Source organism: Saccoglossus kowalevskii, chromosome 3 (assembly GCF_978046115.1).
Source record: "Saccoglossus kowalevskii chromosome 3, keSacKowa6.1, whole genome shotgun sequence".
In the NCBI taxonomy this organism is placed as follows: domain Eukaryota; kingdom Metazoa; phylum Hemichordata; class Enteropneusta; family Harrimaniidae; genus Saccoglossus; species Saccoglossus kowalevskii.
In genome coordinates, this window is record NC_140643.1 from 14,104,376 (window position 1) to 14,176,464 (window position 72,089).

At 35.4% G+C, this 72,089-nt stretch overlaps 4 protein-coding genes and 1 long non-coding RNA gene across 5 annotated transcripts in view; 2 read left to right on the forward strand and 3 right to left on the reverse strand.

Moving 5' to 3' along the window:
• Nucleotides 1-14,683: 14,683 nt before the first annotated feature.
• Nucleotides 14,684-16,511, forward strand: LOC102808660 (BMP-binding endothelial regulator protein-like). The gene is made up of 4 exons (XM_085497566.1): nt 14,684-15,324; nt 15,444-15,676; nt 15,968-16,242; nt 16,334-16,511. Exons 1-4 carry the CDS (start codon nt 14,889-14,891, stop codon nt 16,338-16,340), a joined length of 951 nt encoding a protein of 316 aa, XP_085353692.1. The 5' UTR covers nt 14,684-14,888; the 3' UTR covers nt 16,341-16,511.
• A 2,640-nt stretch (nt 16,512-19,151) lies between these two features.
• LOC144343134 (uncharacterized) lies at nt 19,152-43,152 on the reverse strand. The gene is made up of 48 exons (XM_085497306.1): nt 42,839-43,152; nt 42,476-42,607; nt 42,092-42,240; nt 41,774-41,930; nt 41,525-41,612; nt 41,144-41,194; nt 38,269-38,327; nt 38,041-38,181; nt 37,650-37,742; nt 37,457-37,555; nt 37,264-37,329; nt 36,759-37,073; nt 36,539-36,664; nt 35,585-35,733; nt 34,787-34,943; nt 34,578-34,665; nt 33,918-33,968; nt 33,481-33,539; nt 33,244-33,384; nt 33,044-33,136; nt 32,762-32,860; nt 32,561-32,635; nt 31,869-32,126; nt 31,647-31,769; nt 30,871-31,019; nt 30,614-30,770; nt 30,267-30,354; nt 28,830-28,880; nt 28,617-28,675; nt 28,388-28,528; nt 27,967-28,059; nt 27,774-27,872; nt 27,579-27,644; nt 26,672-27,343; nt 26,454-26,573; nt 25,929-26,077; nt 25,367-25,523; nt 24,694-24,781; nt 24,532-24,582; nt 24,356-24,414; nt 23,580-23,723; nt 23,345-23,437; nt 22,744-22,842; nt 22,087-22,203; nt 21,762-21,902; nt 21,009-21,179; nt 20,585-20,736; nt 19,152-19,851 (listed from the first exon to the last, which is right to left on the reverse strand). The coding sequence occupies exons 1-48, from the start codon at nt 43,085-43,087 to the stop codon at nt 19,797-19,799; spliced, it is 6,189 nt and encodes a 2,062-aa protein (XP_085353432.1). The 5' UTR covers nt 43,088-43,152; the 3' UTR covers nt 19,152-19,796.
• A 1,945-nt stretch (nt 43,153-45,097) lies between these two features.
• Nucleotides 45,098-46,500, reverse strand: LOC144343148 (uncharacterized). Its single transcript, XR_013418893.1, has 2 exons — nt 46,358-46,500; nt 45,098-45,181 (listed from the first exon to the last, which is right to left on the reverse strand). It is a non-coding gene; the product is annotated as an uncharacterized LOC144343148 (long non-coding RNA).
• Nucleotides 46,501-54,481: 7,981 nt separating this feature from the next.
• LOC100370741 (nicotinamide phosphoribosyltransferase-like) lies at nt 54,482-64,243 on the forward strand. The gene is made up of 9 exons (XM_002741557.3): nt 54,482-54,648; nt 57,186-57,419; nt 58,213-58,341; nt 59,240-59,398; nt 59,711-59,841; nt 60,404-60,632; nt 61,403-61,663; nt 63,397-63,519; nt 63,941-64,243. Exons 1-9 carry the CDS (start codon nt 54,592-54,594, stop codon nt 64,052-64,054), a joined length of 1,437 nt encoding a protein of 478 aa, XP_002741603.1. The 5' UTR covers nt 54,482-54,591; the 3' UTR covers nt 64,055-64,243.
• A 7,810-nt stretch (nt 64,244-72,053) lies between these two features.
• The window catches only part of LOC100370586 (proteasome subunit alpha type-5-like), an 11,501-nt gene continuing 11,465 nt past the window's right edge, over nt 72,054-72,089 (reverse strand). Inside the window, exon 10 of the mRNA XM_002741556.4 lies at nt 72,054-72,089. This exon is cut by the window's right edge and continues 367 nt beyond it. The gene's annotated coding sequence lies outside the window, so the exon portion shown is untranslated.

Below are 72,089 nucleotides of genomic sequence, written 5' to 3' on the forward strand. Positions count from 1 at the left end.
GCGTAAGTTGTAATGTAATACAACGATCCAGCCATCTCATCACATTTATTATCGCCATCCTCAGCTTGTTTGATAGGTGCTTTACTAAGTATCTATGATGTTTCAAAAAATTAATTAAAGTGATTGACATGCTTGAAATTGGTAACATTCAAGCACAAATAAGCATAAGAATATGTTAACGGATTTTAAAATTTAATATTAGCTCTGTAAATGTACATTCACACATGCTTCCAAAAACCGTGTCGTAAATGTGGTGTTGGTTTATTAATGTTCATTATTATAATACTGTGTATTGCAACGGCGCGTAAATCATAAAATATTCGAATGTTTGCCCAGATTTGTAAATATCATAAATAACAAACCCGTTATTATTCACGTTCACAGATCCAGGACACTTTTATCTGCAAATTAATCGCATGCCATATGCTAGATAGCGTCGTCAACTGACTCCCTAACCACACGAACGATTTCTAGCTTCTAAATTGTAAGCAAACCGTTGCACAAATTCCCGACATTTCGTGGTGCATTGTTTTTGAAATAAATGACTCACTGCATTGCCAATTATTACGTGCTAACAGTATCAGAAACACTTTACAAATCTTCCAGTTACTATCCACTGCAATTCGGTAAATGTACCTCGATCGGAATACCAGTATTTCCGTCAACTTCGTCCTGTTCCATCTCATGTTGCTGCTCCATAGAGCAAACGTGGCATAATGAGGTAATTACCTCGTTATCAGCCGACTCGTAGACAGTACAGCATTTGCTGCACTGCTTCTGTAAAAAGACAATTACATTAAAACTTTAAAACATCATGCAAGCAGCGCACTCTAGAATTCCGTATTAAAATATATATTTGGAGACGTTGTATGTGATCGGTCACGACTATGACTATCTTCGCATAACTATATCTTACAGAGTGGAAAATTGTAGGGTGTTTTGAACGTCACAACATACCCATCCATAAGAAGTACAAGCGCATTGACCTTCCGAAGTCCCAAGGTCTTCTCGGCATGAATTACACTGCACCACGAAAGACTTCTTCTTGTATTTGTATATAACGTCTCGGATTGCCTAGCGAAAGAACCCAGTTCATTGGTATATATTGTACAGCTCTACAGTTTACAGCATTTAAAAAACGACAAACACTACGTAAATCTGTGCACACTTCACGTGAAAGGTTAGACACTCTAGTAGAAGCAGGTTTATTCTTAGCTGCATTTTAATTTTAAGATGGTGCTGATGGTTCTTCTATCAATTTAGTGTGTTTCTGTAATTTTGAATATAGTTCTACTAACTGTCGTTAATTTCATTTTGTCTCCTAAACGATTTTAAAAATCTTTAAAAGCATTTACTCAATTCCTTTTGTAATTCACAAACTCTAACATATAATGTACTTTAAATTGAAAGTCAAGCATGCCATGCACAAATTTAACCTGTATTGAAATGAGTGTTTTATGGCAGTGATTACATGGTTATCATAAACGCTGTTACTGTAATTTATCCTTTTTAATGAGTTTTCGCAATGCCCTCGTGCAATATACTCGGCCCTAACTCAAACTATGGGTTTATATCTATAAATCAACATTTCTGGCGGTGGTTGTAATACATAATGCTAATATATCATACTGACTTACCGCTTGCCATTGATTTCTCTCATCCTCTGACCTCGCTTCGAGTGAGATTACATTTTGCGTCGTTGCGACTTCGAACACATTTTCTGAAAGCGATGTTACCTACACAGAATAATACCACATTTATAAAATTCTATGTACGTGTTGATTAACAACTTACACCAATAAATGCCATTTGAGTTTACGTTGAGTGATTTGTATATCTTGTTTAATACTATTGCCTTTGTGTTATCGAACAGTAAAGATCATAATATTCATACAACAAAATTGTTTAATCAATCATGTTTTTAATGCTCGATTTAGTAGACATTTAACAACAGTTTCTATATAACTATATAAATGATATAGTACATTTCAATGGGGTGCTAAGTACACATAAAATATCATATTCCTATTATCTGCCTGTATGATTGAAACCCGCATTTTGTTGATGAATCGTAACCAGCTGATGTCCACGATATGGTCGCAGCAACGCCAAGAAGTGTGCATATCAAAAACGTCTACTCGGACTTAGAAACACACCCAGGCACTCGGGCGAGTAATACCACGTACAATGTGTTATATTGAATGTTAATGTGGAAACACAGGTTTTAATTATCAACATGATTACCTGTAATATGTTCTTGATATTGAATCTGCCAATAGCTTTATACCGCATTGACCTCATCTTGCGAATCTTACAAGTTAGCAGCATATCATTAAACTGTCAATTAGTTGAGACAAAGTAATATATTTATATAACAGTGACATGCATGTTAAGGCATTATCTCACACATTTCCTAGAAAACATTTTCAAGCTTTTTTGTAGTGAAAGATTTAGTAAAAAAAGGAAGGTCAATCATACTAAAAGAAGCTAGTTTCCCACGATATTTTCCAGTATTGACATACTATTTTGATATATTGTTGATCAATATTAATTATAGTTGTTACAAAATAAAGTTAGTACATCCAGCTTATCATGTAGCACAGCAAATACGTGTTTTGTAAGTGTATTTTGTGGGAAATTTATGCACTACATACATCCGAGATTTATAATACCTGTTAACAACATTGTTGAGTTTGGGAAAATGCGTTCCCGTGAGAAAAACAAAAATATATTTAATCGTTTGGAAGACTGTATCTATAATCTGGTTTGATATCGTGTGTGTTAATAATATTGTAAACATATTTTTATTTATTTTTTTATAATATATCAATTTCACATATGATGCCCCAACGTAAATGTACTTTATGCCTATTTGCTTATCTATCCAAAATAAATTCTTGTACATACTCACTCATATACATGAACATTAATTGATTCACAGATTCGGTTCGATTGTTCAAATCATACATTATGTACATTGACTATATAGACATTGGCCGTACCACGGTGGTGAGCGCAAACACACTATATTTACTAGAATTCAAAAGTCAAATTACCATGGCTCGTTTACTCTCATTGCATCTTTAGGCAGCGGTGGAGAATAGCTGCATAACTTATGTAGAAATAAAACTGAACTGTGAGATTCACGTGAAACAAAAAGTCAATGGTCAAATACCGCTTAATGGTAAACGACTGCATTGTACATGATTTGACATAGCAATTGCATCATCCTTTTCTTCAGATTCGTCAGAGAGAGTTTTTCCATATTCTGGAAATAGAATTTATAACAATATAGTATTGGTATTAATATTCTTTTATATAAATTGATGTGCAACTACTCAATGCATGTAACGTATTTATGTTTACATTCACCAACCTTTTAACAATAATTCATAACGACAGGTTCCAACATATGGTGTGATAGTTTCAATTTGTCACACTCTGGATCTCTCTACATCAAGGACATTTAAGTTAATAATATGATAAATAAATAAATATTTTGTTAGTAAATAAACACAAACAAATAAGTAAATAAATAAATTAATACGTGCCGTTCCGTAAGCATTGTCGTTCAAATAAAAAATACTGTATTGTGTTATACAGTAGCTCGTCATTCAGAAAATAGGGATTCACTGAAATATATTTTTTTTATTGGCGGGCGACTGCAAAACAATCTTGACATTATGAACGTCTTCTATACACATTTACGTCATAGTAGCGCTAATGGGCAAGGAGTATTTTTTACAAAAGCCTTCATATTGTATTCGGCTGCTGTAACATTTGAGGAAGGGTGAATAATGTGAAACAAAGTCATCATATACTGAAACAAAGTCTCATACTATGCGATTGTGTTAAACAATTGTGTTAAATAAATCCGTCAAAGTGGACCTCAGAAACGTATTGATGTTGCTGTTTGAAACAAGAATACCCTTCCCTTAGATCCAGACATAAGAAGATGCTTATATTTATATATGGTGTTATGGCTTGTATGAAATGTCAGCTATAAAAAGACTAAAAAACGAAAATAAAATAAATATATCAACGATATAGTTAACATAGATAAATATACATACATATATTTAAACAAGTTGTACCTCAATACTATTCAAATAAATAAATAAATAAATTTCACAGACATGCTGTGATCAATCACATTCAAATTTAATACAAATACCATAAGCACATTGATTTGATTAAACTTGGCTAACTGGCATCCATTTTGATTATAAAATGTGGTAAATTCTGAGACTTAATCATGTTCAGAACTATCTCTTGGCGATGAACAGGACTATGTATCAGGGTAATACATATACAGGTGATTGTTTTTGAGATTTAAACAAAAACAGCCAGCTAGTGGCTATTTTGTTTTTATTCATGTCTATACTAATTCTTCACTAGATTATCGCATGATTCAATTTGAACACAAATACTATACACGTAGATGAATCTGTAGGTTGATCAAATGTGTTGAATTGATGGCTATTCTTTTATCTAAAATCTTTCTTGGCCCGTTTCTTTGAAATTAAAGTTGATTTCATTCAAACTTTTTATCAGGATCATGCATACTCAGGTACATATGCATGTCATATTTATCAAGCCCTTTCTACCATCTCTAGTAACATCAACACTTCTCTGTGTGATTTTGTACAAAGTCAGTATACAAATGAATTCGTTTCACACTCAGCAACGACTCATTATGTCATAATATAGCCACTATATTAACTAAACTTACAGCTTCGTGACGTGGCAGCATACAAACTGTAAGTTGCACTGGGTGTTAGCTCAATTGCATTATGTTTTCTTCCCGGTACAGTCTTGTTTACAATTATTAGCGAGTATATAAAGATATATATGTTGGTTGTTGATGAAGCTTTGGTTTTTGATGAAGCTTTATGCAAAGATGCTCTGGACTAAGCGCAGACTTGATTAGGTTATGGTTGAAATCCAAGCATATTATTTATCTATTTGGATTACAATTCACCAATTCCACTGATATCTAAAGAATGATGACGCTTGGTACATAAATGATCAGGGACAATGGGTGGATAGATTAGTTTTGGGTATTAATATTACGTGATTTACATATTGATTAGTAATTTTCAGTTTTTCCACTGATATCTTGAGTACTAATAATAATTTCAATGAAACCTTGTACATAGATGGTTTGTAACATTGTACAAACTTTATTCATTTTACATCCTGTTTACAGTTTTCCGTTTTTCTATCAATTTCTCAAGTACTTATCTTAATTTCAATGAATCTTAGTACATGAATACGCTAGGACAATGGAACAATCTAATTAGTTATGGATGTATATACATCTATAGTAACTACCACATTTGCATAATAAATTGCTTGTCAGCTTTCCACCAGTTTAAGAATCAACCATCACATTACAATGGAACATGGCACATATGTGCCCTGGAATAATGCACAAACCTAATTAGTCCTGGGTTGAAATCTATGCATGATAATTTTCTATCTATATCGTATTGCATTTCAATAAGGCTTAGTATTTTCAAATGTAATCATCTAGTTGTGTTATCCAAGGCCATATAGTTCTTGTTAGAGCTAGGGAATGTGACATTTATATATTGATTGCTGCATATTTTACATCTTAAAACACCAACTGTCAAAGGAGCACCAGTTACTTCCTGTCCCATCACATCAAATGCGGTGAGCAATGAAAACCAAGCATTCTGGCAGTTGTTTGCACTGCGCGATGCGACTGCGTTGATTATGCTAATGGGAATTATATTATTGAAAGTATTCGGCTACGGTGACTATTTTATTAATATTATTGGTTTAATATATATACTAATAAATAACTCTCTGGTTGCATCCCTTCCATCAGCTCGGATATGATACAAGACCGTTCCCTGTCCGCTCAACTCTATGTTCTGTGTATTGAACATTTTCTTGATAAAATAAAAGTCACTTGGCTGGCTACTTCTAACAGTAATAGTTAAAACACTAAACTTATTACATATGCAGATGATATAGAACTTAGAATCGTGTTGCCTGTGGGTCGCTCAGAGGCGTGCTACTCGTTTTTTTTTATTCTTGTAACAAAAATGTTTACGCTAAATACAGGACCAAGCTGAACAGCTGAAGGTAAATTTTAGTAGTGGCCCCGCTTTTCGCGAGGCAAGTCGTATAAAGGACACACGTTATTTGTTAGTAAGGTTATATCTTCGTATTCGTTATACCGTTTAATCAGTCTTTCCCCGCCTATTGACACTTAATTACATTCAGTCTTTATTGTGAACGTCTAAGGGCATGGGCGACATTGGATCTCCATTCGGAAATGATATGTCAACATGTTGTTCATCTATTCAGCACAATTAAAGCAATGCGCATTAAATACGTTCAAATATGTTTATATTTAGTCTACATTTGCTTCAATTTCACCTATTATTGCTTCACCCAAGTAGGTAAACTCAAACACTCATATAAGTTACTGTCAACCACTATTGATATTTTGTCCTTTCATAGACCTACATTTTATTCTGATCTTTTGAAGTCTTGGAATTCTTTGGATAAACGCCATAAGGTTAACACCGATGCTTCCGGCATTCCTTCACAATCTATTTGTAATAATAATGGTTTTACATCTAGTTAGAAATGAACCGTCACCAAAGTAGGTGATTTGATCTACACGCCAGAAAAACAGTAATAATCTTCCAATGTCTATCAGAGATTTATTTCATTTCAACTAATTCGGTTTTGGAGCCAACATTTCTCATATTCTAAGAAAAAAATATTCGATATATTCTATTCATGACATAAATATGTAATAAATAAAAAAAATGATTATTTAATGTTTTCTGAAAATCTGTCAGTTTGTTATTGATTTGAATGCAAGAAAGCAGGGAGTCCCAATGTCTTGTTGATTAAGAAAGGTTGTGCTTGTTCAGTCTAGGAGTATATAATTTGAGGTAGTTGTATGTCGTGTTAGGCAGTTGCAGGGTAAGGGATCAAAACGGAAAACAAAGAGGTGTGGAATATGACATTTATATGCGTAGATAACAGTTTTTGCAAAAGGGATGTTTTGAGAAGACGTATTTAAGTATTTTCCCTAAATTAATACTAAAATGACGGTATTGGGTAAAAGGGGAGTTGTCCGACAATATCAGGATGACTCAGCGAACAACATGCTAAATGTTAAAAATTGACACAGATTTGATAGACAATAATTTTTGTTCAACGTTGACACTTGTCAGAATTACCACCAATATCCAATTGATCCAGCAAGTCAGCATGAACCGAACGTGGCTGCCTGGAGAATTATTAGTTTGAAAGTGGACTCTAAGTGGCACACTGGTATGAAAGTTGATAGGTATACATGGTACTTTCAAGTTTTACAATTCAAAACATGAACAAAATGTCAAACGTACACTGTATATGACAGTGACACCATACGTACATGCCAGATATTTGACTGGTGGATTGAAATTGAAACATGTCTGACAAAAAAAACAAAAAAACATTCATAACCAAAAAAAATAATAATCGACTTACAGTACAATACTGTCAAGTATTTGCACATACTATATTAATCGTACATAAGTTACATCACAGTCCATATGTATAATAATGCATCACTACAAAATGCGCTGACTTCCGGTTGTGCATGCGCAGAACGTTTTCCATCTCTTTGGTTCGTGTATGGGAAGCTGTGCGCGAAGTTGGGTCCCCTTTCCAATCAGTGAGATTTGCATTAACTTTCTTGCCATCGATGCTGCCTTTAGCTTGAGTGATAGGGATCTACAGGAATCTCCCTTAAAATAAAGAATTCAGTACCGCTCCGAGAACAAATATTTTGCGATGTTGGTTTTATAACGTCACTATTCAGCACGTACCAGCACGCAAAAAATAGTCAAGAGTGCTATAGAAATGGCTCCCGCAAAAGGGTAAGAAGAATGACTCTGCGATTGGACGTTAACCAGCTTTGATGCGAGCACCTTTGTGAGTTTATTTTATGAAGTATTTTACCAGTGAAACGTGACTGTCCGAATTTAGTGTTTTAATTTTCGGGTAGCCAACACTTATGTTGAACCTGTGACACCATACAAAAATTTTGAGAAAATTACTTATTTTTTATATAGCCATATTTGTTATATATTATTTTGTATTGCTTAGAGCGTATCAGGATAATTATTGATTCGTTTCTGTTTTTTAGTAATTTAGTGGTATAGTATAGTGTAGTATAGTAAGTTGTTTAAGCCACAATAGCCCAAATTATAACCGGCATCATACAAAAATTAGGGAAAATGTTATTGAAACCTAAAAAAAACAATATCACATGATGCTAGTTCTGCCAATCATACTCATAAGATTATTGTAATCTTCGACACAATCCTGCAATTGTGCTCAAAAAATGGGCTTATATTACTGGACACCCGCTCACCGGTATTGTTTTGGTGTAGTCTGATTATTATCAGGTTGGTGCACAGACAAGCTGTACCACATAACGACTGTTAGGCATGGAAAAATGAGTCTCATGACATAATATCAGAATGATGGTGATTTTTTCCGGCACATAACAACATTGAATAAGAAATTTGACTTTCTATACTAATCAGCATGATGGCACGCCTTTTCAGACAAGTCTTACAATATATTTCATTGCTCAAGAAACAAAAATTGATGGTTTCCCACTTGACAACAGAAAAAAAAATTAAATTTCCCTTCTGGTACGTTATTTTTATTCTAATTATACACCATATAAGTAGCGGCCGGCGGCACGGGGGCGGGGGCAGAGGGGCGGTCGCTCCCTAGAAAAAATGTTTAGGGCGTCGCCCCTCAAAAAAACCTGGAACCATTTGTGTCAAAATGCCGGAAATAGCGTTTCAGAGGGTATAGATTTCAAATATTTTAAGGAGAAGCATGCCCAGAATCCCCATAGTAAGGTCGCGCCTTTGGCGCGAGGGTTGGAGAGCAGATATCGCCTACCCATGCACAATTTCGTGCCGCCGCCTCTGCATATAAATGTCAGTATCTTTTCATAGCTAAATTAGCCATGTTTGCTTGTCATTGACTCCCAATAATGTTGTAGCAAGACATGAATAATGAAGGGAATTATTCAAAATTTCAACAAAATTAATCAATCACTGACAATGGCAGGTATGATAATACTTCAGTTATGATATTACTAGCTGTTAAATAATAACCAGACAAACCAAGACGCCATCATAAATGATGAAACGAGTAGATAGGTGTAGGACTATTGTTTTTTGTCTTTAATGTAATTGCTACAGCTGGTACAGTACACAAGGAAACTCATTTACAGCATTTAACAAAGCAAGACTAACACTGTGCTAAAATACTAAAACCTAAACATTGTAAGTAGATAATTATTAGTTTCAGCAAACCTGGAAATCTTCATTTCTCTCAGATTATTCTTTTCATGATGTGTGACACTGTTTTACATCGCTTTACCCAGAATACATTGCGTTTCTGTCCACTGATTCAGCTATTCGTATGCTAATTTCTGCTTTCCTAGGGCACTTGAATCAGCGATGTATAGTTGTTTTACGCCTGACCGCTATTGCTGTTTTCTTTTTTGCGAGCTATAAACTACGTCGAAATTATGAAATGTATTTGTTTTCTGTTCAATATTCGGATAGTCAGAGCCGTCAAATGTACGGCAGTCCTGTGATTATTTTCATCATGAAAAAACACGGGTTAGAAAACTGGTACAGTACCTGATAATATACAATACAGCTTTATGGTTATTTGGCTAAGTAAATACGTAGGTGTATTTTCATTTTTCTGTAACGTTTGAATTTGGCAATTTCTTGTATGTCCGTAGCACAAATACAATGAAAAAAAACAAAACAACAGCTTGTAGCAATAAGGTAGTGCTGTTTTCTATGGGTCATTTGCAACTTGCTTTTGCTCTCAACTGTGTTTTACCTGTAGCCGCTGCTCTGTCTGCAATATCCTGATGTACCTCTGATTTAATTTTCACTATTTGTATAGTGAACTGCTTTGTGCAAGCTTCACAGTAACACATTTCATTATATGTGTCCGAATACCAAGAAAACATTACCGTCTACAGAAATCTTGTTTTTCATTGTCAATATTATCTTGTTCAAAGTTTATTAGGAATCCTGTCAGCTAAATGCTGTTTTACAAGGAGCCATTTAAAATATTACATTAAAATACAATACAGAAAAAAAGCTATAAAAATATATACAAATATACAAGCTACAATTACATTAGAATATTTTTAAAATTTACCAGTATTTTGTAAAATATACTGAGAACATGACTTCTTAAAACCAGCAAACGTATCGTGATTAGACATTTGCTGGGGGAGAGAGTTCCATTCTCTGAAGTAGTGAGAGAGGACTTGTGGCCAGATGGGACCCTAAAGTCACTTGAAACACTTGAAACTGTGTCATATGAGTGCACTTCTCTAAGATATTTAAATTTTGAAATAAGATACCCAGGTGCCAAATTATGGGACACTCTCCACATTAAAACCATCTTATTAAAATGGATTCGCTGTTTAACACTCATCCATCGTAACATGTCCTCAATATGGGTCCGAGGACCAGCCTTCAAAATAATTCGCATTGCGCGATTTTGTAGTCTCTGTAATCTGGAGATGTTCTTACCAGAAGATATTGACCACACGGTTGAACAGTAATCCATATATGGTAAAATTAGAGTATAAAAAAGTGATTTACATGTTTGGAAAGGGGTGAATGGAGAGCAGCGTTTTAAAATGCCCAGACCTCTATTTATATTTTTATTTATACTGTTAAAGTGTTCATCAAAGTTGAGGTGGGTATCTATAGAAACACCAAGATAGTTTAAAGCCCTAACTTGTTCTAAATTAGATTGATCTAACTTTACATTAAGGGTAGTTATTGGTAAATGACGTACTTTCTGGTGAATACATATCAGTATAGAATTAGTTTTGCCAACATGAAGGCTGAGCTTGTTGGCACATAGCCATGTATGTACATTTTTTAAATCTTCATTTAGAGCACTTGTGACCTTAACGTTATCTTTGTCCTTGAAATAAAAAGCTGTATCATCAGCATACATATTAACATCAAAATGTGAAATATTACTACTGTATTGTAAAACAATGTTGTATCTCTCTGTCAATTCACTCAAGACTTCCATTGCTCCTTTGAAGTGTTTTCTGTGAATTCTTGTGTGCAATTCGACAATGTTTTTCTGTATCAAATAAATTAAAATTAGAATTTTAACTAGTAATAAAAAGGTGTTATCATACCAATTAATATTATGGTGGGTGATTTAAAAAAAGAAATTAACCAAATACGGCACGAGACAACCCAGATGCTTGAAACTTATAAAGGGGTAACAAATTAAGACATTCCGCTGTGACTGCAAGGACGGTTTTTACAGGGGAACATATGTTGTGGTAATTTTCAAAACAAAACATAGCAAACAAGCTTGAACAGGAGAAAAAGTGAAAAAGTTCTCAGTGGTAGAGAGTCTCAACCGTGTTTTCAGAGATGTGTATGCATTTAAAGTCTCAAAATGACAAATCACAAATTGTGACTACAGTAGAATAACAATTGGTGGTGTAGTCATGGACATCACTTAAACAGGGGTGGGGTATCAAATGCTCCATACAACAAATACTGGTTGCGTGGGTAGCATAAAATATATCCGATGATAAGGTCATACAGGCTCATGAAATTTATGAAATACCCTAAAAAAGGGGGCTCACACTACACAGACTATAAATGTTGTTTGCATGCCCCATCTAGAAGTTATGGTAATTCTACTTCCCAAGACAAGACCACCTGGGAATCAGGTACAAGTTGTTATGCTCTAGTAATCTTTTCAGCCAGACAAACACTCAATCTTGCAACAGCCTTAGAACATTGCTTAATATGACAGGAGATTTGATATGATTGTGAGATACAGGATGCCTTTATTTTAGACTCGCGATTCATAGCTCGTGGTTAACCGCGTTGTTTGAAATCAGTCAATAGTCCACTATGGCATGACGATGTTGATATCCTATTTAAGTTATAGTCCTGCACATAGGATTGTTAGAGAAAGTGACATTCAATTGGGTGAAAAGGTCCTACAACAGGAATCACAAACCAAACTATCAACAAATGTTTGTGTATTTGGTTATGATGGAAAACCTGTCTAAAATGGCGATGAATCATGAATTTCATGTGTCTCAAAACTTTTTTTTCGAAAGACCTGACCATGAGCTACATGTCTTAATAATTCGACTATTTTATGTTTCTACCTTTTTGTTTGTTTGTCAGGCATTTGCTTTACTTTCCTACTTCAAACTACAACATTAATTATATGAACTAAATTTCCAATGTTAGAAATCATTTTGAACCGTCTATTGTTTTAAATTATAATAACATCTCAAATGTTGCAATCAAGTTCATCGTGTTTGGTTGAAGTAACAATTTTGAAACTTTGAAAATTTTTAATTTTACTAACTTTACAAATTGTCTGGACGCAGACAGTATTCCACGATTTACAGACCTGTAATAGTTGAGAAATATTTGCCAGTCCATCATCGACTAGAATTGGAATATGTTTTCAGACGTTATTTACTTTCTAAATTCCCACAAAGCCCACTTCTCAATATTGTCTATTTTTTTCAACATCACCTGTACCTATGTGAACACTGTCTTCATGCACACGTTATGTTATCAACACCTCTACCAAAATGAGGAACTGCGCAAACATGTTGAGTCCCTTCTTTGGATACTCATGTCTCATTTACACCATCATTGGGTGGTTTGTGTCACAGTCCCTCTATCTAGAAACGCTTCGCAGGCTGGTTGCGGGTAAATAAACCGTTCACACCTTGGACACTTAGCCACGAAGCTGAGCGTATATTAACTTAAGCACTGCAATCACAAACTGCAAATAGAAAAGAACATATAATCGTGATTTGTCAAAATATGAATATCCGAAAAAAAAATTAACCTCATCACCAAAAGGTAAATGTACATATATATTCACATTGAAAAAAATATTATGGTTGAGCGTAGTTTTCTTACTATAAAATGGGCCAACCCTCTGACAACGCGTCGAGTATGTTTGTGATCAAAAACTAAATGGCGCCCGTAAATAAATTCTCATCGGGGCAAAAAAAGGTCTGCCTACTCAATTTCTGGCAGTGCTAAAGAACTGATACTGCAGGATGTTATTATTAGAGACATGATGTCACCAGCATTGTAAACTACTTACCAAATATATGCATGGAAACAAAAGTAATGACACGAAAATTCGAATGGCAATGAATCGGCGAGAGGCCATCTTTATTTTGAACGGAAAAAGTGATGCAAAAATATGATACGTATACTGTATATAATATAATAAAACAAGCACAATAGACCAATCTACCAACTACAACTAGGTTTAAGCTATCCAATAAAAACTTTGATCTTTCTAAAACACATGATGACTAGAAGGGCTCAACCGGTAAAGATTGTTAGAAGTGTTCCAAGTTGCGACCCCTGACATAGTACCTCAAATTTAAGTGCGATATTCACGAATAATAATGTCAATATACCACTATAGAAAAACTTGCCGGCTAAAGAATTGTGTTGAGCTTCTAAATCTATATAAATTATCAATATATATATGTTTTTCTATTGTAAAAACTAGAATATAAAGGGAACAATGAAACGATCGTTTTAATGGAATGTTCTGCTATCAAGAGACTATGCTTCGCGGAAAGTCATACCCAGCGCAGTCCAAGCACAGCGGGTGATTCACACCTTAGGCAATAGCCGTTCCCAGACTGGGGATAGAGTGTTTTGTGTTAATACAGTAGCAGAGATCAAAGCTCTCAAATTTACAATAGGGATATATTGACATCATTATAAATATAAGGTTTTAAAAAACATTTAAAAATATTTTGCCATCTAGACACTGGTTGCAGTAGGGTTCGACACATTTGATAAGATCATACTATTACAGTGGGAATCTGTGAATTCCCGAAAGGTGATGCTAAGGTGTAATAATACAGGCACATGCGAACTACTCACAACATGCCCCTCGCTACTGTATGAAGAAGTGCTCCGGAGATAGCAGGTATCTCGTTGTTCAATCTTTTGTTCCAAACATTCGGACGAGAAATGTTCCCTGATCACAACACATGGTAATATGGCTTAACTCATGGGGCCTCATATGTTTTCATTGTAGTGGCATTATCCTGTTTTCAAACTATATTTTTCAGCATGGTGACATGAATTATATTATTTTATGTGTTGATATGTTAAACTGAGTATATTGTGTCATCTAAGCGTTAGGCCGTCGCTGATTGGCCGATGTGCTGGAATGCCAATTTTTAGCTTCAAATACCCCGGCTTAGTGTTCTATGTTCTTCGCGTAATTAGGTGTTCGTATGCAAGGGATTTTTCCACACAAAAACGACGAATTCGGCCGAATTTTGTTATCGGTTGGCTTAATATAACCCCAACGGACCGTATTTTTGTGAAAGATTGGTATTTTTGTCCTGATTTGTAGGAATCTGAAAAACGCGTTTCACAACTTGTCTCTTATTTAGTTTTATGCGTCATTCAAGATGGCGGCCCCCATATAGTAAATATCGCATTTATTTTATTATATCAGATGTGCGCCAGCTGACTGTGAAGTGTTTATATATACTTTAACGAATATTTTGTTTTTCAATAGTACCTGACCTTGTAGCATTTTGGCCGTTGAATGACATACATCTTCTTCAGGACAAGTCTGGTAACGGGAATGATGCAATCGACCTTTGGGGCAATGTAACGTTGACATACAAAACTTTCCTAAGTTGCAACGTTTATGAATTCCGCGGTAATCCCAGCTCGTATCTTATTTTTCCAAACAATAATGGTGATTTCGACACTGCAAGGTCAACCACTATCATGGCATGGGTTTGTCCATATGGTAATCCAGGTCCTATTTTCTACTTCGATTCGTCATTGCAGGATGAGGGTGTTCAAATATCGCAAGTGATGGATAATAATGCAGCTGGGTTGTCTGCAAGCGTGAAATTTACCAAACACGATGGAACTCCAGTGACACCATTAAAACAGGAAATACCAGCGTTGAATACATGGTATCACCTGGCTGTTGTCTACGACTATGAGAATGACAAGGGGCACTTGTATATCAATGGGAATTTGGAATCGGCACCCTTTGAAGGAGAAATAGCAACTCAATATGATGCACAAGCCGGCGCTGCACTTCTTCCTCAAGAATGGTTTAATGGTTCCATAACTTGTATACAAATTTACAATGGAACATTGAATGAAGCTGAAGTTAAGGCAGCCATGTATCCCAATGAATGCAAGTGTACTGGTAAGAGGCAGTATAAATTATGTAACACTCTTTGATAATATGTTGATATTAATCATTTAATGTAACAAAAGTTTTGAAAATAAGTTCTGATCTATCTTTTCCATATTCATTCACTGAAGGCCCGAAACATGATCCTCACATTACCACTTTAGACGGACGTGCTTACAGTTTTCAAGGCATGTGTTGGTATACACTTGTAAAAGACTGCTCCAGCAACAACCCTCAGTTTGAAATTACCGCTGATTTAGCACCAGGAAACGATATCGGTGATCAAATTAGAACCAGAGCTGTTGCCATCAATGTTACAGTTGGAGATGAAAGCGTTGTCGTTGATCAGGATAATGTTGCGAGTGTAAGTACATTTTTTGTAAATTGACAACTAATCGTATAACATCTGTACTAATAAATTGTACATGAAAACAAAGACAAATGTGACAGCATGAAAGACAAGATTCGAACAAGACCAATGGCCTCACAACGGCAGGTAGACATGATAACTACTGGGCCACAACACTGCACCATAAAACGTAGTTCAATAATATATAGTGAACCCTATAGCGACTAGGTTGTAATGCACAAGTAGAATTTTAAAATATTACTTCAGGTATTAATCATACACTAACGTGATTAACTTTTCATGTAGGTGCGTGAAGACAGTCTCAACAATATAAGCATAGTACAGGAAGGCGACATGGCATTATTGACTTTCAAGCTGAAGGATACAACATTCAAGATATTCTGGATTGGGAGGAAACACGTTTTCAATATCGAATTTACTGGTGATTATTATCGCGGGGAAATGTGTGGACTGCTTGGTAATGCTGACGGTAATGCCAAAAATGACTTCCTGAGACCCGATGGTGTTATTGTAAAAGATGCTATTGAGTTTGGAGAAAGCTGGAAAGTTCCTGGCAAACAGTAAGTATTAATCGCAAAAGTGTTTATTATAAGAATATTATAATGAGCTATCGGACGAGTGATGCATTAAAATGTGTTTTCTGTTTTGCAGATGTTAATGTACAAAGCCCTGACGGTGACAGACTGTAACTGGTGGTACTATATGAATATTATAAACCAAGCTTACTGTCATCGAAACGCATATTAAGTTAAAGTCGTGGGTTTGGTTGTTGGGTGTATACTAAGAATTGTATTCTCATTCTTGGTTCATTAAAGGGTTTTTAAAGGGTCGAATGGTGTGCGTGTTTTACTGATGTGCCACTTGTGAAGTGAAAGTTTCACATTGCCCAAAAATATATAGTTCGTACAATGTTGTTTAAGCCACGCAACGACAATTCAGCTAATCTAATTTCACAACTACATATTCTTGATATATTTGAACCTCATAAACTCTTCGTCGCTACAGTCATTCATAATCTTACTTATTAAGATTCACCCCATTCATTTTGATTACTTTCGGCCACTTGAACATCACCACGACACTAGATAAGAACGCGAGGAACATTTCTATCTTGACAGAGCTAACACAACATCGGGACAGTTTGCCCCCTCTATATACAATCAATACGAAATGAAAATAATTGAAGTTATTTAGCCATTATTTATAAAACATTTCAATTTCAATTAATAAATAAATAGGTAAAATGCCTGGTGCCTAGAATGAGCTAAATCATATAATAGATCAAATGGAGTCGAGTTTCACTTGAACAATTACTGCTACCGATTTTGTCAAACAAACGGTGGATAAATTTGCGAATAGCGCTGCATTTCGATAAACAGCGAAGCTTGAAACAGAATTACAAGAGAGTTGTCAATACATAATCAAATCAGCGACAGACTCGCATACAAACGAATGCAAGATGAAAACAATGAATTTCCAGTTGAAAAACTATCATTGTAAATAAAACCGATTTCGTTTGTACTCAACATAGCTATAACAGTATATATTTTGGCCTGCCTGTGAACCACAAACAAAATCGGTAAAAACAAATAGTGACAGAAAAATCAGTGGGGATACTTAAAAATAAAATCAACATGGCGGCTGGTCATTTCAAATCAAAGAAAGCTTAGAAAGAACTCCCGTGTACTGAGAGTATTAGAGATACTTGTAGATAATTCAAAATTTAAGATTTGCTTTTCGAACCAAAAGCTTGGCAACTAATTTTGTCTGTTATTTGAGATGCATAACATGAACAAATGTGGTTCACATTATCAAAATTTATAATACATACAGAAAATACATTTGATTTTTCATCCATGGTTTCAGTCTAATTTATTCCAGAGCACCTCTGTGATGAATTCAATTTAAATCTGATTTTTTAGATATCAGAAATGGGCTAATAATAGATGTGCAATGTGCATGTTTATCAACATGAAATGAAGGACCCAAATTGTTCTCAGTCTAGCCAATTTATAGGCATAAATGGTCCAGATTCGGGGAGACCACCTGGGTTTCCACATGAGCCAATCAGAATGTGGTCATGCTAGCAGTTGTCGCACGTAGGCAAGTCAGTAGATCGCAAACATCTTTTATTATGTAAATCACAAGCACACCTGGTAGATTAAAATTGTCCTTCCAGAGTGGTAAACAAGTATGACCTGTCAATCACCTTTATGACAGTTATCACACGGCAATGCACATCGTTTCTTCCTATGATTCCATGCACACTTCTATTTGCAGGGTTTGAGGTAATATGACAAAAACATCGAATAAAGGATGCCGACAGTCAAACATATCGAAGGATATTTTACTGAAAATAATATTAGATGAATGAGTATCAGAACCTATATTCGTTTGTCTGTATCTTTTATTATTAGCAAAATATTTATCCAACATAATTAAATTCAAATTTGACATATCTCTGCTACATTTCATTGGATGCTTGATTATATTTTGTATGTGTCTATATGACGGGTTATAGTGACAGCGCCCATCTAAGTATGGTGTTAGAATGACTTTGTTCATTAATACATCTGCATGTCTCAGGGTAGTCAGCATGGAGGTTTGATGTGTAATAGTCAAATTAATTTCGTGTGTGTGAGAAGGTCAATTCTGCTGTTAAATTTACTTAATTAAAATTATCCTAAAACCTGAGTGAAATTGATTATGGATGTTATGATATTCCAGTAGCAGGAGAAATTGTGTTTGCAGGGACATTTAATGAGTCTCAGAAGTCGTATCCGAAAGTTGTGGTTGTGTGGATTGGCGGGTAGACATTTCAGTCTGGTGTTGCCGTTGTGTTGAATGAAGCTATTTCCAGTATAACGACTCGTTGAGATTTCAACTAAACCTAATATTATTCTGTGTAGAAAAATCCGACCACCCGAATCACGTTGGTTTTAGACTGTCACACATATCCACCAAACCTTTATTTGGATGACATTCAGCATCAAGTAGGAAGTAGAAAATATTGTCTGGGACATTTATTATTGTGCGTGTCATATAAACGAGTACAAAATGGATAGTTATGGTCATCGATGGTAATTAGTGCACGTTGCGATCAGTGTAAAACTCGTACTTCCGATTTACATTCCGATTGGATTGTGGGATAATGAATGTTTATCAACACAAATGACGTACATACGCAGCGCGATGACCAGTGCCTTTTAATATTACGGTATTGTAGATTTATTGCAATATTGCATTCGTTGTGTATCATTTAAGGACACAAGTTTACAATAGTCCTAGTAGTTTCTAGTAAAACCATTGTATACTGTCACATTCGGATACTTCCTTGTTGCCGTAAGAATAGATAAGAATTCTTTCCAGTTATAGCAACCTTAGAGTATTTTGCTTTTGTTTTACCTTATCTGTATTCAACAGCTGTGCGCTGATCTCTGATTGCTGAAACATTTATCATTACTAAAGTACCTGGTAAATACTTATTTATTATTTACTTTCTTTGATACATGATTTACATTTATATGAGTTCATTTCTAAGAATTATCAATAGAAATGGTATACATGATCTCTATTTCTCTAACAAAATATGTTGTGGATTTCTGCATTTGCTTGATCTCTAATCAATGAGGAAATAAAGAGACATGCATTTATGTCAATGAATATAATGATAATCCGCGCGATGTATCTTAGATAGCGTTGTTATATTACGTGACAGTTCAGAATCGTCTATATCTTATTTTTACATCAAAGAGATTACCGTGTTTGCATGTTTCTGTGCTTCCCGGGCAGAGGTATGTACATTCAAATTCACTATTTTCAGTTGAGACGCAACGCGTGAATTAGAATTAAACTATAAAAATAATATGCTACGATTCGGGGAATGATTTGTCGTTTCAAATTAAGAATGCCTTGGAAGTGTCAAAACGAGTCAGATTTGATGCTTTCGTAACTGTAGAAACTCATTTGTTTACTATTTTACGTCATACAACAATACACGTGTATACTACGGTATCGAAATAATGCTCACTATAAATACGTATACATGTATAGTGTTTAGTAGTATAAAGCATATGCTAGACAATAAATGTATTTGAAAAATCGATACGGTATTCTAGTCTGTACCATCTTCTTTCCAACTCGTGAACTTCGATATTTTTTCAAACCACCTACAAATGAAAAATGCGAGTTATTTCAGTAACTGAATCATTATTGTACGGAATATAAAATTACATAAATACCGCAAAGTACGCACATCTGTCTACGAGTGCGCGTATTCTATAGATGGGCACTTTTCAGTGTCCTCATAATAATTCTGTCATCGTACATCTCCCCAATCTAACTATTTGGGGTATGAATAATGATGAAATCTATTTAAACGTTATTGCCACGAATTTTGATTTCAAACATGTCCGCCATCTTGAAATCGTTCCATACTACAATAATCGGTGGGTTACCGATACCCCGTACAACACCATACAATTACTACGCGCTGTTGGACATGGAAATACAGATTTACATGTACATTAGTACTATTATACTTTACGGATAGGTCAGAACGGGTCAGTTGTAGTCATTGTATCATCTTCAGTTTCCACGTGTAATCATGTCGCGACATTGCACAGGGTACAATACATACGATTGTCTTATGTTTTTATATTTTAAAGACGGCGGATATTTTTTCGTGAACGAAGCTCATAGCAAGAAAGTTAAACCGTGTTTTTCCATATTGCTCAGTTACATACACCAAACGGTTGGATCGAAGAAAATGAAAAACAATAATAATTGGAAATGATGCGTACATTGTTCTGTAATTCATGTTTCTGGATACATAATAGGGTTTTCTAATTAATTTCATATGGTCATTACCGATATTACTTTAATAATCGACATGAAACTCACTCTGATTTAATATTTTCGTCTTGGGCAGAAAAATAATATTGGATATTCTCATACATCATCTGAAAACACGTTGACTTGTCACCCCAGTCACTTTCCGATGTTTCCGTCAGTGTCGCTTCACATAGTGGAATAGTCTGAATGGGACCACCTTCCTAGAAATAAGAATAAAGAAATCACGTATTTGTTAGAACCCATGCACAAAGTGACTGAATACATGTTACATAGGTCAAACGTGTGCAGTTTAAGAACAGTATTTACAATTAGTGTTGGCGACTGTGTACACTGTGCGAAGAGTGTGTTTCATATATAAATCGAAGCATGTCAACTTTATAATATTACCAACTTGAATGCCAGGGTTTTTCCCGCCAACATTTACACACAAAACACCCCTCGAACGCAATACCAAATTATTCAATATAATTACCTCGGGCGAGTTGTACATATACAAGCTGCGGTCGCTTAACACAAACCATTTCTCTGACCAGTCACCAAATGTACCTTCTGCATCAGTTGTAATGTAATACAACGATCCAGCCATCTCATCACGTTTATTATCGCCATCTTCATCTTGTTTGACAGGTGCTTTACTGAGTATCTATTAAAGTTTCAAAAGGTAAATTAAAGGCGAGGGTGATTGACATGCTTGAGATTGGTAACATTTAAGCACAAATCAGCATAAGAATATGTTGACGGATTTTAAAATTTAATTCTAGCTCTGTAAATGTACATTCACACATGCTTCCAAACACCGTGTCGCAAATGTTGTGTTGGTTTATTAATGTTATTTATCATGTATTGTATCACTGTGTATTGCAACGGCACGTAAACCAACAATATTCGAATGTTTGTCCAGATTTGTAAATATCATTAATAACAAACCCGTTATGATTTGTGTTTACGTTCACAAATCCAGAACACTTTCATCTGCAAATTAATCGCATGGCATTTGCTGAGGAGCGTCGTCAACTCTTGACTCACTAACCACACGGACGATTTCTAACTTCTAAGCAAACCGCTGCACAAATTCCCGACATTTCGTGGTGCATTGTTTTTGAAATAAAGAATTATGATCTGCCAACTATTACGTGTAAACAGGGATCGGACACATTTTACAAATCTTCCAGTTACTATCTACTGACTACCTTCAAAACCAAACCCTGCAATTCGACAAATGTACCTTGATCGGAGTACCAGTATTTCCGTCAACTTCGTCCTGTTCCATCTCATGTTGCTGCTCCATAGAACAAACGTGGCATAATGGGGTAATTACCTCGTTATCAGCCGACTCGTAGAAAGTACAGCATTTGCTGCACTGCTTCTGTAAAAGGTCAATGACATTAAAACTTTAAAACATCATGCAAGCAGCGCACTCTACAATTCCGTATTAAAATATATATTTGGAGACGTTGTATGTGATCGGTCACGACTATGATGCTCTATCTTCGCATAACTATATCTTACAGTGTGTAAAATAGTAGGATGTTTTGAACATCACAACATACCCATCCACAAGAAGTACAAGCGCATAGACCTTCCGAAGTCCCAAGGTCTTCTCGGCATGAATTACACTGCACCACGAAAGACTCTTTCTTGTATTTGTATATAACGTCTTGAATTGCCTAGCGATAGAACACAGTTCATTGGTATATATTGTACAGCTCTACAGTTTACAGCATTTAAAAAACGACAAACACTACGTAATTCTGTGCACACTTCACGTAAAAGTTTAGACACTCTAGTGGAAGCAGGTTTATTCTTAATTTTAAGACGGTTCTGATTTCTTCTATCAATTTTAGTGTGTTTCTGTAATTTTGAATATAGTTCTACTAACTGTCATTAATTTCATTTTGTCTCCCAGTCGATTTTAAAAATCTTTAAAAGCATTTACTCAATTCCTTTTGTAATTCACAAACTATAATATTTAATGTACTTTAAATTGAAAGTCAAGCGTACCATGCACAAATGTAACCTGTAATGAAATGGCAGTGATTACATGGTTATCATAAACGCTGTTACTGTAATTTATTCTTTTTACTGAGTTTTCGGAATGTCCTCGTGCAATGTACTAGGCACTAACTCAAACTATGGGTTTATATCTGTAAATCGACATTTCTCGCGGTGGTTGTAATACATAGTGCTAATATATTATACTGACTTACCGCTTGCCATTGATTTCTCTCATCCTCCGACCTCGCTTCGAGTGAAAGTACATTTTGCGTAGTTGCGACTTCGAACACATTCTCTGAAAGCGATGTTACCTGCACAGGATAAGGCCACATTTATACATGTACGTGTTGATTAACAACTTCCACCAATAAATGCTATTGGAGTTTACGTTTAGTGATTGTTTATCTTGTTTTAATACTATTGCCTTTGTGTTATCGAACAGTAAAGATCATTATATTCATACAACAAAATTGTTTAATCAATCATGTTTTTAATGCTCGATTTTGTATACATTCATCAACAGTTTCTATGTAACTATATAAATCATATAGTACATTTCAATGGGGTGCTAATTACACATAACATATCATATTCCTATTATCTGCCTCAATGATTGAAACCCGCATTGTCTTGCTGAATCGTAACCAGCTGATGCCCATCGTATGGTCGCAGTAACGCCAAGAAGTGTGTATATCAAAAAAGTCTACTCGGACTTAGAAACACACCCAGGCACTCGGGCGAGTAATACCACGTGCAATGTTTTATATTGAATGTAAATGTGGAAACGCAGGTTTTAATTATCAACATGATTACCTGTAATATGTTCTTGATATTGAATCTGCCAATAGCTTTATACCGCATTGACCTCATCTTCCGAATCTTACAAGTTAGCAGCATATCATTAAACTGTTAATTAGTTGAGACAAAGTAATATATTTATATAACAGTGACATGCATGTTAAGGCATTATCTCACACAGGGTTACTCTTGAACGCCTTACAAAGAAACGACAATATATCGTTGATATTATTAAAAAATATGTAACTACCAGAAAAACATGGCCTTGAATCTTAGTGCGATCTGTTCCATGTATTGTCAGTTTACCATCTTTACGTAGTTCTCTGTTGTATCCTTTCAAGTCATCAATTCCGGTAATGGTTGATTCCAGCTCTGCTATTTTAATGGACATTTCCTAGAAAACAATTTCAAGTTTTTGTGTAGTGAAACATTTAGTAACAATAGAAAGGTCAATCATACCAAAATAAGCTAGTTTCCCGCGATATTTGCCAATATTGACATATTATTTTATATAGTGTTGATCAATATTAATTATAGTTGTTACAAAAAAGGTTAGTACATCCAGCTCTTCATGTAGCACAGCAAACATGTGTTTTGTAAGTGTATTATGTGGGAAAGTTATGCTCTGCATACATCCTAGATTTATAATACTTGTTAACAATATTGTTGATTTGGGGAAAATGCGTTCTCCATGAGAAAAAACGCAAGATAATAATCTGGTTTAGTATCGTGTTTGTTGTACGTCTGTTCTTATCAATATTGTAAACACAATTTTATTTATTTTTTTATAATTTATCAATTTCACATATGATGCTCCAACGTAAATGCACTTTATGCCCATTTGCCTATCTATCCAAAATAAATTCTTGCAAATACTTACTCATATACATGAACATTAATTGATTCACAGATTTGATTCGATTGTTCAAATCATGCATTATGTACATCGACTATATAAACTTTGCCCGTACCACGGTGATGAGCGCAAACACACTATATTTACTAGAATTCAAAAATCAAACATACCATGGCTCGTTTACTCTCATTGCACCTTTGGGCAGCGGTGGAGAATAGCTGCATAGCTTCTGTAGATATAAAATATTTGAACTGTGAGATCCACGTGAAACAAAGAATGATCAATGGTCAAATACCGCTTAATATTATTAAACGACTGCAATGTACGTCTAAATGATTTGACATACCAATTGCATCATCCTTTTCTTCAGAATCGTCTGAGAGAGTTTTTGCGTATTCTGCAAAATAAGATTTATAATAATATGTTATTGGTATTATTGGTATTGGTGTGCAATTACTCAGTGCATGTAATATATTTTCAATTCATCAATATATTTACATTCACCAACCTTTTAACAATAGTTCGTAACGACATATTCTTTGTACAGGCTCCAACATGTGGTGAGATAGTTTCAATTTGTCACACGCTGGATCTCTCTACATCAGGGACATTTAAGTTAATAATATCATAAATAAATAATTTGTTAGTAAATAAACACACAGACAAATAAATTAATTATTTTATACGTGCCGTGTCGTAAACATTGTCGTTCAAATAAAAAAAAATACTGTATTGTGTTGTGTTGTGCAGTAGTTCGTCATTTAGAAAATACTGATTCACTGAAATATATTATTTTTTATTGGCGACTGCAAAACAATTTTGACATTGTGAATGTCGCTATCTATACACATTTGTATTCGGCTGATGTAACATTTGAAGAAGAGAGAATAATTTGAAGTAAAGTCATATTTACTGAAATAAAGTTTCATGCTATTCGATTGCGTTAGTCTTTTTACCCAATTAAAAAATAAATTCGTCAAAGTGGACCTCAGATACGTCTTGATGTTGCTGTTTGAAACAAAAATGCCCTTCCCTTATATCCAGACATAAGTAGATGTTTATATTTATGGCTTTTATGATATTTCAGCTATAAAAAGACTAAAAAACGAAAATAAAATAAATATATCAACGATATAGTTAACATAGATAAATATAAATACATATATTTAAACAAGTTGTACCTCAATACTATTCACAAATCTAGCAAATGACGGTACTTTATTCATCCAGATGTTCAGTAGTTTGACAGCGTGGTCAGCATTTTTAACGTATTCCGAATACATCTTGAAATACGGGCAGTATTCTTTTATCAGATCAGCTATTCTTGGGTTGTTAGTCCTTTGTGGTGCGTTGTTATGGTGAATATATAATGTCATATACAAAGAATATAAGAATATTAATTTGTTATAACTCAACAATATATACGTTTATGTAATGGTGTTATTACATTTAACCATAAGTTAGTTATATCTGCCAGAAATAACTGTTTGAATGTTAAGGCATGTCGTTTTCTGTAAAACAGTTGGTTTGATAGTTTGGACGAAAGAAGACAGTGTCTTTTTAAAATAACTTTTAGCTTCCGTGCAGTAAAACAGTAAAAGTGTTTTTCTATGGTCACATATCCATGCTCTTGGCTATATTGAACAGGCTTTGTTTCAAATTCACCCGACACAATTTTATGAATTTAAATGAGTATGCAAATTCTAAAAATGTGCATCAAAATGCAGTGGAGGGTATACGAACCATTCATTTATTCGTGCGTCTAATGCCGGTTCAAAAACTTCACTGTGGAACTGGTAGATTGGTTTTATATTTGGGAACATATCATTGATCAAATGGGAAGGAAACCACTTTTTTTCCGAGTTTCTCTTCTCAATGGTAGTACGAAATATCTGAGTATTAACAAAGAGATCCATATTTAGTCAAGTCAACCACCTTGTACGGTGTATTTCAAATGCATATCATTACTTATTATTTCTTTATATTAAAACAGTGACGTGCATCCCATGTTTGCAATATGTCCCTCGAGGGATGAAATTGACACCCATATGGTATAATCAGTGTTTACAAGACTTTCTCTGATTGGTCCACTAATATGGTTATTTGAGATATCACGTAAAAAACAATTAAAATATTTTAAAAAGCTCCACAAAAACAATCAACATATTGCTTATGACAATTTCAAAATTATTTCGATTATAATGCATATTACAGTTTCGAAACAAATCAGGAATTAAATGTGTAATTGCATTATGTGTTTTTAATTACCTTGTCAATGAGAAACAGTCGGTTTACATATTTCTTCTCTGTAACCAAAATTTCATTTGCAACTATACAAGCTTTATCTCCAGTCATGTACATAGTCAGCTCTTCAGGTGTAAATGGTAACTATAAAAAATTGTATGTGATCATTTTTCATATAAAATTCTAAGATCATCAAATATAGATTTTGTTAATTATAAATGATTATTATAAAATAATCCTACCAATATTGGTTTCGTTCCAATCATTGGTAAACACCCCACTCCCTTGCCTTCAATTCTATCAAATTCCTTGGCGTTATTTGGCGGACTGTGGTCATCTGAGGCGTCACTGAAGTCATCATCAAAGTCATCTGAATCGCCAATAGGAATGTCATCCTCAGAATCAAGTTCAAATAATTCGGCATTATTTAAATCGTTCGTGTAAAAGTCTCGCACATCCCCCTGGCTTGCTAATAGCTTAATATCCATTAATGTTACATTTTCGTATACAGCCGTTGAGGTCTCGTCGTTAGCTGGTTTATCATATTCTTTTGAAAAGTCGTAAGAGCAAGTCATGTCTCCATCATCATCATCATCATCATCATCATCATCATCATTATCATCATCATCGTCGTCGTCGTCGTCGTTGTCGTTATCATCATCGTCATTCTCATGATCATCATCATCGTTGTCTCTACAAATGTTATCAGACTCAGGTTCTAGCAGTATGGGTGACGATATTGAAGAAGCGTTCGTGGACGACGAGTTAATGTGAATATCTTCTTCATTTGCTACATGTGTAATCTGTAACACAGGTTTTTGGGCAACTACAATCGGTTGTTCCATGCCTGCTTGAGCAAGGTTATTCGACTCCTTGTTATCTCGTCCATCTGTGATTTTAGTTACATCAAAGCCCTACACCACAAGGGAAAGTATAAATTAAATAGATTATAGGGATTAAACAGAAAATATCATGGGGTTGTCACGTGGCTATAACGATATCACATGCCAAAACATCATACAGTGATCATACAGTTGAAAAAATAGCAGGTTATAACTTAAAATTGTCATTAATTATAATATTAATTTTATGACACATAAACATTGACACTATATATATCATGTGAAATACATTGGGTTACACTATTACCATTTCATTGGTTGTCAGAAAGGACAATCGCTTCTTCTCTTGCTCTGGAATTGCTTCCTTTATAACCTGTAAAGAAATACAATTACGTAACCACCAGTATATATGATTATGTTACTTAATCGGATAATTGTTATTAAATAAAGTAATTTTGCGCAAGTGAATCAGCTAATGATTACAAATTGATAAAAATCTCACGTTGACCCATTCGTCTCGTTCTTCCTCTGAATTGGCTTCCAGTGTGATATATGAGTTCTTTGTAGAGACAACAAATCTGCTTTCAACGAAACGATTCACCTGAAATAAAACAATTGAGGAAAACTGCTCATGCATTGTAATTTGCAAAATACTTATTTCTTAATTTCGAATTACCTGTATGATATATACAAACCTGCATATTGTCAATAATTTCTAATTTCTCGCAGACTTTATACTTTGGTGACTTCACCTTACGGATCTTACATAGCAGCAAAAAGTCATTAAACTGTTGAGCAGAAGAAAAGGACGTGTTTTTCAATAATAAGGTCGAAGGCTATTTTTTTAATTTAATAATAAAGTTTTCATTTTGACAATTTCACAAACAATTTTTAAAATGTGATAAAATTATTATATTTGCGACATAAATCATTATTAATCAATCATTAGAGTATATGGGAATTAAAGTTTATTTAAGTCCGACGATACCGCCGTACTGCATATTTCAGCAATAGCTTCTTATATATGACATGCGTATCTTAGAATTGTCTTGTTTAGTGTGTGCCGATAATCACATTCTAATGGTATGAATACTTTATGTGCTAAAGCGGACTCACCATAAATGCCTGGACTGGAGTACCACCTCTACCTTTGAACTTCATCAATCTACCTTCTTTGAGAAGTACTCGATTGTGCTCCAATAAATTCGAAATTCCCTCTATTGAGCTTTGTATCTTCCGTAATTCGTTTGTTCTTTCCTGTTAATTAATTAATAACAAATGGGTAATTGGCACCGAATAATTAGATTTTTTGGAATATTGTATATGCATCGAAAAATGAACTTACCAAATTACGTTTGCTTTCGTTGCACGTCTGAGCCGCCGTTGAGATGAAGAACAGTGCCTCTATATAAATAAATGGTACACATTATATATTTTCATAATGTACATATATGCTTGTGGTGGCTTTGAGAATATAAATAAACACACGCATTGAATTTCAGATAATTACTAATATTTGATCGTGAATGTGGTTTAAATGTGTTGGCAGTAAACTTACGTTCAGTGTCGATGTAATCGTCCGAGTTATCTGGCAAATTCTTCAGGTATTCTGGAACAGCAACACACAGAGTGTAAAACGTAAGGTGTATTGCTAACTAAAATGTTTTCCCAAAGGACTAATGTGTTCATTCGCCATGATTTTCGTGACGCCATGTGTTCGATAAACGGGTAAAACAGATTATTTATTGACACGAAATTCGAACACGTGCTGCGTGACGAATGTAGTGCTCTGAAATGTTGTGTGGCATTTTCTCTTAAAAATAATAGTACGACTGCGTTTCATTGGCGAAGGGATAATTGTATCCATCTCTATCTATGAAAATTAAGATATCCACATATATAATTCATTCTATTCGGTATAGTCTATTAGATTTATATCCAAATGCTCGTTGTATATAATGCTGTGTTATTTTTTATTAAACTTTAAATTAAAAATACGCATGGCGAGATGTATAATATCGCCTATGGTCATTAAGGCATTGATTGTGATGGTAGTGGTAGGGGTGATGCAATTAGGAAAGTGTGTGTTTGACCTGAGATGGCGAGGTTGGTTTGAAAAGTTTGTGCGTATTTACAAGCATTACAAATAAGAAAAATGTGAAGACCATTGTGTCAGTGAAGTAAATAAAGACGCTTGGCCGAATATATGAATGAGGGGCGTTCAATAAGTAATGCCCCTGACCCACTTCCAGTTGTCTGATCTAGATGAAATTTTGCATGTTAATGATTTACATCTCTATGGGTTATGTTTCCAAAAACAGCTCTGAACTAATTGTGGTTTCTGATTTACAGGTGTTTGAACTGAGTCAAGTGTGAGATGGAGTCAGTTGAGTGCAGTAATCCGGTTTTTGTATTTGAAAAGACGCACAACAAAGGAGATTTCTGCCATTAATGAGGCATCTGTCCGTCAAGTTGAGGCAGCCATTTTGGAAGATCGACGCATTACTATTCGCCAAATAGCCTGAAGGTCAAGATTAGTACAGGGTCTGTGGAAACTATCATTCATGACCATTTGCATATGCATAAGGTGTCTGCCAGATGGATTCCCAGGTTGCTCACACCTTTCCAGAAGCAAGAAAGCGTCGAGTGACTTTCATCTCTTCTCAGCCATTAAGTTGTTTTTTGAAAGGAAAGCGTTTCCCAGATGACATGGTTGGACGGCCAACCTGGTGTCCAGAGCTGCATCAAACGATGAGAGAAATGCATAACTCTGGGTGGTTCCTATGTAGAGAAAGACTAATAACTGTGCCAAGTGTCATTAATCTCCAGCTATGGGAAATGGGTAAGGGGCATTACTTATTGAACGCCCCTCATATACTAAACCATATTAAAATACGAGTATATACAAAATGGTAGTGCTACGTTGTACAGCTTGATATCTTAGGATATAATATATAATTTGTTGCGACATTCAATTTGTAACTTCATATATTACCTTTAAGAAGAATTTCGTATCTACATATTCTTTGAACTGGTTCCAGTAAATGAGATGCCAATTTCAATTTACCACACGCCTCGTCTTTCTGATAATAAATAAAGCACAATGTAATCAATGCCTCAACAACACAGTCACATAATTGAATTTATGTTGCGTGAATGACAACTTTATACCTGGCTTTATATGTACGTTGCATGTGACGTTACAGAGTTGGCTTGCGCGTGTGTATTTAGTCAGTATGGGGCGCGTTTACAGTAGCGATGCGCTAGCGCCTTGCCGTTGTCATGAGATCGAATCTTGTGTGTGCGTGTGTATATGTTCGTAAACAGCCTGTACTTATATACCTCAATATTGTGGACAAATTTTGAAAACTCAGTTGACTTTGACATATTCAATTTCAACAAATGGATGGCTTGCTCCGAATTCCGCACATACTCGGAATAAATCTTGAAATATGGTCCAAATGATTTTATAACGTCGCCTATTTTAGGAGTGTTGTTCCTGCAAAATACATAAAACATTGGACTTAGCAAACTAATTTCCCAGCACAAGTCATTGTGTATATATGTTTTTGATAGTGAGACAGTGATTGACAACAAACCATTCCTTCAACCGGTTTTCCAATGCTGGCAAAAATATCTCACGGTGAAATTGGTATATTGATCTAATATCAGGAAAGATAGCTTTGAGATCATCACCACTGAACCACTTTTTTGAGCTATTGGTGTTTTCTATCCTATAGTGAAATACCTGGAATGATATCAACAATAACATACTGTTACATTGTCATAATAGTTCGATTTTGTTGGATGTTATCTGCCTGCAAAGGGGAAGCCCTAGACTAACTGACTAAACTGTGACAGTTAAATAACTAATCAATTATAAAACATATCTCAGCATTTGAAACTATTCAAAGTATAACCATAGTTATTCACATTATGCACATGATACACTACGATAATTCAATCAGACTCAATCATAATTCATAGAATGGGAGACAATATACAAGTTTCGAGTTTTATACCTTAGTACCTGGTGTGAACAACGTCCAATTCTGGGAGATGTTTACGCCGTGTAAACGTTCGATAACTCATCAAAACGCCTGGAACCAGTGAAACCAGCGAATACATTCCGCAAGCTAGAAATCCCCCCCCCCTCCGTTTTCACAGGGAAACTTACTGGTGGCACTATAACTCGAAGTTCGTTATTGTGATCAGAATATTAGTAATAAAAAGAGTATGTCCTTGAAAATTTAAAACTGACGGAGGTCTGTCTAGAGTTGATTCATCCCAGTAGATCATTTCTTAGATATATTGCTATAGTGAGGGCGAAAATATTCTATTCTAATCGACATGAATTCGTGTTGAAACTACTTACCTGGTCAATGAGGAAGAGCCTATTCACATATTTTCTTTCAGAAATCAATAATTCCTGAGCAACATTATGTGCATTATTCTGGACTCCCCGCGTCTCTACAAGCTCATCTGCTGAAAATGGCAACTGAAAACCAAACAAAAATATCGTGTTACATTTTGTCCATCTAATTGAATTGTTTTTTATTTCAGGCTGTAATTGTATGTCATGAATTGAGTGATTCACCTTAATGGATTGGTCTTCGACAATTGTGTCCTCAGAATCACCAATCCCCTGAATAACTACATCCTCCTCATCAGTATCAGATTTATGAGTAGTATTACTAGCTGGAACGTCAGGGGATTCTATCACCGGTAAACAAGTGATATCATTGCCGGGGCCATCCTGAATCGGTTGCTCAGCCATGTCTATAAAGACATCATCTTCACTTTGTATCAGATGTTGAACAGATTCCTCTCGATCATCTGCTTCAACATAAGTGAGCTGCAAACATTAATCAGAAAAGTTTTTTATTAATCATTTTATGGTAATCATGGTTGAATAACATTCCGAGTGATTGATCATTAAACAAAAGTTCCATAGAGAAGTACAAGTTTATGCATATGCATGCAATTCAAACGGTATATAGACAATACATTGCAAAAGTGGCCAAAACTGAGAATATGACACAGGCCCTAAGGCGCTCACCGACGAGGTGGTCTACAAGTATGATCACATTGTGTTATACATGCGGTACACACCACATATTGAAATCAAAATGAAAGTGACATTGATGGCATCTGGGATAATATGTAGAAGTGATAAATAAACGGATAATGATGTACCTGGGCAGTACATGTACCAAGAAACAGATGGATTATATAGTATTAGACAATGTGATAAAATATATATTTCGAAAAACAAAATATAACATTTACCGATCTATTAATGCCTTGTAGGACCGTAGACGACGCTCTTCTCTTGGTGAAATCGTCCATTGCATTTTGAATATCCTATTAATAGTAAAATAGTTTAGCACGTCATGTTTGTTTAAAAATAAACAAAACTAAGCAAATGGTGCATTTTCGAAAATTTGACTCATGTTAAAAATGTCGTATATACACGTTACATAAACTCACCTCAACCCACTGAATCATGTCATCCTCTGATATGCACCCTAGTGTCAGTATTGTTGCTGAAGACGATATATTAAACTTATTGTTCACAAACCTTTCAACCTAATATTCAACAAAGTGAGCGAATAAAATCATGTGATAAAACATCAAACATGTGACATGTACTCCGATAGGGAAATCATAAACCTAGCAAAACGAAAGAAATGACACACCGAGTTGAGTTGCAGCTCGTCATTCAAAGTATCAGTTGGTCACTCTCAACGTTACAATAACCAATATAATTACCTGCAATTCGTTCTCGAAATCGAGTTTGTCCATTACTTTGTAACGAATACTTTTCAGTTTTCTGATCTTGCAACACAGAATCATGTCGTTAAACTAATAATTATAAATCGGAAATTAAGTATTACACATTTAACAACTTAGTTAGCATGTTTATAAAACTCTTACACAAAATCCACATTATTGAAATAATGAATTCTTACTAGAAATAGCTGTATGGGCGTGCTTTGCTTTCCTTTGAATTTAGATAACTTTGCTTCTTTCAGTAGAATTCTGCGAGACACATTTAAATCATCGATGCCCTCTATGGATGAGTTCAGTCTCCGCATTGAGTGACTCATTTCCTGTGAGGTCATATAAAATACATCAGTATCAAAAGAGCATGTATTGTCAGAACCACATCAAATATGGAAAGAAATGTATAATGTTTCTGAACTTACCATATACTTCTTACTTTCATTGCAGTTCTGTGTAGCCGCGGATATTAGGACCAAAGCATCTGTTAAATATCAGTTCGAGATGTGCAATGATATTCATATTCATAGTGCATGTAACTATACTATGAAATATATATCATCCACATCTGATTAATGAAGGTAAAATCGAAACAAATCAAAGCTGAGTGTATATATATATGTGTGACATATTAAATGTAAATATTATGACTTTACCAATTTAATTTCGGAACATTTTAACAGTAGTATTCTTGTCAATAACAATATATTTCTGAGCAATATGTCTAGTATTATGAAATGTTTGCACAATAGAATGCAAATGAAATTGCTTGGTGACAATATGTAATCCTTGTGGGATGTGCATATATTAATGAAAGTGTGCAAGAATGAAATTTAATTTATTTCAACCCCAGTTGACCAACCTTCTGAATCGAATTTATCTTCTGAGTCTCTTGGCAAAGATTTGAGATATTCTGTTGGAAAATAAATGGCGTTATTTTTAGTAACGATTATATTATTGCTTAAATATATTTCGAATAGTAAATTTGGGTAATAAGTGCTTTGTGCAAATGAAGTTTTAAAATGTTTTTCTTCCAAAAACAATTGGTGCAGTATGTTGTATCATTGATATTTGCGTCATTACACAACATTATTCTTGGCAACCAATAATACACATGGTCACGCCTAATAATACACAAATGTTGGTTAATTGGAGTAGGTTAATTAGACCTTATGAACAAACAACATTTACTTTGCGATTTTGTACTTATCAAGAATCATTCAGGCTGTAATCTATGCTATTCGAAATATACATACAATTGCCAGTCACAATATAATGAGTTGGTTCAGCGAGTCATTCTATATTGATATAGTAATTTTGTTATAGTAGCTGCCATTGGCGTTACTATGCAATATTGGTTATGATATAGTTTTAGTAAAGATAAACAGAAAATATAATTTATGAATTTAAAATATCAGCTTCAATAAACTTAATTTATGATTAATGCACTCGTGTAATGAATTAAATTGTTTAGGGTTACTCATAAAATATTCTTATATATCTTATATATCTCAAGTCTCACCTTTAATTAGCATTTCATATCTACAGATTCGCTGTATCGGTTCCAACATATGGTTCGCTAACGGCAACATTCCACAAGCTTCGTCTTTCTGTATTAAATATTTTTTTAAACATATGATATTATGGTATTATTATGATATTATGATATTATTATCGTTTGTTTACAAACAATGTAATTATTTCTCTTTTCCGTTCGAAGTGTGTTATTACCTGAATTTTCTTGACAAACTCGACAAACCCACTTTCTTTCTCCATCCAAGTATTCAATATCTTGATGGCGTGGTCGGAGTTTCGAACATATTCAGAATACATTTTGAAGAATGGTCCAAAAGTCTTAAAAAGATCCCCTATTTTTGGAGTGATATTCCTGAAATCATCAATGAGATCACGAGAAATATTTCAAAATATTACAATGATTAAGTGTATGAGTATAATAGTCATGAAATAATTGACGGCAACACTAACTATACCCATGCTTATATTACTTCTACTGTGTAATAATGTTTTGAATGGCAATGTCAATCGCTCCTTTCAAAATTCTAATCTGCATAATACTGACATCATATTTCGAAATTTACGATCACGACCTGTAAAGTTATTATACTCATTTGGTTCAAAACTAACAACGGAATTGTAGGAAAAAAATCACTGAGCAAAATAATACAGCACAATTTTGGCGGGAAAACATGGAGTTCTCAAGGTTTTTTTTTACTTTTATTATTTGTCACATTTTCACTTTCACGTTATTCTCGCGTATAGAAATCTTCCAAATTCCCGTACTATTCGGTCAAAAGTCAATATGGTGGCTACATTCGATACATTGCTGCATAAACCAGAAGGGTGATGTCCCGACAGTGTATGTCCGCTTACAGTGAATATTGAATAAACTTTCTTTTTTTTACAATGAACCAAGAAGGTGTGAAATTCGTTTATCCATGTTTTTACACGTGTCATACACCAGATTTCACTAGTCACGTTAATTGACCCGTTTATTACATGTATACATACCAGTTTTTCATACGATCATTCAGTGCCGGAAAAAATACATCAAAATGAAATCTGTAAATAGGTGTAATGTTTGGAAACATGTCTTTAATAACACTGGAGGAAAACCACTTCTTCGACTCGTTTTCTTCTGTAATCCGAGAACGAAATACCTAAAAGATGGTATACAAATTAATTAGTATACTAGAAGACAGTCCATGAGCGTAAACATCTGTTATATTGTATTGGTCTTCATTTAACAAAACGCGTTTATCACATGGACATATATCACATTTTAATTTATTATCGAATTTATTCAATCAAAAAATCAGATAATGATCTCACATTGAAATACAAATTTCAGATCTCTGCTAAAATCTAATCGATTGATTTTTTTTAAAGAAGGGAATCTTTTCTAAAAATTGTGTATGGAAGAAAATAATCATTGGAAACTATTTTCCATTGCAACTAGATTCAGATTAAAAGGCAATCCCACATGAATTTCAAGAAAATTTATTCTTAATCTGTAGATTTATGAATGAAAAATACTTGTGTCAAGGGTAACCTCTTAGTTATATATGAAAAATCACTTCAAAAATGATGTTTCCAGGACGAACCCCGGACCACTGCAACATCTATGTTCATCTTTTTTAAGTCCCAGGCGAGCAGGGATTGTATAAAGAACGAAAAATTATACTAGTATACTAAACACAATCTGGCATAATATATTGAATTTTAGAAACAACTGATGTCTTGTATATGAATTCACAAAATAAAATTGCTTTTTATGTAATGAAATATAAATTTTATAAAATAACATTTATTTTAATAATAGTATAACATTTTGATGCCAAGCTCGTTTGTGTTACGTTCATTCTTCGTGGCAAATGTGCTGACTATTATTGATTTATCTAACGTTACTATTGCTTATGTTGATACTATATGTTGGTATTAATATTTATTATCGAATGCTTTTACCTGGTCAATTAAAAACAATCTATTCACGTATTTCTTCTCAGTAGCCAGTATCTCTAATGCAATCTGATGCGCTTTGTCTTGAATGCCTTCTGTGTGCATAACTAGTTCATCAGCGTTGAAAGGTAACTAGTGAAAACGTAATATTAGACATGGCTTGTATATAATATCGTGATCTGATAAGGATAGAATTCAAATTTATACTATAGATGTATTTACTCACTTTTATTGCGTTAGTCGTTGAAGTTGAACTCGCAAGTTCAGTGCTATCATCCTCAAAAAACTTATCACCACCGTTAGCAACGTGTCCCTCTCCATGGCTACTGTCATTATTGTCATGAAAACCGGCGTGTTCCATAAAAGATCCTCTTTCATCTGGATCGGCACTTGAAACGCAAGAATCATTTGCAAGTGTGTGTTGCGAGGTGACGTCAATACTGTACGTGACAGATTCTAGTGTGTCGCTAGACATATCCTCATTGTTCGTGTCACTGTCTGCTTCACTATGTTTCCTGAAAATGTCTCGCTCGAATAGTTTCTAAATGGAAAAAATATGTGATGCTTCCATGTGCAAATACTACTCCTTAAAATTGTAGTTAAAAGTATGTCTAAATATGTGTGTGTAAAAAAGGATGCAGAAAGCCCGAACTGTTAACACATGAACACAATTGGCAATATGCGCAGACTGTTGTGTATTATAGATCTATCGAATGTAAATAAATATTCACCGGCTTATCCATCAGTTGAAATGAATCTTTCTTTTTCACATACTTCCATATCACGTCTTGGATTGTCTGTAAAAATGTAAAATATGTATGTATACGAGTAAGTATTTGTAGTGAGTAATTATTTCACATTTAAGATTCACTAATGCCAGACAATTAAGTCATGTATTCCACATAATATTTAATATTAATTCACCTTCACCCATGATGTCATTTCATCTTCGGATTCAGCTTCAAGAGTGAGCATCGAGTCTGTTGTACTAACCACAAACTTATTCTCAACAAATCGATTCACCTGTATGAAAACAATATATTAGTGACGAGCAATTCCTGTAATATATCAACTCAATATGATTTGCAAATATGAGAGATTTCTGTTACACATGTACCTTCATATTGTCTCTGGTTTGCAGCCGGTCGATGACTTTATATTTAATTGCTTTCGTTTTCCTTATCTTGCAACACAGCAACATATCGTTGAACTAAATTACATCAACAATACAGAGTAAGAATACGTTGATAGCAACAATTCAATATACAGGTTGGTAGAGTACAATTCAACAATATGCTAAAGAAGTGGCTATACGTATGTCAGTCAAACCTGGGGTTGAACAAACAACTAACGCCCTCTAACTTTGGTGACATTCGGATTGGTCCGTTTGATAGAGAGATAACCATAACACCCTACAAGGCATAGCCTCAAACATCGATACGGTTTATGTGTCAAAAAATTACCAAATGTACGATTAGCACTTGAATTTGCAAGTGTATAATCCTTACTAAGAACACTTGGGTTTGGGTACCGCTTCTAGATTTGAACCTGATTAATGTGCCTTCTTTCTTCAATATTCTATTGTGTCCGGTTAGGTCGTCTATACCGTCAATCACTGACTGCAGTGTACGTATTTTCTGGAGCATTTCCTGCATCATATAAACGGTTATTTACAATGTTATCAAGTACGTACATATATACATACAAACAAACTGACAAATGAAACAAGAACGTACCGTGTCCTTTTTTCTTTCGTTGCAACTCTGGGCGGCCAATGAGATTAGCTGCAGTGCCTCTGAAAAGACGAACAAACACAAAGTGTTACCGTGATAAGTTACAGTCAAAAACATCTGACTTCCAACGGCAATTTGAACTTTTCAAATGCGACATTGTTTCAAAATACAGTGCCATGGAACGTAACTACCAGTCAAAAGAAATGATCAAGTCTGGCCATCCACCCATGTATCATACGGGCGGGTTTTGCGTAGGGGTCGACAGCAGGCCAAACGTTAACACCTGACGCCGTTTTCGTCGTCATTGGTAAACTTATATTCAGCTTCGTCAGTTTTACATATAATTAGTCATCCAAGGGCTTGTCAAACACTACATGGGTACAGGGAGAGGACAATGGCTGTTGGCACTGTGACCACAATATAGCAAAAATAACTCCTATCCGTATACATTGCCTCAAGTTCAACCAATCACGGTATCTGTATAATGTACACGTGGCCATGACATTTTTAATTATAGTCGTGACAGTCTGGTATTACTCCGTTTAAAAGGGAGATCTGTTTGGCTGCTTATTTTGAAAAAAAAAGATCGGATCGAACCAAACCTGCCAACTCTTAAAATCATGTGACTGGAAATTTTACATTGAGGCTCACTTGCGACTTGCGACTTGATCACCGCGTGATACTGACATACTGACATGACCACGATGCTAAAATCTTGTTTGTTGCTTCATGAATTACCCTAACGTAGTTTAACGCGATGACTAACGAACCACTCTCGCGTTAAATTTTCCGCGCGAAACAACAAGAAGCGTGGATGTTAAAGTTTCAATCATCGTCCATGTCGGACTTGTGTCATTTTTTCAGAAATCGAACATAGTGGACAAATCACTTGAGGATTAACATTATTTTATTTTTCTTGTAAGAAGCTTCTCCCATGCATGTTACACACAAAATATAAAGTTAATCATGAGAGACAAATGCTCTAATTTATGGCCAGTTTTGCCAAAAATATAAGATAGCAACCAAACCATGTGTCTGATTGAAACTGACTCACCGTGCCTGACTGAACTCGACCGAACCATCATCGACTACGTTAAAAACATCTCTATTTACCATGTCATGGAATATTACCATATCTGGTTACCACCATGTCATGACTTCTCGATAAAAGCAGACACAACTTTTAAACAATAGCATAGATATACAGAACATAATACGTTGGCCACACTATTGTGTAATATCATGTAACAATATTAGTGTCTGGTGTTCTGTTTTCCGTCACTTAGTTTTGGGGTAGAATTATCTGCCTTATAACGTGTGCGGGTTTCATTTATATTTAGAATCCAAGTCAGGTTTGAACACTTCCGTTTCTGTTCAAGTTTTTTTCTTCTTTTTATTGTCATATTTTCGTCAAGTTTTCCTGACAAAACCTAATATGACTTTTGATTTGCCGATTGCCATCTTCCATTGAATTTAAAACGAAAGTGATCATTTTGAATCCTTTCTGGGGTTCTAGACATTCTGATTTGCTGTAGAGCTTTATTGGGATATTGGCTATTTACTTCATGAATAAAAACTTTAGCGGTCATGTGACTTTTTCTGACATGTTTTTACCGGAAATATCTTCAAACAAGCTTAAAAATCTTCTTCTTCAGAACCCCTGAACATATTCACGTGGACGTTGTTTTTAGCATCTATGTGGAAAACACATTATAGTTTGGCCGCCATATTGGATTTCAGGAAGTAGTTACTGACGTTTCAGTTATCCTATTTCTTCGATATTTGTCATGTCGCATCTCTCAACGTAGCTCCTTTAGACAGTAAACGAATAATTTAAGTTAGTCACGTGATTTTTGATTTTCGTTAGAAAATGTACAAACGCTTTGGCATTTGTTTTTCATGAATTCTCTCACCGATCAACTTGATATTTTGTAAAAACCATGTATGGCCACAGCTTTTCAAGGAAAAATTTAAATTTGATTCATGAGTGTTTTGCCCAATCAACTTGATATTTTGCATATAACATGTATGGCCAAAGCTTCTTATGAGAGAAAAACGATCATTCACATGGTTTGGCCGCTATCTTAGATTTTCATCAAAAATGTGGACACAATTTGGGCATCTGTGCCTCATGAATGCCTTTACCGATCAACTTGCAATTTAACCTGTACCAAAGCATTTTTTGTTAAGAAAAATAACATAAATATCAATGGATACATATTATTTAGTATGTATTACATTTTGTTTCCGTCTAAATATACTAAAGACGTGTTTTCCCTGGGTTATCCCTAGAGAACAATTAAGCGAATATGTATAAAGTCTATTTGAGTGATGGGTGTTATTCTCTGTCCAGGGCTTCGTCGCCCGGAACGGCGTTCACCCGATTTATGCTTAAAAACGTCCAACATAGTCTTTTCTGAAAATGTCCCTGTTCATGCGTTCACGCTTTGTCCTGTTAGAACATGCAAGTTTTGCTGAGTTCGCTTGGAAACAGTAACTGACGGTGTTTGCTTCGTTGGTCGATGCTTTCAACTTACAATGATTTTTACATTGATGGGAAATGTGTGTTTGCTCAAATTCTTTGGTATCATTCTGGCAAGTAATTATTGAATGAAAACTAGTGCAAAGCCGAAGGTTTATGTTGAATAAACGAGATGAGTTATGTTCAGTGAATTATATGTTTTAACACAATGCTCTTAACTAGTGTAGCCATATTTAAAACAAAGAGCCGTGGACAGTACTCCCACGCAGGACAGTTGATTGTTATTGTATAGCAAAGTCGGCGAGCAAAGTAAAATCCTATAACTTGAAATAGTAAAAAGAGTAAAATTGTCAAATCGTAACTTCATAGTAATAACATTAATTATAATAATCGTACCTTCAGTATCTTCTTTATCTTTGGAAGCATGGGATAATCTTTTGAAATATTCTACAGGAGATGGAATTATATGTTTATTGTTATTAATATTGTATCGTTTACGCACGCTTCTTATATATTATATTGTATTTAAATAACTGACAACAACCCTCTGAAGAATGTGAACTGCGTTTTTAAAAATCTCATTTAATCAGTCAAGTGAGTCTATCCAGTACAATATTCCGGGCAATTGGCCTATATGTTATATATTTACTGGAAGATAAATTGGTGAGTTTGTATTCTTTGCTAGACCAGGAGTATTTCTTAAATTACATTCAAGTTGACTTCATTAAGAGCTGTAAAAATCTTAATCGTAGTTTATTGATAATGAGTGCTAATTACCTTTTAGCAATAATTCATATCTACATATTCTTTGTGTTGGTTCCAACATATGGCTGGATAATGGTAACTTGCCGCAAGCGTCTTGTTTCTGTGGGGAAGAAAAAAGACACAACACAACAATAATTTGTGATGGCATGAGTGTTGTATTATAAGGAGTGTGTCGAGATGGGTCATTAGTTTTCATGAAATATAAAAAGTTAAATAACGTTTATGGATTTGATTATTCTGGCCGATTTACTTGACACTCACCTCAATATCGCGTATAAAGTTTCTAAATTCTTGAGCTTTGCACATCCACGTATTCAACACCTCTAATGCTTGATCTGTGTTTCGTGTGTATTCAGTGTACATTTTGAAGAAGGGCCCGAAAGCATAAATGAGATCACCTAGTTTCGGATTGTTTTTCCTAAATATACAAAAAAGTGAAGGATTATGTTGATTTTCTGGCGATAGAATAATATCATATTTGTGAATTAATTTGTTAATTTATAGAATTTGTGTACGTATCGCACATGTGTGTGTATGCATATAATTATAAACTTATAGTTCGATATAATTTAGACGAACCAATCATTTATCCTGAGCTTCAAAGCGGGTAAGAATACTTCGCTGTGAAACTGGTGGATGGATTTAATATAAGGAAACATATCTTTCACAACATCTTCAGGAAACCATTTTTTTATTTTGTTTTCCGTCTTTATCCTTGATTGGAATACCTTGGAGGGTTAAATATTCGAAAAAAAAACTTGAGATAGAATGAAAGTCAGAAGGAAAATTGGTCAATGTGTTAAAAGGTTGAAGATGAAAAAATGGTTCATTGTAGGCTAGGAAAACTGCTGTAAACAGTTTATGCTAAATGCCTGCGTTGGAACATGCTCGTCGCCTAAATTACTATTAATAACGATACGTAAATTTATCTTATTTAAACCAAAGTAACAATAAAATGTTTACCTGGTCGAGGAGAAATAATTTATTGACATATTTCTTTTCAGTTAAGAGTAGTTCTTTAGCAACTTTCAGAGCATCTTCGTCGTCTACTTGTGTAATACAATCGTCATCGATTTCTTTCTCGGAAAATGGTAGCTGTTGTATACGAACAGTAAGATTTGATTAATACACATGTTCAGTTGACATAAAACTAGTTATTAAAAAAACGAATTGTAAACGTCGTTATACTTTTTTTTCAATTGTGGTCTAAGTACTTTTATACACCTTTAGTTTGTTATTCGATGTTGACCCTACATTTTCGAGATTTGTAATTGATTGAATGCATACCAAATAACAATGTATGCGTTGAGAAACTGTTGTTCTTACTTTAATAAATCCTTCATAACATGGTTCAATTTTTCTAATTGGTAGTAAAGCCGAAACATCGTCCTTGGATGTCACTTTTGCCATAGTCGGAGACTTGTCGTCGAGGAGGGAGACATCGTAGGAAGTAATTACTTCAGTGTCATCCAGGTCGTCATCATCTTCATTGTCAAGTTCTTCATCATTATCTGACACGCCCTCCCAATATGGTTCTGGTACTGTCTCTTCAACAACAACTTCATTGTCTGCCATGACTTCGTCAGAACTAGCGCAAGCAGTTGCGCCTTCATTTTCAGTATAGTCGGTGTCAGCTTCGACAGCCTCTAAATATGCAAAGAAAATTGTAATTCGTATTCATCAACGTGCAGGCCGTACGATTTTGTTTTCCTAAAACCATTTGCACTCACTCCAATAAATTGATTGAAGGAACAGATCTGACATTACAAGAATACCTGTGTTGTCCAATTTAGACTTTAGATCAGACACTTTAATCGACAACAGGATGCTAGCAATATAATAATATACAACTACTCAAATTACGGTTATGTTCAAAAATATATACTATTTTTTTCGCAGCAATTTATGGTAGGCTTTCTGCAGTTTTGCAATAGCTTGGGGGCACGATATTGTGAGGGGGTTAGTACGTGCACCTCTTACGGGCTGTAAACCCATATCTGAAATCTTTCAGACTGAATCGATTTTTTTGTTATAAATATTACATGGTGATAACCTATTTAGTTTTATTGCGATTGTATATTGACCAGACTTAACCACGCGAAAGATTGACAAAGACGTAGGATACGTCCTCAGTGACAATTTTTCAACAACTATGGTGCCTCTAACGTTCGAGTTTTTATATTGTACATGAAAGTACATTGCAAAAACACAAATTATTGTTTCAAAATCACGTGGTAAGAATTGAGCAAACAACAGAATGTTCGCTTACTGAAAATTATATGAATGATATATTATTGCAATTTGTTACCGTGTGTCTGTAAACACATTTATAATCATAAACTCTTTTTAACTGCCTGAAAATGAGAAGTAAATATGTTGTTGAGAATAAATTGAATTATTATTATAATAATTAAGGTACCAATCAGGATAAATCAGTACAAAACATGAGCAATAGTGCCGGCAAAACATAATAAATACCATGGTTATATCAGGGGGAAATTCTTCTAGTCTGGGTTTCTCCAACATGTGTCAGGGGGGAATATCGTCTGGTCTCTATATCTCGTCTGCTTGAGGTACCGGACCGGAAAAGTCTCTTAAACCTTACAGTCAAATAGACGCACACAACGAAATACATTTCAATAGCTAGACATTAGCCACATTGAGAACGCATCAAGGCGAACTGCCTCGTCGGAGAATCCGCCCGGACTGACCAAGACTCTCTCGCCTCGTGGAGTCTTCTCCCTCTCTCTCTGTGACCAAGGACTTGGACTGTTTATTACGTATCAAAAACTTAACCAATTACAAAGCAGTTAAAATACTCTAAAGGCGTGGCCTTCACACATTCAACTTACACATAGCCAATCAAACTAAGTACTGAACACGTCATATCTTTTGATTAATCGTTCACTATATTAATAAACTACAAATGCCAACTGTCAGAAATAGCAGTCCGGGTGACGACGGTTATATCGTAATTAGTTCCAAATCAAGTCAAGTTCCGTCCAGGACCTCGCATGAGCCTAAATGGTGACAGATATAACACAGCCATTCACTAGTAATCAGCTAAATAGGTCGATCAACAGATACGCGAAAACTAGTTCATGACAGTTAGTTCAAAAGTCGACTTATAAGTAACTATGTAGGTGATAAGCATTGATCAATTATTCTTAAAGTTACTAAGCATACTACTATAACAACCTATATATCTTCTGAAAGCTTAGATATTGTGGCTTTTCCGACTATGAAAAAACGTACGTTAGACCTTTAAATTACGCTTGGTTACCATTGCACATTATCCAAAGCAAGTGAAATGAAAATGATTTTTTTTTAGAATAAACTAAATTAATCTTAATTAAGATAGCAACCAGGGTAAAACGTGTTAAACATTGATCTGTGGTTCAGACACTAAATGCACTAAGCATGCTACTATATATAATAACCTACGCAACACGTGGGCAACCCTGCGGGCTTTTTTTCTAGCTCCTACCAAATAACTACAGTTGAATTGTCGATAGCATGTCAGGTATTTAGTCATTTTTTACCACGTTTCAATACTATTATTATGTTAATGTATTAACAACTTACTTTTATTTTTCTTGTGTTCAAAGATATTAACTAAATTGCGGACTTTGGACATCTTTTTATATTGATAGTTGAACAGTTTGAATCCTAGGTGAAAGAAACAATATAAACATTCAAATATGAGTCACATGTAAAATAAATAGATAAATAGATGCAAAACAGTATGGCGGGTGAATATTTGTTTAACATCCATATGTCAAGCAGATAGCCGCACTCACTGTAAGCATTTAGTGTTATCGACTCGACCGATCCCAATACGACACTAATAAATAGTGTGAAAAGTGGTCCGAATTATTAAACTAATTAAGAATCTCCTTAGCAATTAATTTGAAAAAAACATAGAAGTATTTTTGTAATCTATCGTACAATACTATCGTTTCCTTAAACTGAAGACAGTAAGAATGTTTTTGTAATGTTGTAATGGTTTATAGAGTGTGTTATTATACTATATAGCTAAATAGGCTCGACCACAATTGTTCTGACACTAGTACGACAAACTATTTATAAATGCATTTACCATTGTCGGTAAACGCCATAAACGGTAGCTTATATTTGAATCAGGTTTGTCTCTTCTAGCAGTTTCATGTTAGTGGTCTTTTGTCGACGAAACACACTTATTGATACATATTACCAATAAAATGTTATAAATATTACTGATATGACCCAACGGAATTGTTTTATTTATTAATTGTAAAAATAGTATTAAATATAGGGAATAATTACATTAATTGCTGGGTGGAAGTTCAGTTAGTGGCGTACAACTGTCTACATATACACACTTTAAATTATAATAGGGAAGTTTGCATTGCATGACCTTGTGATCACAGGCACTGGTGCGATTACTAAATATCATCGTACATGCGTTTCTTCATACAAAGACGCAATACAACACATATGCGGAAGTTATAGTGCAAATTCCAAAAAGATAACAATCTGGCATTCTGCCCAAATAAATCCAGTATTGAGCGGTATTAAATATTAGTGTAGCTCACTGACAGTCCTGAAATAATTCAGCATATCAGCATTGAGGTCGTCATACAAATACCATTTTATATATGTTTATATGTCATATGTGATGCTACCAAAAAAACATGTAACAGAGAATGAACACGATTTAGTGTCTTTCTTTGCCGTATTACGGAGACGAGGAAATAGACCATAGATAGGTCGTTCACCGACTATAATAATATGAACTTACAAACAGTAGTGTCTGACCTTAAACACATACTATTTGGGAATATGAAAACAGTTGTGTATGCCTACCTTAACACATTGAATCTTCAGTAAACCTCGCAGGGTACAATGTGACAACGACGACAACCTAGACAATGGCGGCTGGGTTTGGACTGTCTTCCACACTTTGCTTACTGATAGCAGTACACTGCCCGATTTTAGTGAATCAACAATTGCAGTGACGTGTAACAACACACATGACTGCGTAAATCGGTGTACTTTGGCCTCGTAAACATTGTATAGTAGCACTATTACAATGATTTGTAAGATACACTTCAATACATCATGCCACAGCTAAATCGGCCCCCCGGGAATAAACTCACGAATTTTTCTGGTAATCTTTCGTTTTAAAACATACTTTGAAGAATCTCGCTGGACTATAAGCCGGAATATACTATAATGACCCAGTTGTGATGATCGTCTCACAGTAAGCGTTTGGATTTCGTGAACAAATCGTGTTTTACACGCGTTGTACTATGTATAACTAAAGTCAGTTCTCAATTGTAAACAAAATTGTCCCTTTGTTGGGTTTTTCATCTATATTTTTGTCGAAAACAGGTAGTCGGCTACAACGCGTTTCTTGACTTGCATGATTGCCAGATCATAGTTTATATGTTGAAGATCAGTACAAAACATGAGCAATAGTGCCGGCAAAATATAATAAATAACATTGTTAGTTCAAAAGTTGACTTATAGTTAACTATGTTGGTATCAGCCAATAAGCGGAGCGCTGCTGATCTGTACTACCAGGACTCATATTCACCTCCCGCAACTCACATGCTCAGAAAAGCATAACATTTCAGTGTCTTGGCTGATAACTTCCAGTCCGACAAGATTTTTCCAATCTTAGTCTGTGAATTTCTCATCAATCTTACTTTTCTTTACTTTTTTAACTTGAAAAAGTCCACATGTATATGACCAATTCTAATAGAGAGACTCTCGTTCAAGTTCGCAATTTTTATCATCCAATCACTATCATTGTACGTTCGCAATAAGGTGCCAATTTGTTCTATCTTTGGCAGCTCTAGGACCGGTGTTCCATATCCGTTTGCACAGAACCCATGTGCGGGTCCAAGCAACATGGAACGTTCCTTGAAATAACTTTCAATAGGTTGAAATGGCAGGACTATTTCACTCTTACAGTACGTCTTTTTCGAGTCCAATGATAAGCTACTCATCACGTGACAATAACTAATCAATGACGGCCATGTATTGAAGAGGACGAGAAATCTCCGTCATATTTGTCTTTGATAAATGATCGCTAATCAGATACGTGTATGACCCAGTCAAATAATGTTGATCAACATCCACATACACTTGCAGGTGTTTTGTGCGCAGTCGCTGTTGAACTGATTTCATTCATTGCATAACTACTCGTCTAAACTGTCTCAGGTATGATTGTACAAGGGGAGTTATTATTGAGTTTCATATCAATCTATTCACCCGTGTGTTTCAATGCGACGTAAGTAAACATCACGTGAAATACCGTCTGAAATTTGAACGGTGACACTACCCCCATCATTTGAATTGACAGACAGAAATGCGATGACCGCATCAGACATTTGAATGTAAAATTTAAGTCGATCTGGATATGTTTCCCCGGCATTGCCAACGCGCACTGTATTCATATGACTAAGTCAACATATTATGAATTTCCTCTGACTACATGGCAGCATAGACACCTTTATATAAAATGTATATATTATATTATATTATATTATATACTGGTAAAACCTGACAACGGTGTTTATTTGGAACAACTGAACTGAACGTATTGACCATTTGTCTATACTTTTTACGGAACTGTAATCAGAATTTGTTCTAAAAAAATTAATAAGTGACTGATTCAGACAAATGTATTAATGGAATGTATGAATAGAATGTTTTAGCACAGTCATCTTTTCTGTCGTATTCTGAAGCAAATACAAGTCGTATCTATATTTAAGTTATGTATAATGTTCGCGTTTCCTGCAGTCACACTTAGGCAAAAATGGTCGTCGGGGTCTAAAATAGTTACCACATCGTCAGGCATGAAAGTAGGTATTAACGTAAAATTGTCACTCTGAAATATGCGTTCACACAATATACAGTAGAACGTGTTAGACGTGATTTTAATAGTGTATAAGTCTATACACTGGCAACTGGCAAATGAGCTTTGTCACTTATTTGAAAATGTGTGGGGCTTGGTTGAAGTTCGTTGTTGTTGCCAGTGGCGGATCCTGCAAATTGTACTGGGGGGCAAGTTTCGATTAACATTACGGAACGAAAATCGCAGAGAAGCTATGCGTAATCCAGATGACATGAATCGTCATGCGTTTGGGGGCGCAGTTACACGTTAGATAATACTCTGACCACTACTTAAGGATATAAAGGAACTTTTTTCTTGCATACTAGTTTGCGATATGCAATAAAGCTGTTCCCAGGCAGGTGCTTTTTAGGGAGTGTGTACGTCCCAGGATGAAGACATATACTCCATGAGATTTCACGATTTTGGTTAGCAGTGAAACTGGCGATTAGCAAATTATGGGGCGGAAAAACGATGTCTGACGATGCCTTGAGATGATGACTCCTGGGATATGATTTGCCTCAGTGTATGTATATAAACAAACGATTAATTTGAATGTCGTAAATGAAATTCAGCCAATATAAACCTCGAAGCTTGCGAATATTACAAACTTTCAAATATTTTCTTTTCCTACATTTATGTAGGCACATTTAAATTTTAGTTAGAAGCCTGCACATGACTTACTGAAACTATTAAACATAATGAAAACAAATTAATTACAAACAATTAAAGGTTCTTAAACCCTGTGTCCTCGTCATGGGAGCTGGACACAGGTAATGCTGGCTAACTGGGTTCTGGTCTACCCCAAGTCATACTAGCCATATTAATAAATTTATACCGCACTATAACAGTAAATTTTCTTTTGACACTATCTATCATATTTATCATACGCTGAATTATTATATTTCAAATTACTGTTCAAATAGTATTAGATCCTTACTCTACGATATCATTTTGATTGTAGAAGATTCAATGCATTCTCCTTTGCTAAGCTAAGTATATATATACACCAACAATGCAATCTCGATAAGTATGAATGAACAACAATATTAACCAAAGCAATCTTATAATTAGGGCTTAATGTATTTACTTTAACCGCCCGTATCGTGGTTGTAAAGGTGTGAATAACTCGTTACTTCAATTGTCATTGCATTGAATTGTTATTTGCTATGTTGTTGTTATGGTTACAGTTACTGGTATACTTATTTAATTGTCTCACGTTAAAGTAGACTTGACTACACTGTCGAATATATAGACCTACCTCGAGAGGGCGAACACGTAATAATGGGAGTTAAATATACTCCCTCGCGAGTCCGTGTGCTAGTCTCCCGAGAGGTCGCGTATTTGACCTCCGTTAAATGCATAGATCAGATTGGGGGCGCCTCTAAAACTACACCCAATCAGAGTTCAATTTTGCGTATTTAGACATCAAATGTGTTCAGATGGGCATGTTCGGCCGAATATATATGTATATCCCTCGACCAGTCAAGTGCCCTTTCCCCGGGAGAGGAGGTTTGTGAACTTGAAACATATAAAATACTATAAACCTGAATTCATGTACCTGTGTTGATTTTAAATAACGTTTATTTTAGCAGAGATTTGTTATTTTTAGAACTAGTTCATTTCTGCCGCATATTATCTCTCGAGTCATAGTTTTCTAACGACATACTTTTGTGACATCTTGTAGTGAGAAAGTCTTTGCCAGTATTTGGACGTCTATTAACAATATTTGCGATGTATTTCATAGTTAAGAATCTAATCTTACATCACGAGTGCATAGTCGATTTGGGGTATTGAATATCTGCATTATGTTCAGAAATTATTGAATCTTAACACGTGTGGGATATTCTTTGCTGCGCAACTGTGGCAATAATATGCACCAACCCAAGTTTTCAAACATTGGCAGAAGTGTCAGTTCACATTGCATATTAGTGTTGATATAATGGTATAGAGGATTGAGGCTTATGTTACCATCATTGAGTGTTTTCGCAGTATGATGTTCAAAGCATGATGCAAACATTTTGTCTTGTGGTTCCTCCCAGAACCACTAAGCAACAGAGTGTTTTATCACAAGGTTTCACGATAAGTGTAGATAACAGTGAAGTAAAATATTTAGTACATGTGTTGCTGGTGCATGGCGGAGAAAGTATTTATTTTTTGGTGTTTACGCATCGTCTCGATTTGAATATAGTCACGTTACTCTGTCTGTGCATTGATCTAACATTACGTTACTCGGCTAGTGCATAAGTGCATTTCTCTGTCGGTGCATTGGACCCTCATCAGTCAAGTGAAATGTTGGTTAACATCACGTTACTGTATTGACGCACAGTAAAAATACGATACCTTTGATTACTGGTTGGTTTGTTTTCACTAGTAACCCCCCCCCCCTCACCGGTTTCATCGCTCCATTCGTATGTCAGTGCATTGGTTCTGTATTAGTCCAGCGAAGCATTGGTTCAACGTCACTTCACATGTTGATGCATTGATATGATATTATGTTGCCCTGTTGTGTGTACACAAAGTAGCATTCATCGATAAAATAACGAACTACCCAGTTGAGTATGCAATTTTAACTAGTAGTATTAACTACGGACGCATGAGTAAACCAAAGACATCATAAAATACAATTTCCTTGTGTCTTTGTGTAAACCAACTCGATTGTTTGCAGTCAATTAAGATGTAATAAAGGCCAGTTTCATCGGCTAACAATATCGGTTGTCAAAACATCCAGTTGCTTGCTTCATGGTTTAAAAATGTCGATCAGTGGTTCAAATATGTTGTTCGTCAACACACACCCTTTGCAACTCACTGATAACTAAATCGTTCTGGGCTCATCATGTCCAGTCAGTCTTTGACCTACTTTGTTTTTCCATTGTCAGCTAACTTGATGAATGGACAATTTTCGAGCTCAGCGATTACCTTAGAAGCTTCTATTTTCGTCTGCGTATTGGAGGTTGATTTTGCCATGCGAACATTCGATAGCCCATCTGAACGCGCGGGAAGCAGGGAAACCAGTGAATAAATTGCGAGAGCTAGAAATCAACCCCCCATTCTCGTACCGAAACCGACTGGTGGCGCTATAACTTGTCTATGCACCAACAGGAACTACCATAGCCATAATCCTCAAGTGATTACGAAAAACAATTAAATAGATCTTGCACTTTGCACAGTCCTTTCATCTGTGTGCCGTGTTGTACTACTGATCAGTGCTTTTATATTTTTTTATTTTTTCACCATATTTATAACTATCTTTTGAAAGTTCTACCATTTTCAAATATAGGTTGATAAACATATAGGGTTTCAGCCTGTCAATACTAGGTTAAATGTGGTAAATCTGAATTGGAGAATCCTCGGTTATTAAAGTTAATATCAGAGAATTATACGCCTTTTTTAATAAGATACACTTGTTATGTCTGTGATGAAAAACAAATGTTCACAACACTGGACACGTCTCAGAAGAGAAATATCCTTAATCAAATACGGACTCCATACCTGATTGCAGTATTCAAGATGTGGTTTCACTAAAGATGTATAGACGTGCTTGATAACATTGTCGAGACAATGATGACACGGTGTGTTTGGTCATTCCAAACACGTGTTTAGCTTTATAAACTTCCATGGTTATTCAGGTGAATGATATTCAGGTCGTCTCAAACAGCTTCGCAGAGAGTCTGTTTCTGTCGTGACGGCGCAATGTAGTCATATAATTCTAGAGAACAGCATACAAGTTGGTATGGTCATGCGCAGATGACGACTCCCTCGCTTTAACAAAATATTGCTCATTGAATTTGCATCACCTAGTTAGTGAAGATGCAATAACACATTGCCTACTGAATTGTTTCTTACATGTTTTGGTACGTCAATAGAGTCTTTCAGCAGACAATGTATTACCAATCAGTGGAGTGTGTAACATTTATCAGCTTTTTGACAATTATATCTCATATAAATAGGAACCACTCGCTGTTCCTTGTGGATAAATAATTGAGTAATTCAATGATTGACGTATCAGGAGAAAATGGATGATTGCAGAGCCTCTACAGTGCAGAGCTGGAGAGTGATAGTTAAGTCGTTATAGATGTATGTGATTATCAAAGCCAATGTGATAAATATTTATGGATTAAAGAGAAAATATATCTCTTGTGCATAATGACCTGGAGTGAAAAGAATGTTCATTATCTTCTGTGGTCCTTTCTGTTCTTGTTGTAAATTGAGTATTCGATGTTTTTTTAAAATAGCGAAATGATACAGTACAGCTATTGAATTCGTTATAATTGCATTGTTTGTGGCCCTGTATAGAATGGATGCAACCGAATCTTGACAAGTTCCGTCAAATGGGACATAGCAATACGGGTTGTCATATAACATTTGGTAATATTGAAAGTATGTATTTGATGTCGTGAAATGAGAGTAGTGTTGTGTTTTGTCGCCAATACATTTTGCACTACACTAATACATGTAATGCACTATTAATCAATAAAAAGTCTTGTAAACTATATAAATCATGTAAAAACAACTATGAGAACTAACAAATAAAATATGTAATGTAATAGCGTAATACGTAGTCATTCAGATCTAGAAACGATTTAATATTTAATTTTGTTTGTTTTTTTCTCTAAATGTTGATATCTATGTCTAATGTATGTTGCAAGCTTTCACGACATTTGACCAGACCTGAATCGCAATCAAATTTTACTTCTTTTTACCGAATGAATTGTCTTATCGAATTGGGTATTTTGTTACGTATATTGTAGCAGTGTCTACTGGATTTAGTGCGAGTTGGTATCGATTGTAATTTACTATTCATCTAGGTACCTGGTAGCCATGCCCTAGGATCTGCTGTTACAAAACATGATATAATTTCAAAAAAGTCAAGATTCAAAATATAACATCAATCATTTCTGTTCGTAGTGATATAACTGACAACGGCGTAAGTACATCGATGTAATAACTGTTGCATATAAACTTAGTTGCAAGTCTTACATACTCATAGAACTCCACAGTTCCCTGAAGGACCAAACTGAAATACCATATTCAATTTTACAGCATTTTAAAATCACAATTAAAGCACGTTTCATCACTAAAAGCCTAACAATAATGCAATTGTTTTTAATATCATATTACCTTGTAATACACAGTACGCACATTTTGTATATAAATTTTCTCATTAAGTAATACGCCATATTTTCTTCGTCGTTGTAACATCACGTCACATATGTATATTATAAAACAAATTATATTAATTTTACTCGCTCTGCCTTGAGTTGGGCATTCAATGATACTTGCTGTTAAATAACCCACCAGAGCCCCCCCCCCCACACACACACACAAAAAAAAACACACAATACATATAGACATGATAATAAAAGTGCATTTTATTCAATGTTTGGCAATTCAGCAACAAACATTTTCTCGTAATTCGAGGTCGATTTATAAGTCAATAGTTCATTTTTTCCTTACACAAATAGAAAGCGTGAACAAAATAGATATGCAATGTATACATAAAATATTCATTCTAAACCCCCCCCCCCCCAGCACTTCAAACAACACTTGAGAACACAGGTTTCTTTTATCTGGTTTAGCGGGTGTGGTTGGATATGCGGTGGGCACTAAATCGATATGCACGATATGCATTGTCTTCTTGGAACAGATTAAGGATTGGCCATTTTAATTTATTTAATTTAATTTATAGTACATTCACAAAATAATATTTTCCAAAGACATTCTCCCATAATTCATTGCTCGGTAACATGCTCAGCCTATAGTCTGTAGTAAATATTTATTTATTTATTTATTTATTTATTTATTTATTTATTTATTTATTTATTTATTTATTTATTTATTTATTTATTTATTTATTTATTTATTTATTCACTTGTTTATTCATTTATTTAAAATGAATGTGTCACGCAAATCAACCCAGCTTGAAATAAAACAGCAAGGCAAGCATTTCAGCGATTTTGACAATGAATCTGCTGATGAATCAATCGCGCGGCATTTACAAGACCCAACACGTTCATTCAGTGGCGCTATTTATGTCACATGACATCATTCAAAGCGGCGAAACGTCACATAGTGTTTTGCATATCTAACTGGTTTATAGGTTGAGTCACTGTGGACTGTGCGTGTGGATACTCGTGAACTGACTGTGTATGTATCTTCCAGGAACGCCACGATTAGAATCCGATAAAACCGTGCAAACATGGCTGCAGTACCGGTGTGTATGGACAACGCGCTGCTTCTAACAGACTCGTACAAGGTGGGGTGTTATATTAATTAAACACACAGAATGTCTAACATAATAATGGTTTACCGGGAACAACATGGCAGGAACATTAGGCCAACAACCAAATGTGAAATTAACATAGTGACACTTTCACTATAACCTTTGATTGCAACCGTGTGTAACAGATCTCCAGGGCGACCGTAGTCCATACTAATAGATCGGACTTCGTCGATATTCGAAGTCCAAAATTTCTCCACACTTCACTATTGACAGGAGAAAGCAGACACCAAATAGCAAGGAAGCAAATACTATAACAATTAGACCATAAATTAGCGAAACGAAGCCGCTGTTGTCGATCTTGTCGACCATACTATTTCGTTTACATTATGCACTGGTTTACCAGCTGTCCACCGAAGTCACGAAAACCTGGTTTTGTCAAGTGCTTGAGTGCGATACAGTTCCTCCAATTTACCACTCACACCACTAGAATTGTTTTAAGTGTCCGGTGAAAGTGAAAGGTCATCTTGAGATCGGTTGTCTCTTTCATAATTTACGTAACCAGTGGCTATAGTAAATAATTGAACCATAAATAGTAACTAAAATTGTAGTAGTTCCATCAAATTACTGTGATTATAACTACTAGTAATATTAAATCAGCCAGAGAATACTTCCATGTTTATATGCAGTATCTTATTTCAAAGATCTGATAAAAAAAACTTTGCAGTTTACTTACTTTATTATAATATATGCTGGTATTTTAACCCTGCCAAATACTGTCAAATTTAATTGGTTTTAGAGGTTTATGTTATTAGCCAGCCTAAGCCAAAGATTTACTAGGGTATGCTACCTTAATATTGATATCTTTGTAATGTGATATGCGATCAATATTCTATTCTACATTTGTGTCACTCTACATGTAACCATCAAATACAGTGGACATTTGTAAAGGTCTGATTGTGTTAACAGAATTAAGTGAACTTATTATCGTATTTAAAAAACGCAAGACGTACATTTTTGTATATTTTGCATACCTTCTTATAAATCGTTGTGGATGTAGGTTATATGTGGATTAACTAAGTACTGTAATGGCACAGTGACTCACCAGTGAGTGGTTCATTATTATCTTATTTACAGGAGTCATCACTGGGGTCCTATGGAGTCACTGTAACTTTTCACTTGGGTACTAGGGAGTCACTGGGGTTTCTATGGAGTCACTGTGGATTTTCACTGGTGGTACTAGGGAGTTGCTGGGGGTACTGGAGTCACTGGTGTTCATATGGAGTCACTGTGATTTTTCACTTGGGTACTAGGGAGTCACTGGTGTTTATATGGAGTCACTGTGATTTTTCACTTGGGTACGAGGGAGTAACTGGGGTCCTATGGAGTCACTGTGACTTTACTTGGGTACTATTGAGTTACTGGGGTCCTATGGAGTCACTGTGGCTTTTCACTTGGGTACTAGGGAGTCACTGGGATCATATGGAGTCACTGTGATTTTTCATTTGGTTACTAGGGAGTCACTGGTGTTCATATGGAGTCACTGGTGTTCATATGGAATCACTGTGGCTTTTCATTTGGGTACTAGGGAGTCACTGGCATCCATATGGAGTCACTGTGACTTTTTCTTGAGAAGTGGTGTCATTTAGACTGTCGACAGTACTCAGGGCTAATTTGTTAAGATGCCAACAAGAAACGCCGCAGGCAGATGTATGTCACATGGTTTTAATAGAAGGCGGAGCATGGCTCGGTTCACTACTGGTAATTCCTGTGTACAGTATGCAATGACTTGCCATTGAATCTGTGATTGGCTGGTTGCTTCGTGACGTTGCATGAGCTGTCAATCATTCTCTGTTCAGTACCAGTAGAAAACCATGTTATGTCACATGAGGGCATTTACAGCGTTAACAGTACTCAGACCAATTTAGTATACTAACAAATTAGGCCTGAACACTGTTGACAGTCTAGGTGTCACTGTAACTTTCACTTGGGTACTAGGGAGTCACTGTTGGTCCAATAGAGTCACTATGATTTTCACGGGGGTCCTAGGGAGTCATCATAACATTCATGAATTGTTGTCCTAGCAAATGCCTTCAAACTATTAAATCGCAAAATTAATAGCAGCAAAATATAGATATATATTTAAATTTAGAGGTATCCAATGTATAATAAAATGAGGATTATTCATTAGTTTCAATTTTATTTTATTTGATGTTGTAGGGATATGCACCATGAATAATATATATAATACCAAGGGGCACCATGGCAAACTAATTTGGCATTCATATCTCCAAGAAGTTCGAGCCCTGGACTGAATTTGTGAAAACTGCAGGAACATGCGATAATTTCGGCTTTCTGTTGGATTGTTTGTCTGAATTTCGCTTGCTAACACTTTTGAATTGTATTCTGAATTCATGTTAATTAGCAATTGCAAATCAAAGTACGTTACATAAATTATTGCACTAACTTTAAGAATTTATACAGTTATACCGAAAAGCTGTCATCAGAAGCAATTGTTTCTATGTTATTTTAAGTTATGCTAACATACACTGATCCATTTGTTCTTTCAACAGGTAACACACTATCGTCAATATCCACCTGGCACGACCACTGTCTACTCTTACTTTGAATGCAGAGGTGGGAAATTTCCTGAAATTGTGTTTTTCGGCTTACAATATGTTATCAAAAAGTGGCTAATTGGTCAGGTGGTGACTAAAGAGAAAATTGAAGAAGCCAAGGAATTCTACAAATTACATTTTGGTCAAGACAATTTGTTTCATGAAGAAGGCTGGAATTACATACTTAAGGTAAAAGCAGTCATGTATGTTTATATGCGATAAATATTCCATTCTGCATGATCTCTTGCGAAAATCAAACATGTATCTATCCACTTGCATCATAGAATGCAGTGCATAAATGTGCGAGATTTTAGCTCTAGTCAAAAAACGCTCAGTACTTACTTACTAAGGACACCAACAAAAGTCTAAGATGAACACTAAACATTTCTTTCACTGATTCACTCATTTGCATGAGTACATCTAGAAATATACATTAATCATACGATTCTGGGATCATCTTTGTGTCACTTTTCAAAGGTTTATTTTATTTTGTCATAAATATCTATTTTCCAAATTCTGTCATCTTCTTATCTTAAGGTAGAGATGCAGGTTGGGAGACATTATTTTTAATTTCTGTAACTTTTACCCATCAAGTTATATATCATTTGAAAGAGTTTTATTTAAACTTTCCAGTTCTATGGTTTACAATAATGTACCATGATATTGTATTAAGTAGTGTGAATTTTGGGTTAAAATCATGCATTTTTAGGTGAGCGTGCACTTTAACTTTTGAATGCATACTGTGATTTTGATTTAAAAACACTTATTTAAAATTTCTGTACATCTGTTCCTTTGTCTTCCTTTTGCTCATTCATCTTCTAATTCCTTACTTGTCTTAGCTTCATTTTCTTCCTTGCTTCTCTTCCCTTTCCCTGCTTTCTTTTCCAGAACCCCAACCTTTTAGTATTTTCTCTTTTCAAAGTATAGCCATAATTGAATTTTAATTACTGAATCATCAGTCTCTATGCTTTGGCTTGCTTAGGAACATGGAGGTCGGATACCAATCATAATCAGAGCAGTTCCAGAAGGAACCCTGGTTCCAGTTAAAAATGTTTTATTTAGCGTTGAGAATACAGATCCCAAAGTGCCGTGGATCACAAACTGGTTTGAGGTGAGCATAATTGAGTGTAATTGCATTTCGCATGAATGCCGTTTTTATTTGTTTAGATGCCCTAACCCATTTGTGCCCTAACCACATTCATTGCACAACGGTGTGTGCGATATGGGTGCATACGATTATGCCTTTCCAAAAAAGTGTGATCAATGCCTACAGGGAAATTATGTTCATCTGATTCAATATTATAGAAAATTATGTTAAAATTTGCAATATGTTGCAACATTTATTTTTTTGGTAAGAAGAATTTTTCACAAAAAGTTTAATGTTCAAATATATTGTACAGAACTATGTTTAAAAAAAATATGCCATTTATTATCCAAAACAAGTTATTTTGGTTTTATTTAACACACAATAAGTACTGTTGTCAGTCACAATACTCAAATTTCCCCACATACATGTCTATCACCACACTTAAATTTGAGATATGAGGAATTTTCCTCATCATGGGAACAAAAGATTCCAATATGGCACAATGCTGTATTTAACTTTTTTCTCAAAGAATATAGTTTTATGACCCCCCCCCCCCCCCCTCTCCCACAACTTTGTCCATGCTAATATCACAGTGGTAAACGTAATGGACAAATTCTGGATACTTTCATTAACAAGTTAGTAAGCTTCTAATTGCCCTCTTAAAGCCAAGGTCAACTTTTGTCAAATACCACAAATAAACCTGCATTAATTTCAACATTTATTATCAAAAATTGGCAAGAAAATAATAAAAATATAATATAAGAATTATAGAAAGCTACACAGAAATGTAAAAATATGTTGAACCATTTTTTGACAGGAGAAATATGAAACTCAAATAGTTAACAATATGATGACCATAGCATTGATTTATTTGAAATTATTAATGTATAGAACACAACATCTGTTCTTTTTCCCACCACAGACAGTTCTAGTTGAAGTGTGGTATCCCCTCACTGTGGCAACCAATTCAAGAGCGCAAAAAGAAATCATAGCAAGGTATCTTTCAGAGACTGCAGAAAACCTTGATGGATTACCATTCAAGCTCCACGATTTTGGTTTCCGTGGTGCCTCTTCAGTAGAGGTGAGACTGATTCTTCTCTGTGAAGTTGTTATTATAGTCAAGAACATTAAAGAGGATTTTTTTTAGCATTTTAATGGCCTCTCTGACTGTATGTATACCAACTATAAGAATTGAAATAATAATAACATATTTAATACGTGTACGGTGTACATAATTTCATAACTATTAGAAATTCAATTCACAGCTGTGATTGCTGTCAAGATATGAAGAATAATGCAGGAAACGTAGACTTGACATTGTAATGTCAGTATGAATGCCTATCACAATTTATTTTTTGTTGCGACTGACTTTTCTATTGTCTGTTTGTATTAGAGTGCATCCATTGGTGGCGCCTCGCATTTAGTTAATTTTATGGGTACAGATACTTTAGCTGGAATCGTTTGTGCTAGGAAATACTATGGTTGTGAAATGGCTGGATTTTCCATCCCAGCGGCAGAACACAGGTGAGTGGTTGGAAATGTTACTCCTCGACATGGTTCCACTTTTATATTTTGCTAGTTCTAGTCAGAAGCTTCTCTGGAAGAAATGCCCTATTGAAATTGAAATCAGATGTATCTGAATATGGATACAGTACAGATTACAAACAGTTTTTAATCTAGTTATTTATGTGTAACGATGTTCAACAGCTGAAAGCCTAGTCAACAATTTGAATTCATAATGGGTATCTAAAACTTAACGAAATTCTTTTAGTTACTATGGCGCCGTACCTTTACAGATTACACTTCTCCCCCCAGAGCCCTTCAAGTATTTTGATTTTTTGAAGACAAAAAAAATAAATTAATGAGAAAAACACACCAATTAACACTATTTGATATGCAAATTAGTCTTGATCCTGGGGACACCATTCATGTGTCAGTGGGAAAGCAATACACCCACTCCCACTGTTCATGTTGACACATGTATTGTCACCAATTTGTCATAAGTGAAAATAAAATATACAGTATATCCTCTATTGGAAATGCATTACCTATGTCATCTTATGTATATGTTTTTTCACGTTTCTAGTACGATAACCAGCTGGGGAAAGAAAGGCGAGGTGAATGCCTTCAGGAATATGCTGCAACAGTTTCCAACAGGTCTTGTGGCGGTAGTGTCCGACAGCTACGATATATGGAATGCGTGTCAAAATGTTTGGGGAAAAGAACTTAAAGATTTGGTCATAAAGCGTGGCAAAGGGGGTAACACGCTGGTAATTCGGCCAGATTCTGGAGATCCTCCTGAAGTAGTTATCAAGGTAACATTCACCATTTTGTAAGGAATCATACAAAAACCAATTCAAAATATCATAATAAAAATTACTCAAGAAAAAATAAAAGTATGTGATTGTATAAGTGACCTGAGATACGAATAAAAAAGTTGTGTTCTCTTTCGTTTTAACACTTTTTGTTTATAAAATGTGAACTTTATTTTACCAAGTCACAAATTCCATAACTATAATAAGATTTGTTTTGAATGTTACTATAGCAACATAAGAGTTTTTGTTGCATCAATGATGCGCCAGTGAATTAGCAAAACTAGTTGAATCAAAGCAATTGTGTGTCAATAGCACGTAATATTAAAATGCACACTAGCCAGAATATTGCTTAATCTGCTTCATTAATGAACATGTTCTAAAATCAAAATAAAGTATTGGTATTTCCTCTGTTTTCTCTGGTAAATGACAGAGGTGTGTATACACAAACTGCAAATTTTTGCAAAATAAATGAAAAAAAACATGACATTTTATTGCGGTAACTGTTCCTTTCACCGGGATCCTATGGAGTAACTGACTTTCACAAAATTTCATCTTCATAAATGCTGTTAAATTATCATTTAACAAAAGTTGATATACAATGTAGCATGCTCAAATGTTTGAAAACGGCCACTGATTTCAAAAAACGATTGATATTTTGTGGAAGGTAACCCAATCTGACAATAGCCTAAATCATGAATATCCATTCAACATTTTAAATGCAATGCTAAAATGCATGGTGACCTCACCTTTAACTTGCCATACTTCCTTAGGTGCTTACAATACTTGGAAAAGCATTTGGTAGTACCAAAAACAGCAAAGGTTATTCTATGCTTCCATCGTATCTGCGTGTGATTCAAGGTGACGGTATCAGCTATGAGACGCTTGGTTCAATCTTGGAAAGAATGAAGAAAGCAAAATGGAGTGCTGATAACATTGCGTTTGGTAGCGGTGGGGCTCTTCTACAGAGGTTGGACAGAGACACCCAGAAATGTGCCTTTAAATGCAGCTATGCTATTATCAATGATAAAGAGGTAAGTTTGACATTGTCTGAATCAATGTAGTTGCTTTGTCAAACCCATTGCTAGGTCTAGTTTAAATTAAACATTAAAAAGGGATGTATTCTTAACCACGGTCTCAACCAAAACCACTGTACCATTTGTGAGTGTTCCATAGGGAGGCCAAAGTTACTGTACCCGGGTGAGTGTTCCATAGACTCAATAGGGAGGCCAAAGCCACTGTACCTGGGTGAGTGTTCCATAGAATCAATAGGGAGGCCAAAGTTACTGTACGCTAGGGTGAGTTTGCCAAAGACTAAATAGGGAGGCCAAAGCCACTGTACCCGGGTGAGTGTTCCATAGACTCAATAGGGAGGCCAAAGTTACTGTACGCTAGGGTGAGTGTGCCATAGACTCAATAGGGAGGCCAAAGTTACTGTATGCTAGGGTGAGTTTGCCAAAGACTAAATAGGGAGGCCAAAGCCACTGTACCCGGGTGAGTGTTCCATAGACTCAATAGGGAGGCCAAAGTTACTGTACGCTAGGGTGAGTTTGCCAAAGACTAAATAAGGAGGCCAAAGCCACACTACCCGGGTGAGTGTTCCATAGACTCAATAAGGAGGCCAAAGTTACTGTACGCTAGGGTGAGTTTGCCAAAGACTAAATAGGGAGGCCAAAACCACTGTACCCGGGTGAGTGTCCCATAGACTCAATAGGGAGGCCAAAGCCACTGTACCCGGGTGAGTGTCCCATAGACTCAATAGGGAGGCCAAAACCACTGTACCCGGGTGAGTGTCCATAGACTCAATAGGGAGGCCAAAGCCACTGTACCCGGGTGAGTGTGCCATAGACTCAATAGGGAGGCCAAAGCCACTGTACCCGGGTGAGTGTCCCATAGACTCAATAGGGAGGCCAAAGCCAATGTACCCGGGTGAGTGTGCCATAGACTAAATAGGAAGGCCAAAGTTACTGTACCCGGGTGAGTGTCCCATAGACTCAATAGGGAGGCCAAAGCCACTGTACCATTTGTGAGTTTGCCAAAGACTACATGGGGAGTCTAAAGCCACTGTACCGGGGTGAGTGTGCTATAGACTAAATAGGGAGGCCAAAGTCACTGTACCCGGGTTAGTGTGCTATAGACTAAATAGGGAGGCCAAAGTCACTGTACCATGGGTGAGTGTGCCACAGACTCGATGGGGAGGCCAAAGTTACTGTACACTAGGGTGAGTGTGCCACAGACTCAATGGGAGTTCAAAGCCACTGTACCATGGGTGAGTGTGCCACAGATTTGATAGCGACATAAGCCACTGTATGCTGGGGTGAATAAGGAGGCCAGTGCCATCCTGAATGGGGAGGCGAATCCACTGTATGCTTGACGAGTATGCTCCAAACTAAATGGGTTGGCTAATGTCGTTGTGCCTTTTGCGAGTATGCCACTCACTCAGTTGGGAGGCCAGAGCCACTGTATCCTGGGTGAGCAGTGTTACCGACACATTTATTTTGTGGATGTGAATTTGTATGGCCTGATTGGCTTTGGTATTATTTAACATCTTTCAGTATTGTTGTGTTCCTTGCTTTTTTAACAGAGGATTTTTTTCGCTAAATTTGCAGCTAACTTGGAGGGTACATCCTTGCAAATTAGCATACATGAGTTATAGAATGACAAACGCCCTATACATACTAATGATGATCTTATTAGTGATTTTGTTGGAGAATGTACTTCAGTTGATTTAGAATTAAATTTTTTGAAATTCTGTATTTTGTTGCAGGTGAATGTTTTCAAACAACCAGTGACAGATCTTGGTAAAAAATCAAAGAAAGGAAAACTGGCATTAGAATATGAGGATGGTAAATTTACAACTGTACAAGAAGGCAAAGGAGATCCAAAAAAGGTAAGTAGGCTGTGGGCACATTGTGAGAATATATACTTTAGGTTAGGAGCTGATGGAATGGGCTCTCGATTTGTGATATTTCGTATGTTAATGTTAATTTGATGGAGATATGATACCATTGGGGTTGGCTTAATGATGCTTTACAAAATGAAATGCACCTTGTTTTGCGAAAAAACAAGGAAAATAATAATCAGGCATAATACAAAAATTGTATATCATTGTTTTTGTTTTGTTTTTGGCTCGAATTATATTTTGGAATTTTATTTTCCCTTTTCTATTGAATACTAATTGTTCTGTTGATCATTTCTCATGATGCATCACACAAAACACAGTAAAAATAATTTTAAGTAGCACACATTCCATATTCGTGATATCAAGAAGTATGTATAATGAGATGCTTCTCACTCTTTTGCTCCTCCAGGATCTTTTAACTACAGTTTTTAAAAATGGAAAACTAGTGAAGGAATACACTTTTGCTGAGATTCGTGAACGAGCTGAAATACCTTTACTTAAGAAGTCAAATAATGATAAGTGATCACGGTCGATACCACATACAAAAAGGCTTCAATTGTTATTCTATTCAACTTGACAATTGCCATCCAGAAATAAAAAAATGTTTATTTTTTCAGTGTGAGTAAAAATATCATGTAAAATAAAAATGTGGTCGGCTGCTCTCAGTCCAATTTATGTATATTTAGTGCAATTAAAATTGCTGTTTTTTACATTTCTTGGATTGGTTTTGAATATGCAATGTACGTACACGTCAGGTACTTTCAGAACACAGCCTGGAACATTCCAGAGGAATTTTCCTGATGATTAACTTAGGGAGTCTTGTGTGCTATTTTTATCAAGCTTCCCTAAGTAGATCTTCACTACTATATGTATATATATGTAACATGTATATTGTTGCAATTGGATACAAGACATTTTTATTAATGTAATGCAAAGCCTATTGTAAGAAATGCATCTGTCACTAGTTTAAATATAATTCTATTACTAATTTTTTTTTTATCGGGTAATATAAAAGGGTTGTTAATTTAGGGAAGTTAGGGAAACCAGTAGGATCATTGCTAGTTTTAACGATTAATTTTTATCATTAGATACCAGATTTAGTTTAATTTCACTTGTTTGAGATGTGATGATTTTATATAGCAGATGAAGGAATTAATCATTCTATCTATTTAGGCTTTTGAAGCCAAAAATGCAATTACAGATCGTATGAAATGGAAAAATTTGTAATTTTAGGATGTGAATCGAATGTCTTGTATATTTATTTACCTACTTAACATATAGTTGTATGGTTGAAATTTTATTTTTTATATTCAGTAAGTGATGTTATTTTATCCTGGTCGTTTCTACAGTAAATTAGGAAACAGTATGAGTTAACATAAATGACATATTTTGGTCCAATATATAGGTATCATACTTTGCTAATTTGCATACTGAATTTCAATAATATTTTGTACATTTGTATAACAAAAAACACAGGTATACCATATTTGCTCTGTCATCTGAAAATTTGGTTTGGTTTATTGTACTGTATAACAACTATTTCAGAAGTTATTTTATATATATTTAGCATTGCTTGCATAAATGGTTATTAAAAACGCCATAACTAAACATTTCACTTTTTGTAGTGTTGTGTCCGGTGATCAACAGAGACCATGATGCCTGTGTGTCTGCTTATAACAGTGACAAATAAAACTTTATTTTTGGCTTAAATGTACTTGTAATGCAAATACAGTACACACTTATATCTTCTGTTACATACTTGGAGTAACCAAAACTTCTTGGAGGGCAAATATGGTAAATTACTATGTTGATTAGCATTTCATACATAAAATTATACTTAATTTTGATTTAATTTTTATGGTGGGATGTTATCAAAATTCTTTTGTACATATCAGTTATTTTAGGCAAATTGTTACCTACCTTCCCAAAAATCATGTAAACAGTTAAGGGCAAACCCTGTGTAATCTGGGAAGCTGTCTAAAGTCAACATAAAAGTAAACCATATAGTAATTGGAAACCTGTCTGAATTGGTCCACATGTAAACTGGAAATGTGTATAAATTGTATTCTATAAATTGAAATCTGCTAAAACGCATACAGAGGGTCTGAACATTTTCCACGAAATGTTTGCAATAAGTGTTCCCTTGAAGTTGCCATGTATGTGTCCTAAAGAGATAATTATTATGCAGCAAGAAAACTTTTCACTAATGAATAAGAAGAAAATTAATTGAAAAGGAAATAAAATGTGTTGTAATATTTTGTAATGGGGGAAGTCATTTTATTAATTGTGTAGGGGTTCCCTATTTGTAAACCAAGGGTGGGCTGGACGATTTTTAAAATCAAATCTTGTCACAAGAGGAAATAAATACACAATTTAAAAGAATTGATTAGAGGGGAAAAGAGGGGAAAAATATCTTCCACCCTTTTTTCTGGATTGTAAATGGGTAACTCTTCCTGGTTTGTATTAGAGGATAATTCCAATAAATTGTTTCATTATTTCTCTTGATGACAACACAGCCATGCAAGCAATGATGCAGCTATATTGGAAATTGCATTGTGCATCAAGTTTCCCGTTTTGATGTCTACATGCATAGTAACAGTGTTCCCCCATGTGCTACAGTAGTTAGTGTTGAGTTTTCTCATCAAACAAAATCTCTATATATTATCAGCATCACGAACAGATATAGTTTTAATATACCTTCTGTCTAGCCGTCTTTATGTATTTGCAAAGCTTCATGTATACCGGCACCACATTTTCTTTATTAGACAACTAGTCTAGGCGATAGGTGCAAAATACAGCTTGAATTACTTAGTAAATGATAAAAGCATGAAACTTGGCACAATTATACTTGAGCCTATACTGAATATTTTCAAAGGTGGAGCCCATAGATACATCATGTTTTTTTACCCCAGCAACGAGCCGTTTAAGCATATCTAATATATTCCAAAAGGATAATTCTATGTGTTTCAGCATCAAAACTATCTAAAGATATGTTCTAAAGCGACTACAAGTATCAAAATTAAACAAAAACAGAATTTGCTTGTTGCTAGGCAACAGATGAACCATACCAAATGTCTATGTCTTAATTATGTTTCTACTTAATACTGCCTAGAGCTTACGGAAGAGAAATATTTGGATATATTATAATCTTTACAGATTCTCATTTATGTTAATTGACAGATAACAACATATTTAGTTGCTAAGTGACCTGTTTACTATAGCAACAAGTTATGTACACATGGAAAACAGTTTATGGATAAAGGGTCCATTTAACTCAAACGATGTTCTATTTACCAAAGGCCTATTTACCAAAATCAGAAAACTATGATATTTTATCGCATGTACATCAAATTGAAACAATGTTAGGCAATACATTCAATCCATCTATGTTTATTCAGATGCATTGTCTCAACAATATGTAATCTCACCATGAACATTCTCAAGTCATTCATCATAGTTTCAGGCATTGTCACAATGTCCTGTGCATGTGCAATAAACGATGCATTTTAAGTGTGCTCGTACACATTTGCAGTCTCTACATCTGCTCCTACATTGACACTTCAGCAACTCTGAGCAGGATGCACTTGCTTCTAGTAAGTTTGTCTACAAGGGCCTCCACTGTTCTAGGCAAGTCCATCCCCACTCAGAAGGGGAAGGCAACTGGCGATATGGTATAGTAGTATTTCCCCAATAGTGCCGGACCTTGCAATGCTGCATTCCTGATATGTTGCTGTAAGGCCGCCTTGGTAGGAGGAAGGGCTGACATCTGAAGCCCTTTTCATGTGAAAAGAAGCTTTCTAGCTTTGTTGATGGTCCGTGATGGAGGTACTTGTTGCTGTCTGTCATAGAGAAGGTGAAGTACTCTAGGGAAGACTCAGTCTCTTCAAATATTTGTTCTGGTGCACTGTGCAGTTCATAGAAGGCTCCAGTGAGTTCATCATTTGTCTCCCACACTTTCCATGCAGTCTTCTTTCCAACTTGGGCAAATTGGAACACAGTGTCACAGCGGTGAAAGTATGGGTCACCGGAAGTACCAAAGATTTTTGTGGGCCAAGGGAGGCACTTATCTCATGGGCCAGGATGTAGTGAAAGTTCTTGGCACTTCCGAATGGAATCCAGAGGTCTATCCTTCCTAGCTGCTGGACAGTCACTACTGCTAACACAACTACATTGGTGTCTACTGTCCGAACAAGGATCTTGTGGAAGCCCCTGTCCGACTGCTGCTATTCACTCAAAGAAACTACTGCCAGTTCTTTGGTATGGAGCTGGACACCTCAACATGCCTCGTTGGCTAGGACCATAGCACGCTTTTTTTAGGCTGTTGTAAAAGTATTGATCCCACACAATATCTACTCATTGAGCTTTATTCTGTTCTCTAGTGATGTGTGGGACAAACACATTTGCAGCGTAGTCGCCAAATTTTTTTCATCCTCCAGGTCTAAGAATGTTCATGAGGACAGCACCATCCATGATGCTCACATCTGCTCTGGCCTTGAATGACATGGAGACTGGACATGTTGTTCAAGACAGCCAATGAGATCTGATTTTTTTTCCTGATGTAATTGTTTATATGAAGAAAGGGATGGTGAAAATTGAGCTGAAGAAATTGTCCAAATCACCATCTCTTGTCTGGGATGCAACATACAGTCTTGCAAAGAGAGATGATTCGCTTTTGAGAAGATTGACATGTGTCCCTGCTTTCTTTGTGTGCTTGAACAATACTACTTTGTTGGCCGGAGTCACTCGTCCAAAAATGTTCCATACTGTTCTTGACCTTTTGATTGTAGTGTAGTGAGGCACTCGATTGACTGCTTGTCCATGATGTCCTTTGAATGCAGTCTCAGAAGATCTTGGCTTTCTTTTTCAAATGGACTCCCTATGCCCTTGATTACTCTGACCAGCATATCGACCTGTGTAGAAAATTGCTTCTGGGTACCATCAGTTTGCTCATGGTGGTTTCTCTGGCTGGGACTCTCTCGTTTCCCTACCATGGATGACTCCAATTCAGATATGACACGGACAAGTTCTAGCACTGCTACTGCTCATCAATGATGCATTGATGCTTCGGCATCCTGTGTCAGTCCAATGACTTCCCCTTCACCCTTCATCACACCATTATTTTGCTCATGGCCATGATCAATGGCGATGAGAGGGAATTTTCTCAAAGATTTGGCCATGCAAACTTGGCGTGCCGAAATTCTCAAGCAACATGAGAACGGATGCCTTCCAGGCTACACTTGTCTTTTTTGTGAATGTGAACATCCAATGGGCGTAATAGGTGTGGTTGAGACCAAGGTGTCAATTTAGTCAGTGTATCTTTGTACAAATCAAAGTCACCAGTACGCAATGGACGTACAAATGCCAAGGCAAGCAGTTCCAATTCAAGGTTTCTGTACCAGTACAGGAATTGTGGACTGTCAGTCTTCCGACGTGTGCACCACATGATGAAACTTTCTGCAGGGCCTTCTATGTTGGTGGCATACACATCATATGCATTCTTCAGGAGAATATACAGTGTGCATGCAGCTACTTGATGGGCATGCCAGGTCCGAGTGACATGGGATGCATTGAGGAAAGATTCTGCAATTCCACGAGTGGCAAGTTCTGCCTCTTGAAAGGCTTAAACCAATCTTCTCCCTTCCTGCCAATGACCCAGGACTTTGTTGCAACGTGTGGAGTCCACCAAGAAGGATTACAAACTTGTCCTCTTCATACTGGCTGTCCATGGACCATTGTAGTTGTTCCAGTTTTGCGAACAGATCGACACAAATTACTAGAATCTGACCAAATCTGTTGTACAAATTGGTGAGGCATCTTACATGGTATTTTGCCTCAAGGGAGATAAGGGAGATCTACTGCACTTAATTTCGCCAGAAGAGCTTTGTCTGGTATCTCTTGTGCACACTTCCTCACACGATAATCTTTACCTATTTATATTATTGTTCTATAAAAATAGGCCAACAATAATTGATGGGTTAGAAAAGCCAACATGGTGTTATAATCAGGTAAATGGATTACCTAGCAACCATTATAAAACAATGTGCAGTTTACTTTTGCTCCAGAGTGAAGATATGATGAATACTAAAGCTAAAGCAGATATAAAAATACATTAAAATTGTTCGGAAAATGGTCTGCAGGTATCTTACATGTTGGTTGCTATGGAAAATATGTTGCTTAGCAACCATTGCTATGTTATTTACAGTTTGCATTGGCTCCACCTCTCAAAATGTTTAGAATGATGTGACATACATGTGTGCTAATTTTTATGCTTTTATCATCATGTGAGCAATTTTCGCACCTATTGCCTGGACTAAACTTTCTAATAAACAAAAGACCATAAATTGAAAATAAATTACTTCTTTTTGGCTATGGAGGCACCCCAACCATTTACACACTAAGCAAATACTCGAATTGAAGATAGAATTGTGTTTTTCCAGAAAAAAAAACGTATCCAGCATATTTTGTGGTCCAATGAGGCTTGTATTGACCGTTGCCATGCAAGTACAGACTGTTGCTATGCATCACACAGTTCAAGATGACTGCCATCACTAAGTTGTAATCATGAATGTATGCAATTGTTTTGTAGTTTACAGCCAGAGAAGAATTTTTGCCCTTGCAATCCACTACTATACACTGTCTATAGGCACTTTACTTCCATTTTTTCTAAATGTTGTATTTGGATCTGTACATTAAAATTTTTTCAAAGCACATCGAAAAATATTTTAATGTTAAAATTAAATATTGTTCTAGAAGTAAGACTAGTCTCACTTTTTGACTAAATTACAAAATATTTTTGCATCACAAATACTCCAGCAATAGTGTATTTGTATTATTTTTTTGCAAATATCTGGTAAATGAGCTCTGTGGCTGTAATTGCATGTATTATAAACAGATTGAGAATGTGCTCTATTCAAATGAATGTCATCAATGTACCTCGGAATTTGTGTAGCAGTTAGTTTTTGGTTACTGAGATGGGACAGATGTACATTGGGAAATCGGAGTAGTCTGTAATTTGAATTATTTTCAACTGAGGAATGTCATTAAATTTTGTTTTAAAAAAACAACACTACCTAGTTGTATTCAAGTTTATACAACATTGGAACACTTTGATTGCATTGATAAGAGTGAACTGCAACATTCAAATATATTAATGTCACATTCAATATTTATAGGCAAGTTTGGGTTCAGGGCGATAGGGTAGGCAAGAGAACTGCCAAACTCAACATAGGTGGTTGGAATAGCTATACAACTTGTTTCAAGAATGTTTAACCATTATTTTGCCAGCCTCGTGTACTTTTACATTGACTTGAACAAATGGGTTAAGACACTCTTGCAAATGTACATCACACTTGGTACGTTATTGATGTCCACAGATTTGATTCAAATTTTCTTAACTAATTTGAACATGCTCTTTGATCGCTGTTTTAAAGGTTCAACAACAGACTGGTGGTAGTTAGTCTTAAAACCCAAAATTTTACTCAAAAGTTGTATTTTGGTTCCAAAATGGCAGTCTCATGGCCATGTTTCCATATTTTAAAATTTGGCTCAGGGCACTGGAAAAAAAAACACAAAATCACAACTGTTTCTACAGCATTCTTTGGCAATTTTTATTCCAACATGGTATGAACACCACGTTACTAATGCACATTGGTCATTTTTATAAAGGGATTACAAAACAATCAACTGGCAGCCATTTTGGTTTCTTGTCATGGTCACGCATGTTTTGGTTAAATTGTTGGTTATAAAGATATAGTATTTTTTGGTTAAAAAATGAAATTCAATTAGCCCTCTTTTGCATCTTCAAATTTCAATTGCCCAAGCACACAAGACCAATTTTTTGACCGCGATTCGTTGCTTTTGTATAAAGGCACAGAATTATTTGACGGTTGCCATAACTGCGGAAAACTAGTTTATTTGATGTCAGTTTGAAAATTTAGGTGCTTTGTGGTCTGGAACTCTTGTGACAATATGCTTCATGCTTTGGTGATTGAATAAATGCTGCCTCTATTGGAAATGACTACCTACCTGTCCTTATACTGCCAAAAGAAATATTCTCCAGATTTAATTGATGTGAAGAAAACAATACATTCTGTGCTAAAAATTTAGCATGTGTTGTTTTTATCGGTAGTCTATCTCTGTGTAAAAAATCATATGTAGACATGCACATCTACTGAAGGGCTCCATGTATCATGTTTGTAGATTTTTATGCACTATGGCTGGAAGTGCATAGACTGCCAAATGTGGTGATTTATAATCACACACAGAAACTAGCCATGATAAAAAAAATGATTGCCAGCCCATTTTTTTTTTCATCTTAAAAAAATATGAAACATACACACAACCCGGTATGTATTATCCTGATACAAAACCCTTTTACTTAGTCCATGTGTCATGTTCCAAGCATGTCTGGGAAATAACTCTGAGTGCACACAAGAATGCACAGATAAATGAACCCTAAATTTATAGTCCCAAATTTGAAATTTCGCATAAAAATGGGACACTGAATCAAACACATGATAGTATTTTTGTATTTTATACAAGTTTATATGATGTATGCA

Excerpts from the sequence above, each read along its gene's own strand:
- LOC102808660 (XM_085497566.1), top strand. The coding sequence starts at position 14,889 with ATGGCATGGGTTTGTCCATATGGTAATCCAGGTCCTATTTTCTACTTC. Across the intron at positions 15,325-15,443 it reads CAATGAATGCAAGTGTACTG|GCCCGAAACATGATCCTCAC; the intron begins GTAAGAGGCAGT and ends CATTCACTGAAG. Across the intron at positions 15,677-15,967 it reads ATCAGGATAATGTTGCGAGT|GTGCGTGAAGACAGTCTCAA; the intron begins GTAAGTACATTT and ends CTTTTCATGTAG.
- LOC144343134 (XM_085497306.1), bottom strand. The coding sequence starts at position 43,087 with ATGGCAGACAATGAAGTTGTTGTTGAAGAGACAGTACCAGAACCATAT. Across the intron at positions 37,074-37,263 it reads TTCAACTGATGGATAAGCCG|AAACTATTCGAGCGAGACAT; the intron begins GTGAATATTTAT and ends TTTTCCATTTAG. Across the intron at positions 30,355-30,613 it reads AATTTGTCCACAATATTGAG|AAAGACGAGGCGTGTGGTAA; the intron begins GTATATAAGTAC and ends ATTTATTATCAG.
- LOC100370741 (XM_002741557.3), top strand. The coding sequence starts at position 54,592 with ATGGCTGCAGTACCGGTGTGTATGGACAACGCGCTGCTTCTAACAGAC. Across the intron at positions 59,399-59,710 it reads GTGGTGCCTCTTCAGTAGAG|AGTGCATCCATTGGTGGCGC; the intron begins GTGAGACTGATT and ends TGTTTGTATTAG. Across the intron at positions 61,664-63,396 it reads CTATTATCAATGATAAAGAG|GTGAATGTTTTCAAACAACC; the intron begins GTAAGTTTGACA and ends ATTTTGTTGCAG.